Source organism: Drosophila obscura, unplaced genomic scaffold (assembly GCF_018151105.1).
Source record: "Drosophila obscura isolate BZ-5 IFL unplaced genomic scaffold, ASM1815110v1 contig_4, whole genome shotgun sequence".
In the NCBI taxonomy this organism is placed as follows: Eukaryota; Metazoa; Arthropoda; class Insecta; order Diptera; family Drosophilidae; genus Drosophila; species Drosophila obscura.
Genome location: NW_024542828.1, coordinates 7,529,464 through 7,592,023, shown reverse-complemented (window position 1 = coordinate 7,592,023; position 62,560 = coordinate 7,529,464). Strand labels below are relative to the sequence as shown.

The window sequence follows — 62,560 nt, the reverse complement described above, 5'->3', positions numbered from 1 at the left end:
CAATCAATATTTATTTTGTTTTTGTTTTTGTTTTGGTTCCTGGTACTGCTGCCAACGATTTCTTTTGAGAGTTTCGTTGTCTGAATCGAACGTCTTCTGCCTCATCAAGTGTATCATTTATTCGGCTTGCCGATGAACTTATATAATTGAATTTCAATTTGTTGTTTCTTTTGTTGTTTCGTATTATACCTAATGTTAATTTATTTGAAAATACATAATAATGCACATTTATATATGTAATATACATCTATGCTTTAAATGGACACTTGAATCAGGCTCTTGGTTTAATTTATGTATATATAATTTGTTTCCCAAATTACTATTTTTTTTTAAGCTGCATTAACGATTCGTTACCGAATCTGAAACTATAATTTGCATTGTTCTTCTTCATTCAACTTTGTTTTTTTTCATTTTTGTTTTGAGGTAGTAGTTCGCTTAGTTTCGTTATTTTATTTTATTTTATTTTATGTAAAAGTTGGTTGTTTCTCTGAAGCACATTTATATAAAGCACACACATTTACAATAACCGTAACATTTATGTACATTTAAGTTATACATATATATTTATATATATATATATATGTATATAACTATGTATATATTTAATATGTTAAGTATACAATATTAAACACTGAGGAACTGTCGTGCTTATTTCAATGCTCCAATTGCCTTGAATTCTTTGTTACTTTACACTCGGTATCGTATGTATATCTGTATCTGTACTTTTTGGACAAAGACAAACCTAAGATCTAAGCAACGTACATATATACCATATATATCTCTATATTGTAGTTTATATAACTTTGCTTGCGCTTGTACTTTGTGTGTGTGTGTGTGTATGAGTGTATATGTGTGTGGATCCACCATCCCACAATCGCTTTAATTCCTAATTATTTTTTTTGTTTAATTTTGAATTCTTATCACTTATGTAATGAGGTTAAGCTCCTAAAAACATGACATTTGAAAACCCTAGAAAACTGATGGCCAATTTAGTAATTTTTTGTTTTGTTTTGTTGTTGTTGTTAATTTATGTGCGCATATTTGTTGTTTCTTTTATTTTGTTTCTGTTTTAATTTTGTTAAGCCTAGTTTAACAGCTACAATTTGTTTTTTCCACGTGTTCATCGCTCTGGGGTGATACGAGTACCTAAGTTCTAAGTTTTTAACTTTAATCACTTTGTAATTTGTATTTTCGTTCTTATTTCTCATTCTCATTTCGCATTCACATGCCGCCTCGATCCGTTTCCCATTTCCCTCAGTTAGAATGTAGTTTGATTATTCTTTTTGATATCAACTGAACACAACTCGTTAAGCAACAAATAGCAGTTTGAAAAACTGCTACGAATAGTACGAATAGTAGAAATTATAGAACCCAAAGTGCGAGGAACCCGCCTCCGAAAAAACCGCACAACAAAGATCTGAATACAAATATCACAAAATTAGCATCGAAGCAGAGCAAAAGTATTCATAATAATAATAATAAAAAATATAGTAAAAAGAATTAATAATAAAACTCAAAATAAGATTACGTTTTTGTTTGGTGTTTTTTTTTTCTCTTTTCTTTATATGGTTTCTCTTTTTTGTGTATTTTTATAAAAATTAATTTTGGAAGAAGCCCGCGAAATGGGGGTTGAGGGGTGTAAATCAAATTAAATTGAAACTTGATAAATGAACTCTCACGTGTGTGAGAAGGCTGCCTAATGATTAATCTTGTAATTGAAGGTATATGGATAATAGAAAAAACTTAAGACTATATATTTCATTCTCAGGTTTATGGTTTGAATCTGAAACCTAGAGTTTTAACATCAGGAAAATAAAAGCATAAAAGGAAAATTAAAATTATATCACCACGCATATGTATATAGTATATATGTATATGTTTACAGTATAGTTATTATATAGTATTTATATAAGTAAATTAATCAAGTTTCTCAAAACATATGTATATGTTATGTTATCCATCAATTGGAATCAATCAAAATTGCATTAACAAAATGACATAAAAACTTAAAAACTGACAACCTAGGACCAGTAAATATATTAATATTAAATTGAATATTGTGTGTGGGGTTGGGGGGGAACCAAAAACAATTAGGATTACCGATAAGTGTTATTCATGTATGTTTTAAATAAAAGCTCTTTCTCCACAATCAGAAAACCTAAGACTAAAACAGTGAACCAAATTAGTTAGATATACATACATTGATTATAGCAAAATGTAAAACTTAAACAATTAAATCGCAGTTGTATATAAACCTATTCATATATGATTTATAGCATTATTTTTCATTAGAAACTGTTTATCCATTCCTATCCATCTTCCCTTATGCGCTAAGCAGGTAAAACTGGTAGCGATTCACTTGCTCTACTTTCTTCCCTATTCCTTTTTCTCATTCCTGGACATTTTTTTCATCTTTCCTTAACAAAACTTAAAAGCTAAACAACATTTCGTATTTGTAGTATTTTCTTTCATTTTCTTTCTTAGTGTTTTTTTGCTTTTTGTTTTGTTTTTGTTTGTGGTTGCCTCTTTCTTTTCGGGTTTTTGTTTTGTTTTGTTTCGTTTCGTTAATGTTTCATTTTCAAAAGGAATTTTGTGTTTCTTTTGTTTTTGTTTTTTTTTTTGGCTCTGGTTCTTCGGTTTTTACGGCTTCATCTGCATACCATACAAAACATACGAAAGCCCAGGCTCTTTAAATCACAGTTATATATCGGTTATCAATATTATATCACTCCAGCAGAACATTATCAAAAAAAAAAAACAACATAAAAAACAACTTTTTTATTTGTTTTTTGAGAAGAGTTTTTTTTGGGGGGCTGGGGGGAGATTTACAGCCAGGATATGGGCCATCCTGAGTTCTCTTATTGGTTCTTGACTGGTGGTTTCTGAAATCCAATTATCATCCTGCCACAAAATTAGTTTTATCTGCGGCATCTCTCCCTCTCTACATCTCTAATTTTGCGTAAGACTATTCTATTCTTGATGGGCGGTTCGTTAGCTTTTAATCTGTTTCGGTTTTTGGTCTATGATGATTTACGCAAATCCTCCAGCCCGCCATTGTGCAAGCCGCCGCGCATATTCTCCAGCACTTTGTTCACGAAATCCGTTGAGCCGCCAGCAATGCAAACTCCAGCTAAAGAAAACAAAAAAAAAAATACAATTATTAATCATGCGGTTAATTATAAGAGAATTCAAACGTTGAGTAATTACTTTTGGCCGTTGTATAAATGCGTGCAATCTGCAGATCCACCTCCTCCGTGGGCTCGCCCAGACTTTTGGTACGATGCTTGAGGGCCAAGGCCTGCTTAAGCTCGGCAATGCCATTGATGAGGCGCTCTAAAATAAGAGAAAATGTGGCATTAAAAATCGTTTAAAATATTTAAGGCATATTCACGTACTGTGTTCTATTTCAAGGCCATATAGCTTAATTTTGTTTGCCTCATGCTGGGCCTTCTTCTTCAGGCGACAGGCACGGGAGGCCAGCTTGTTCTTTTCCTTGCGCGACTTGGGACGCGAATTGAATGGCAGCTCCGAAACGGGGGTCATGTCATTGATGGTGCGACTCAGTTTGTCCAGCTCCTTGCCAATGTTGTGCAGTTTTCGGGCGTTCGGTGTGAGGTCATTGCCATCGCCCTTACGTGCCTTGCCGCTGTGCTGTTTTGGGGCAAAAAAGATAACAAAAAAAAACAGAGAAAATTAGTGTCTGATGCATTGTATTTCTATTTGTTCTATGGGTGGGGTGGGGTTGGATGGGTACCTTGTACACTTTTATGCCGCGCACAGAGCAGGTGGGACTGAAGACTGGATCTGTGACCTCGTTGAGACAATGCGGATCCTCGAGCTTGGATTGGAAGACCAAACGCTTGCCCTTGGGTCCCTTGGCCTGGACATTGTACTGCCAGAAGAAGCGCTCTTTGCCCTTGCTGCTGGACAATTGATTTGGCGTGGAGGTGCGTGTCTCGTCCTCGTCGCCAGATCCGCCACCATTGTCGCTGCTAAAGTCATCATAGTTGTCGCTATTCTCGCTCGAGTTGTCATCCTCATCGTCCTGCGAGAAATCAATGCCCTCCGGCGACAGGACACTGCCCGTGCTCAGCGATGAGAAGCTCTCGGCCTCGGCCAGCGAGCCGGTAGAGAGTAAATGCTGACGCGGCTCTCGTCGCATCCATATCTGCTCATTACCCAAATGGGTGGGCGCCGACGAGCTCAGTCGGCTCAGCTGCGAGCTGCTGCTGCTCTCCATGGAGCCACCCTGAAAGCCAAACGATTTGCGCACACTACTAGCCACTACGGCCGCCTGACTGCTGCTGCTGCTGCTGCTCGGACCATTGCCATCCGGTGCTGTGCTGTTACCGGAGGCGGCACTGCCAAAGCCACTGCTACCGCCCGGACTCAATGCGGCCGACTGGCTGTGCATCGAACGGTCCGGCGGCGAAGACATGGGAAAGCCCTTCTTGATGAGATCTTGCATGTTCCGCGACTTGACCATTTGGTACTGCGAGCGATTGGCATGCGGCGGCGGTGGTGGCGTCAATGGGGAGTGCGACGCCTGGCTGCCGGGTGAGAAGCTGGCCGCTAGCTGTTGCTGCGGCTTCTGTGGTGTGCTGTGATAGATCTCGTAGGGACTAGTGGAGGAACTGCTGTTCGACTGCTGCTGTTGCGTTTGTTGGGTCAGTGTGAGGAGCGTCTGCAATTGCGGCAGGCTGCCGACAATGAATTGCTGCTGCTGCTGCTGTTGTTGTTGTTGTTGCTGCTGCTGCTGCTGCTGCTGAAGCAGCTCCATGGGTGGTGCCACCAGCGAGTCCTGTCCCTGGGCACCCTGAGGGGACAGCATGAAATTGACACTCTGCGAGACTGTCGCCGGGGGCAGAAAGTCCTCTATGCTACCAATGACATCCAGAAAGTCACCGCCATTCAGATCGGCCAAATCGGCGGCCTGTATCTCAGCCTTGTCGTTGGGGAAAATGTAATCATCGTCTAGACTAAATGGTTCGTGTTTGGTATGGATAATGGCACTGCTGATATCACTCCACATGGCATTCGAATTGGGCGTCATCTCGTACAGCAGCTCATTCTGGCCCACTGCCTCCTGCAGCTGCAGCTCACTGACCACATTCAGGCTGAGTGTATGGCTCATATCGGGTGCAAAGTAACCGCCAGCCAGGCTACCGCCTCCACCCACACTGCTGCTGTTGCCATTGTACAGCGTGGAACTCAATGGCGAGGCGGCACTCAGACTAACATCCTGCAGCAATGTGGGCGACAGGGAGGCCGCATCCAGTGCATCCAATCCAAAATCGGATAGTTCTCCCAATGCCAAATGCGAGTGCTGTTGCTGCTGCAGCTGTTGATGGAGTTGCTGCTGCTGCGACTGCTGCTGTTGCTGCTGCTGCTGATGATGCTGCTGATGTTGCTGCTGCTGGTGCGTCATGCTGGGTAATGTATGCAACGGACTGGGATGGTGTCGCGGTGTCTGTAGATCCGTCTGCTGATACGGATGATGATGGCTCTGGTTGTGATTGTTGCTACGTGGTATGGTTATGGCCGTTGTACTAAGCATTACATTACAGGTATTTGTGGTGCTCGTCGAGCAGTTGCTGCCACTGACTCCTCCGTTGTTGCTGCTCCCATAGCCCGTATTAATGGTCAATGTGGGCAGGGCGGCACCCACAACGCTCGATCCCAATGAATATAGATCGTATTTCAGTGTATTGCTGCTGCTATTTGACCCAGTGTCAAAGAATTCCGATGACATGGGATACAGCTGATTCTCTGTCATCGTACGGCCCGAAAGGAAACTACTCTGCCGAGTGCTCCGCGAGGGGATTCTCCGGCTGTGCGCCGGCGCACTTTACGATGTCTGAAACGAGAGATAGAGAACGGTTCGGATCAGTAATAGCAGAGATAATTAAACGCATACATTATTATGAGTTTTATTATGCCCAGCCAGACAACCTTGGACCACCAGAGAGCGGGGCACTGGCACTGGCGCTAGCACTGGTTACTGGTCTGCCAACTGGCATTTCCATTTGGCATGGAAAATGCAACAACTTGTCGATTGATGCCCCAATTCTCTGTCTGCATTTGCTTAATGCTAATTCTTATGCAGCTGCTATCTATAGCCGGAACCAAGAGACATACTCCCATCAATATTATTCATCACTCAAGTGGGTAGGGTGCAATCTTTTGATACGACCAGCTGTTGGATTAGATTCAACTATCAACTAATGGAAACTCTTTGATAAGCTTCAATCAAGGTCAAAAGTAAGTATTTATTTTGGTTCACACCCAACCCCTACCATTCCACACATTTGAACTGAACGCACAAGTGACAGCTGCAAAAGAGAATGTGCTAGAACGGTACAAAAACAACATACATATCATGTGCATGATGCGGCACATTAAAGCTTGACTGCAGTTAAAAAGGGTTTCGTTTTAATTTTTTTTTCGACTGCTCCAAAATTTTAAAACAATTAAATTTTGTTTAGTTTAAAACAATTATTTTAAATTACTTCTCACCCCCAAAACGTCTAAAGATATTCATATTACGCCGCACCAATTCTGATAAATCTCGAATACTATATGCACTTTTCCAACTTTCCTACAAATTATAGTATTTTCTTTAGTCAACAAACTAATTTATATTTTAGTCATAGAACCAACACCATCGCCTCTTGGTCGAGGCCTTTCACCTAATCTCAAACCCAATAGTTTCCTCTCTCTTACTTGTTTCTTTTTTTCCGCTCTATTATTGTTGTTTATTTTTTTTCTTTTCTTCTTTTTTCTCGCTTTATTGTATTTTTTTAGTGGTTCTTGTTTTTTGGTCAAAACAAAATTGTTGATGATTTCTCTAAGGTTTTGTTTTCTCTATTTTGTTGTTCACAAAAAAAATCTGCAAAGTGTTGCGGAATGGGAATGGAAGAATGGAGAGGAGATTATATAGACGGGGCCTTTGACGTTGTTCTCTTATATTGTTTTTTTTGTTTTTGTTTTAAACAGCGATAACACACTAGCAAAAGCAACAAATTGTTGAGTAGGCTCTTGGATTGGCCAAAAGGAAAGAGAAAAAACTACAAATGTGCTTAATCAGCATATTGCTTTAATCTTTAGGGTTGTATATTTTTTTTTTTTTGCATGAAAGTATATTTTTATATCAGGTTTCCAAACTATAAAAGTTTTGGAACTACAGTGGAAGTGGGGGAAAGTTTTTGGGCACAGTCTGAAATGATTTCTTCAGTAGGCAAATTATTAAATTATAATTACTCCCCATTGAATGAATACTGACTGTGTTCAAGTGTTTTTCCTTCGAAAAAAAAAACGCTCTGCAATGAACTCTGTATCTGAGGTCCCCACCACATTTTGCTTATCTTTCATCCATTACAGACGATAAGTCAACACATTCCGGCTGATAGCGCCGCCTCTCGCTTCACGACCATTCCATTCCGATTTGAACTTTGTAACGCTCTCCTCCCCCCGCCCGGACCAAGTGAAGGTCACATGTTGGTAGGGGGAGGGAGCACTCACACATAAATGAATACAAAACCCACACATTGGCAGAATTCTACTTTAACTAAGTGATTGCCTCTGGTTTCTCTGGTTTTTTTTTATTTTTATTGTTGCTGCTTTACATTGTTGCCTATTGCTATTTCATTCTGAAATTGTTTAATATTCGTCAAAGGTTGTCGAACGCGCTGAAGGCCAAACAATACTCGTAAAAAAACAACACACATAGGAACCAAAATCTACCAAGTGGGGTGCTTATATACCAAATTAAATAAGAATCAAACATATGTATAGATAAACACACATACATACATATGTACATATGTACATAAGTAGAAATACAAGCGGAAAAGGAATACACAAAACAAAAAAAGAATTTATTACAAAAAACCAGAAAAAAAGAATCTTAAAAAAAGAAGACAAGCAAACATTTCAATTTGAGGCGAGTGAAGTGGGAAGAGAAACAACAAAAAACAACGCTAAGCAAGCATTTCTATATAATGAATAATACAATTTAAAAAAAAAATCCCCAACACAGACACACACACAAAACACTCTCTAAAGCCGCATGTGTATAAAAAAAAAGTTAATGAACGCGAAATGTTTGATGGAGAGAGAACTGCTTTTAGGGGGCAAAACGAACATCTGATTCAAAGCATATGATAACCGAAAAGGCAGAAGAGTGAGAACCCAGAAGAGATGCCAAGTATAAGTACAAAATATTATATATATTTACTACATCCACAGAGTCACCTAAAACTCGTGTGATATTTACTCTAATCAGCTGGATTTCTTCATTAAAAGAGCACAGCTATACGCTCTACGGAAAAATATTGCAGCTGGAGCGAGTGCTACAATACAAATAATTCTCGGAGGAGTTTTACTCAATGAATTTCACTTTTCACGCTCAGTTTACAAGTGTCTGATATTTCCTTTTTATATGTAATACATGGCATCAATTTTCTCAGACAGTAGCCACAATTTTGAGCCGAGTGTCAATATGGCTTTTAAGCACGGACCGTGTGCATTGCACGTGGACAGCAGCATTTGGGAGGAATACCTTGTCCGGCGAATGGGTCAAAGTACAAATCTCCAGCCACAGGCGTGACCAGTTACCACTTTGAGCGTTTACTTAATTTGTGATTTAGGAGGGTGCGGAAAGGAAAATGAAAATTAATTAAAATCAAAATAAATTTTCAGCGTTGTTATAAACACATGTGCTGCCGCCCAAAACAATTTCAACACACGATGAAATAATGCAATAACAATCATCATATGTAGCAATTATAAAAGAAAGCAAATAGAAATAGTACAACAACAACAAAAACAAAATAAATTGTTAGCGTGGCTCTTGCTATCAACAATTTCTGGAAGAGAGATAGAGAGTGGAAGAGTCGAAGGAGAGCGCGCGAGAGAGCACACAAAATGTTAACCAAAACTCAAGGTCAAAACTGTTTATTTTTTATATTTTGTTTTGAATGTATAATTTATCGCAGAGTTGCTTTTGTTTTCCACTCAGATGCACACACATACAGCAACAAGCCAAAGAGCCACACATGCACTCGTAAAGTTGTAAACAAAAACCAGACGCTTGTAAAAAGCTTTTGCGCCCCCCTCTCTTTGCTTATCACCAACGCTCTCTGCGCTCTCGCGTGCTCACATAGAGTAACATATGTTTTCCGTCTATTTGCTTTTGTCGCCATCTTCGTAGAATCTACTTATCTATATATATATATATATATATACAAACATATGTATGTATATGCATGTGTACATTTGTGTAGGGTATATAGGGAGAGTAAGCTTTTTTTTGTGTGTAGCTTTGCTTGACTCTGGCGAGTTTTGTCTGTGGTTGTTACAACAACAACAACAAAAGTGTCGGCTAAGCTTTTACATTTCGCCAGAATTTATACTAGATGTCGGGATGGATGTGGATGTGTGTTAACGTGTGTGTGTGTGGGGATTTCATGCTTGGGATTGTTGATTGCTGTACGGTACGGATACGGAGTGTAGAGCGTTCTTAGGGCATATTTGCACGATTGTAAAACACAAGGGGCTATGGAAATAAAGATGAGGATGAGGAAATGTGAACAGAACAGTAGAACTATGACTGTACTCTAAAGATCTGTGATCACATTTCTGTTCCGGATATGTATCGATAATTACTTACAGTATATAAAATTTCAATTATATATTAATATGCCCATGAATTTAGAGATTCCCGAAACCGATTTCGATGTGAATTTTCTCCTTTAATTGTGTATTCTCCACTCCATTCTTTTCTATCGCTAACAGTTTTATTGTCACATTTGAAAAGCTACGATTTATGATCACATTTCTGTTCTAGAACTGTATCGATATTACTATTCAACGCTGAATCATATTCTTCGTTCTACATTCTACTCTGCCACCCCTTTTTCTTGGGCTTACGCTTGCATATTGATAACAATATTATGCAGCTCAGGCGAAAATTCAATTCAAAACAAAAACCAAAAAAAAGTTCACAAATTAAAATAAAATACAAAAAATACACTCAGGCAGAAGGCGGCAACTTCCGTTCCGCATTATCAATGGGTCAGTGGCAGTGGTCAATGCCTGGCGATGATGATGATGATGGTGGGGGATGGATAGGGCGGTGGGGGGCAGCTGCTCTACGCATAGGTGCTCGACTCTATCATTTCCATCTGCCGCCACATGCCCACCTCTCTCTCTCTTACTGTCCGTTTTGTTTTGTTTTATTGTCAACATTCGTCATCGCCGTCACATGTTCGGACTGCATTCTCTCCCTCTCCCTCTCCATCTGTCTCTCTTTCTGCTGCTTTGTTGGTCTTTGGCCATTTCTTTGTTCTTGCACATTTTGTGCAAGTCACCTCTACACCTTTACTCTTTACGCTTTGTGTCGCGCTCTTTGCTCTAATTTTAGTCACACCCCCCACACGCAACTTTTGCATGCAACACCCACACACGCACACACACACACACACACACACGCACACTCATACAAATTTATAGACAAATTTATGTTGAGGTAGCCCCAGAGCTGAGCAGAGCCAAGTGCAAGTTCCTTCGATTTATTTTTAGTGTGCAAAAAATAGACAGAAAACAAAATGTTATGGCAGCATGCAAGCCAGAGAGCAGAAGGTACACACGTGTTGGGTATTCAATTTGATTCGATTCGATTCGTATAGTTTTATTTACATTTTTTATATATTGAGGAATGTTTTAGCATAGCATGGGCAAATGTCTGGGCAATTGATGATATAACACGCTCTGTCGCGTTCGGTTTTTGTTTTGCTTTACTGTCTTAATACTTATTATACAAACAGCTGACGCAAATTGTAAATTGTTGTTTTCGATGGAGGAAGGAAGACACCGAGACACCGAAGAGAGACAGAGAAATGATTGGCTAATTCAGGGAAGTAGAATATATATATCGGAACTTTGATGTAAGAACTTTTATCTGTCTATAAGGATTATTTTTAAGATTTTCATTGCAAGGCGACCAAACTTTGGGAAAAGAATTTATTTAGCGAGTGTCCCTCGTTTTAAATTTATTCTAACTAAACCTTCAAGATTTTAATAGAAAAAAGATCTAAATCCAGTCAAACTTTTTGTGAATTTCAAGAGAGATCCATTCCAAATTAGTAGCTTATATCTAGGGTGGAAGAGGATATTTTTAAGCGTGTGAGTCTCCTTGGCAGAGAGTTAGATCGTTTCCTTTACGGCCAAGCCACACTGGGAGAGAAAGAGTAACAGCGCGCGAGACTGAGACCATAATTTATAATAATAAATGCTTCACAGCAGCATTCACAATAGAGTGACCCAAACCACAATCAATCGATAAAGTACAAGATGTTTGCTTCCCCACTGATTCGCTAATAGATAAATAATTAATATCAATTTATATCGATTTAGCAACATATTTGTACAGCACACAAAGGGAAATTAGCACAAGTCGGCTGAAAAGTTAAGCAAATACTTGTACAATCAATCGTATGTACATATGAGAATGTATGGGAGGATCTCCCTTTCTCTCTCTCTCTCTCTCTCACCGCCGTCGCTGTATTTTCTGAATAGAAATCGTGACTTTAAAGACGCGCAGACAGTTCGACAAATAAAAATGCAATTGAAAAAGGGGATCAGAGCGTCTGAAGCTGATTCTCTCGGTGTGGAGGAGGAGGCGTGAGGCGGCATGGAGGAACACGTGAGCCGCCCAGACTTGCGATTCTCTCGCCTACTCTTATCGACCCAGCGGCTCACTCCCTCTCTAGAGGCGTCTGGTTTGTCAGCTGTCCTGGTCGTCGTCGTCCCGCCCGCCCTCTTATCAGCTAATAGCCGCGTGCCGGACGAACAACGACAATGAGAATTGATAAGTAATACGCTCAATGGGTCAGAGGCACTTTGCAAATTTTTGTTTCGTTCCACAAAACATTTGTCGGAATGGGAATGGGAGCGGGAGCTGCGGGAAACTTATCTTATCGCTTGGCACTGAGACAAAATTTGAAGATAAACCAAAGCAAAAAGATGGAAAACCTATGTATGTTTATATCGGCCTGTTGATAAAATTCGCAAAAATGAAAACAATACGTTTCGGCTTCAGGAAGTGTTCCCGCCCCCCCATTGACAATAGTTTATCAGCGTAACGAAAATAGAATTTAAATTGGTTCCAGGAATTGACCCAAAAATAAGGGCTTTGCCCACAAAACGTATCCATAGCTGTGTGAGTGTCCACAAAATTCTTGGGGGTAAACAAATAAAACAAAATCTCATATGAGTCACAGAGGCAGCAAAAGACAGGCAGGCAGGCAGCACTCAGTGGCAAAAAAAAAAAAATTATATAGATATTGTAGTATATTTGTAGATATATAAATATTTTTTGTTGAAGAAATTTCAAAGAAAAGCAAACAAGTTTGCTTAATGGCTGCATCCGCAGAACAGAACAGAGCACAGCCTCTGGAAAGATCACAAAAAAAAAAACAAAAACCTCCGGCTCCCAGCAGCGGCGGCAACAAAGAAAGTTGAAGGCCATCAAAAGTAAATGACCGTATATAGAATATATAACAAAATAATATAAAATATACAGAAATACAGAACATTTCATTTGAGTTTAACCAATCGATTGGAAATGCTTTTAAAGGGAATCTCATTTGCTTAATGGTGAAATAATCTCAGCTTGAAAAATCATCTCTGGAATCGGAAATAGTATAAATAATATACTGATACGATTGACAAAGCGATTAGATATACCGCTCTGTGGGAATGATAATACATACATACATTCTAGAACCTGTTATGATAAGGAACTATGTCTGTATTTTCTGAATAGAAAATCTATATGCATGTATTCAAGAGATATTAATTCTGCTACTGATTGATAGAGAAGTTCAATCGAATTAATTATCAATTTATACAGAGTTTCAGGATACAGAATGGCAAGCATTTAAAGTACTATTCTACAAAATGTTTACACCATTGTAAATACTTAACCAAGTTAATTTTATTCGCTGATTCTCTGAATCTTGGATAGGGTTCTTCATGAAGCATGTCTCTATCTGATGCCTTCCCAAAACTTGAGCTTTTTTCTTCAATCAACATCCTAATCAGACGGTCACTCTCTTCCCTGTCAGCAGTGCCCTAATTTATATTTTTGTGTATTTGCTTCTGTGGCGAATTATGGGGCCTCCAACCATTCTTATCGTGCGCTCAACTGTTGAGTCATTGAGGGAGCTAAAATCATACAAACAAACAGAAATAATCCCAAAATTTCAGCATCCCAGAAACTCCACTCGACGACTGCTTTCCAGAGCTGAAAGTTTACCCTCTCCACATGCCTTGTATACGTAATATTGTGGCGCTTAGGAAACAAAAGGGGCAATGGGGGGGCCGGCCTGTGCCACGGCTGCGGTTCGATTCAAAACTGGCTGTAGATGGGAGGGGTATAATGGGTATTTGCTCAACATATGTATATGGGCAGGTTTTAGGCTGGTTTTTTGTCTTTTCTCACATTTTGTTGTCTTTTCATTTTAGTATTCGCTTAGACACAGTCAACATTAACAGTTTTTAACCTTGAATTTTCGCACTGACACTGAACCCAAACAAGCAAAACCAAAAACCCAAATCGAGGCAACAAAATTCAAATTGAAATCAATTATATTTTAATTTATTTGTATTTTTTTTGTGGCCCATACACCAGTGAGGAAAATTTGCTGATTTTCTTTTGTTCCCTCTGTGTGCTGATTATTTTCTAAAATGGCAGGCAAAGAATAGATGGTTGGGCTGTGGAGAACCTTCTTCAAATTTCGTTGAAATTTAAAGCTTGCTAGATACCCAAAAAAAAAAAAATTATTATTATTGGTGTGCTTCAGCCTGAGCTCTGGCTTAATGGCCTCTTGAACGAACAGTGTGGTGTGTTGTGTGTGTGTGTTCCCGATACATAAATAAAACTTGAGAATGTTTAAAGTTTATAGGCGGACTTATGTGCTATGTGCTATGCTTTGCTTTATATTTTTGTTGTTGTTTTGCTTCAGATCGGTTTTTAGGTTTTGTTTGGTCTCGCATTACAATGGTTGGCGTTGGGGGAAGTAGGGGGAGAGATCTTAGACTCTGGTTTTTTGTGTCAGTTTTCGTTTACTGTTTCGAATGAATGTTTTAATTGGTTCGGCGGGATCGTAAATTACAAAATGTGTCAGCTTAGAAAAGTATATGGCGTGCAGTGGGGGAGGTAGGAATCGAAAACTTGTAATAAATACTCCTCAAGAAAGTCATGACTTATCTGGGGTTTATGTTGTATACTTTTAATGGGACACACCACAAAAGTATTTGTAGAACACGAGGCTAAAGCTCAACTTATGATCATTGATCATAATAATACTACCAAATATATGGAATCGGTTTGGATCTTCCTCGCTGTCTCTCACTCTTCTGCCTCTGCCTGCCCCCACCGCTGCTATCAGAAAACCAGATCTTTTTGATAGCCCATCATTTTTTTTAATGTTTGGTTTAAATTTTGTAAATTTTCGTTGTGGATTTATTTTTTTGAATTATTCGGATCGTTCGTTTAATCTTTAAACATTTTTCCTATCATACATATAGATATTCATAGGTATAAACACGATTTTTAAATTTTACCAACCTTATATATATATCTTCTTGATTTTTGGCACCTCGTTGGTTTATAAACAAGACCGAAAAAAAATGTATTTGTTGTTGGATTTGTTGTAAATATCGTTTATATTACTTCCTTGATGTTTGTAAATTAATTGAAATTGTATTTCTGTTTAATTGTTCACTCGCTTTAATACAACAATTAATTATTATGCATGGGCATGCGTAAATTAAGGAGGGGGAGGGCCTCGCTTATATGTAAATTTCATTGTTGCTTGTGTATTTTTCAGTTTTATTTTGTTTCTTTTTTCATTAAACTGGGTCACACATGTGGCTGAGATTAAGACAGAAATTTATTTATAATGAAGCACATTAGCACGACGACGACTGCACATACTATGTATAATCAAAACACACAGAACTTAGGCGCACACTTTAGTATGAATTTTGATAAGTAAATCTTATCAGCTCGTCGCCAGTCAGTCACTTAATTTATTTTCGTGATATTATTTGTATTTGTATTATGTGTATATGTTTTCCGCGTTGTCACTTTTGGTTTTTTGTTTGTTTTGGAATTACTGGCAAAAATTTACAACAATTTTCATAATATTTTCGTTTGTTCTTCGCGACTTGTTGTCAATTTTGCTGGCTCCGACTGACTTCACCAGCTGTGTGATCTGATGTGATTGAGGGGGAAGAAAGACCGGACCGATTGATGATCGCCAGAGAGCAAGAACGCGAGAGCTTTGCGCCTCGTTCGTGTGTTGTTCGGCGACTTTCGGGTTGTTTGGAGTCGTCGTGTGTGTGGGGTAGCAGTCGGCGGCTGCTATACTTATACATATATGTATACCCACACATGTATGTAAATATATATATGTGTATATACGTGTATCTATGTACGTTTTGTGGACAAATTCCAACGCATTCATCAAGTTTGGCAGCGTTTATGTTTGTTGGTTTATTTATTTATGCAAATTAGGGGGCTTTTATATCGACTTTTGCCTCGGTAAAAAAAACTAGTTCGAACTTTTGTGTTTAATTTAATGCTGCTCACTCTACAATATGTGCAGATTGCGCGCGCGTTTTTTAAATTACTTGTTAATTGAATTATGGACCAGCAAACTATTTACATTTATTAACTTTTTGTTTGCTTTGTACAATTTTAATTGTTTTCGTTCTTCACACTCTTCCCTCTGTGCGAGTGTGAGTTTTGTTTTGTGGAATAACAGCAGCACGCGTTTAACAATATAAATTGTTCTTTTTGTGCACTGTTGCTTTTTGTTCCCCTATTCTTGTTTTTGTGTGGTTCTGCGCTCGCCTCGTCAAACGTTCTGTTCTTGACCGATAGATAAAAAATACACAAAGCTCCGCGACAAAACTAAAAGCCAGAGCGCGAAAAGCTTGCCGCTTGGCTTTTGTTTTGATTGTGTCCACACAGAGAGCAAGGGAGCGAGAGAGAGAGAGAAGGAGAGAGAGTGGAGCTTTGAGTGCGCATGACACACACACACACACACTCGCATAGCCAGCGTTGTCTGTTGCTTCTTTCACTTCCACTTTTCCATTCGACTGCCCATACGAAGCAAGGGCGGGGGCGGCGGCGGGTAAGTTAGAACCACAAAAAAAAGCTCCGAGTACAGTCTGTATTTTTGTTGTTGCTTTCGGTTTTATTATTCTCATCTGTTTTGTGCATTTGATTCTTGTGTGAAGTTCGCTCTCTATTTTATTCTCTCTCTCTCTCGGTCTTTTGACGTCACCTTTGTTGTTTACTTCGGCTTGTTTTCCTTTTGATGCTCATTATACTCGGTATTCGTGGGGTACAAAGGTATAAGGTATTAGGAAAGAATGTACAAAACAGCCAACCCATAAGGAATAAATCTTTGAATAGATCGATCTCGATCGACTATATCTAATATTTCCTAACCATTACAGTACCTTGCAGGCAGAATGAGTAAAATATGCTACAGATACCTGGGGGGTATCCGCATTGTCGACTATCCCCCGTTCTATATAGTTTTCTTTGTTATTTTCTGTTTTTGTTTTATGCAAATTTGTGTTATGAAATTGTCTGGCGCTTTGATTTTGATTCCTTTTTTTTTTCGCAACAGTAAAAATAAAACTTGTTTACAGCATTGGAATGAGTACAACAATAATATATCTATGTATCTGGTATACAAAATGCACATAGTATTTATAGGAAAGAAAAGCGCAAGATAGAGCAGATTCTAGCGAAAAAGCGAACGTTTTTAGACGCTGACGTTGCACTTTTTTCCCCCTCTCTCTCTCTCTCTGAATTCTTTATTTTATTAGTTTGTTTATAAACAAAAAATGCTCAACAATCAACAAGAAACGATGACAGAAACAAGAACTTGCTCCCAACAATATTAATTCCTTTTATCGGTTTGATTTCTCCTACACTCAGACATTCGTATTCGTATTTGTTTTTGTATATTATGCTTATTCTGCCTTCCTCTTTTGCTCTTTATTATTTATTCTAGTTTTTTTAATTTAATTTTTTGGAGGGAGGAGGAGGCAAATCGGCTGATGCAATCCGTCATATTTGGAGTGTAATCCAAAACTGCAAAGTGCTTGACTTGCACTAAATGAGTAATGGGGGAAACCCGACCAAGACCCTTTGGGCATGGATATGGATCCAAGCACCACAATCGGTAATATGTAAATATATATCAGAAATATGTTATCTCTATCTGCTTCCAGATTTTTGTTTTATTTATTTAATTTTTGTTTTATAAACCCTCGGCTGCTAAGTTTCTGAGCGTTAAGGAGGCAGGAAATGAAGTTTTCTTCATACTGGCCATTATCATGATCCGATCGCAAACAGATAATATAATTCTATCGATTATAATCTAAAATAGTTCATTTAAAAAAAGAAAAATGTTTAATCCTGTATCGGAACTTATAAACAACACAAAATCCCCTCCAAAAATCGCCCAAATAAAGTCAGCAACATCGCTTTTCCATGAAATTAAGTTATTCCCACAAATAATGAACAGGAATCATGTATATGGCATGCTGACAGGAGTGTGGGAGTAGGGGATAACACCAATCCAATCTAGGGGGGAAAGTAACCAACTGACGCACGGAATTTCTTTTTTTATATATTTCCCCCCAGTTGTCCCGGAAAATCACAACAATGTCCTTGAATGTGAAATGGCGACATAAGCAATACACACACACCCACAACCAGTAGCAGCAGAAGCAAAAGGCCACGTCCATGGTATTTTCAGGGATATATAGGGAGCCAACAAGGATAACAGTCAAATCCCACGCACAACCCACTCAAAAACAGCCACGACAACCAAACAGCACAACATGCATATAATATGTACATATGTATGTATGTAAGGGGGGGAAATGTGTTAAATGATTGTCAAGGACGTGGGCGGCTGGTAGCTTCGTTATTTACAAAATATTCCCAATATGCCCGACAGCGTCCGCGTGGGAGTGTACATATCATACACTGAAGGAAATACAAATGCCATAAGATCTAAATGATGAAATAGTAGTGCACGCAACATCCAAATTGTTCAATCAGGTGTGGAATAAAACAGGTACACATGTGAAGGATATGTACAAAATATTTTTCAGTGCACAATACATACACATATGTACACATCCATAGGGGCTATGTGGGCGGCTCGGGTTCGGGTTTCATAGGGCTTGGCCCTGAATCGCGCTGCTCTCTTATCATCTCATCCCCCACCCACCATACCTATCGACGCACTTTCACTTTCTCTTTGGGGGGAAGTTCAAGGCAGTGCAAAGCTTCTCGAAGACCTTGAATAACGGCTGTTGTTGCGCTGCCTATTTGTGGGCGTTGTCCTTTGCGGTGGTCCTCTGGGCGTTGCTTCTAGGCCGTTTACTTCATGCAAAGGCGCGTCGCTTTTTTGTTCTGTTTGTTCTTTCGTAATTTGATTGCGTGGTAAAGCATAAATATCTATTAATTAATTAATTAATTAATATGGGGGAACCCAGCCGCTTTCTTTTTAATCACAACCATCTGGCAACCCAATCAAAGCTCCCGTAAGCTTTTCTCGGTAAGCCTTTTCTCTGAGCTTGCTCGTGATGTTGCGTATTTGGTTCACTCTCGATGGTTGATTTTTTATTCGCATTTTGTTTTTGTTATGAATGTGCAGAAGCATAACAAAATGCCAATCCATAGCAGACTCTCAAGGACAATCGCTTGGTGGGTGGTGGTGGGCGTAGGGAGCACCCAGAGAGAGAGAGAGAGAGAGAGATAGAGGGAGACAGATAGGGAGTGTAAGGATCCATCGTTTGCTTTTGGATACATCCTTCTTAACGTAAATTCTGCGTCGTAATTTTCCATCATGGCGCTCTCTCTCTCTATATATTCAGAACCTTTGGGGGCGGTTTTGCGTGGGGGCAACCGGCGAATGTGTACACAAAGCTCGTTAGTCTATATACTGATGCCGCAGCAGTCCTTCCAAGTCCCTCTCATCCTCTCTCTCTCTCTTGCCCTCTTTATAGACGTTGTTGTGACGCGTATCGATTTGTTTATGTTTATCATAAGGAAATTGGCACAAGAGGCCCCCCAGACGTGGTCCAAGAGGTACCTAAGAGGGGAGCGGCTAGGGTCTGGATTTAAACAATAGACATTTTTACACTATCGCTCTCGCTCAGGCGCAAGAGTTCTTTCAGCTTTTATGTTGTTTTGTTTTGTGGAATTGGGTAAAGCACCACCCTTAAGTTTTCCCCCCATCATAATTCGTAGAATTTGGATTCTATCAGGTAATACGAAGCCGGCTATCTGGGCAGGGATGTAAGGGTTTTTTTTTTCTCAGTAAGTAGTTCCCAGTATTTTGAGTTGATATTAGAACCATGGGAATTTTAAGAATATACTAGTCGACTTTAAGTTTAAAATTTTTCAAAGTAAATTTAAAAGAAAAACAATACTGTCAAAAAAATATGAAACCTACGAACTTTAGAAACTTAATTTTATATGTTAAGGAATCTCTTGATCAGCTTTAAATTAAAATTGTTCAAAACTAAATTTTACAAAGGAAATTCTGTGAGGGGAAAAGAATTGTGGAACTTTGTGGGTTATGCGGTAGCACCTCTCGGTCGACTTGCATTTCTCCATCGTCTTGCTGTCGCTTAGGCACGGTTATCCACATTAAAAAGGCACCTCCCTATAGCACAGTAAAACCTGGCAAATTGTTCGAAATCTTAAATTTCAGTCCCGAAATAAATCGATTTCCAATTTTAAAACCCAACATCTCTCATATCTCAAAATATCGTCTTATAGGGGCCATTACGCTTGGAGAACACTTAAGAAACGTTAAATGTACATAGTATTTTTGTCGTGCTAGATTAAAAATAGACAATATATTTGGCTCGTCACAATACGAAAATACGAAAATATTATTGAATATTCTCCATCAAAAACAAGGCGGAAGAATTTTTTCAAGTCACATGTGGCTCACAAAAAGATACCCGCTATTCTGTTTCTATATATTATTGATATGTATTTCAGTAGCTTAAAAAGCTAAGCCAAGGTGTGAATAAAGTATCACTGTTATATAGTGGATATATGTAGTTCATACGCTTGCTTCTGGCTATTAACATAAATTCACACGAATTTAATATACTCCTACCCTTTACTCTGTGAGCAGCGATGAGCCATTTCCCTTAACATTCAAAAACACTCCAAAATGTGGGAATGCTCACATGCACTTTGCATGTGATAGGAAAAACAACAAAAACATTTTACAATTTTGCTAGCTCATATAAACAATTTTTTCTTGATTTTCTTATTTTGATTTTCCCCCTTCTCGCACTTTTTGCTGATTTGCCGAACGCCACGACGTTCAATGGCCCCAACAAAATGCCAACAACAACAAAAATACTGTACACAAAAAATCTGATAAAATAAAGCAGCAAAATATTTTCAGCAACTTAGCATTTATATATTATACACAATATATCGGACCATAGAGCTCTAGAGGCATTGACTTTGTTTCCCATCAACTTAAGTCAAGTTCAGGGCCAATTGATGAGGCTACTACTTTTTTTTGTATGGGCATTTTGGTTTCTGCTCTTTTTTTCGTGCTGCAGTGAAGCATGGTTAGGAATTATCGTTATCTAATAACGCACGTCATCGCGAGGCAGACATTGTACAAAGCTCAAGTCTAAATATAATCAATTGATGAAATTAAATGTGTGTGCAATCGATGGAATGCAAAAAGTCATTTTAAATGGAAACGCTTTTAAGTATTTGTGGGGATTTTTTTATGGGGAAATTGAAAATTGTAGCTTAAGCTTTAGTCTTTAATCTTGTATAGGGAAAAAACAATTTTGAATTTTGTTTGTGTACTGAATAATATTAATCTATATTAAAATTTTAATTTTAAAATTTCCATACCTTTATGCATTGATGATTCACTTTATTAATCTTTTTTCTATAATATTTCCTATCAACTATAATTATGCGCCGAGCCTTGGAATAAATGCAAGCCGACCGAGGGGCGTTGCCGCATGCCGCGTGACACATTTAACTGAACTGGTCATGTGGTACAGAAACTAATGAAAAGTAAGAATACTAAACCGAACTAAAAGAGCTAAATATATTTTATTAAAATATATATATATATATTAAAACTAATCACGGAAGAGATGTGTCAAGTGTACTTGACAACCACTTTTATGGGATATCTTTCATTCCACTATATTACCCGACCTCATATGCATATGTATATGTGTAGGCATACAGGAAGTATTTTTGTTCCCCTTAATTATCGAAAACTTACCTCTCCAACCAAAAATTACTTTTGTAATTCTTTCCAAATGTGTAAATTATTCAATGCCAGACCTGTAAATGGAATAAGGAATACAGAAAAATTGAATTTCAAAGCCAAATGGAACTTGGAATTCTACGTGGAAAAGGTACAAAGTCCAAAAATGAGTTTGCAAAAACCCATAAATGATTGGGGCGAAACAGAAATTTAGTTTTTGTATAAGTATAGAACTGTGTGTGTGTAGGCTGGTTCATTGATTGCAGACGACGCCAGAAGATATACATATGTATGGTATATATATATATTTTTATATATAGAGCCATTCCTATATGTTTGACAATGCGGAAGTTGTTGAAATTATAACAAATCCAAAGCGAAACAAAGAGAAACTGCACTCGTAGACTCGACAGATATAAAAATTGCAGCACACTCACTTGTGTGTGTGCGACAGCGACAGACGGTCTATGGATCGTTTATACATATGTATATATACAGAAGATATATACATATGTAGTTATATAGCCTGCTGATAGCTGCTTTGTGTAATTAATGGATAGCACTTGCATCTACATACTGACAAGGTTAAAGGCGGCGGCGGGCCGACACACGGAAGACAGCGACATGGACAGGGACAGGGATTTACTCCTTTCAACTTACCCAAGCAAAAATAAAGACAGTATTTTTATATACGAAATGCGATTAACGAAAACAAACGACGCGTAAACGGAGACTTTTGATTAAATACAATGCTTGAACAACTCTATCCTAAGGATTAGACAACAGAACAACAGAAGAAACAACACGACCGAAGGACGGAACCCTAACAAACCGGAATATACGCGACGCGAACAAGAAGGACGAACCGCGAACGAGAACCGAACCGAACCGACGACGACGACAATGACACAACCGACCTGTCTGAATTGCAGTCAATAACTGTGTCAGCGTCTAGCGGCGGAATGCTTAGAGAGTCTCGTCGTCTCTCGTCCCGAGTCACGATTCAGGCAGGAGATGTGCTCTCAGGTTGCTTGGTGGCGGCGTTTTGGCACAACACAACCTTCTAACCCATAAACTTCCACCACCAAAAACACAAGGATGAACCACCGCACTCACACAAGAAAAGGTGCGTTTTGGACTAGAGGATACCCTTAGTCAGAGTAACAGAATAGAATCGATCATCGCTACCCATAATGGTAAAGGAAACTGCATGAAAATTCTTATATTTGATATGGGGCTCATTGATGCCCGACTCGGGACGCACAAGCGAATTCTGCACAAGAAAATGCACGAGAACAGTAGAAATTATAGATCTCATTGTCCCTTACCGATCTACAGCCAGATGTATTTATGGATTTTTGGTACAGTTTAAAGTTTACATAAAACCATTTGGTTATTTCTATATTTTATATGGGGATATCCGATGTGATCCGTGCCAAAATATTTTATGCTACGAATATCAGTTATGTGCGGAATCTCTTTCATTGCCGAGCATACCCTTATGCTCTACGTGTGCAGGGTATTAGCATGCCAGTCAATGCGGGAGAGCCGGCGCACAAGAGAAATATCCTGGCAAAAAAAAAGTATCCTCGAAGATAACCACCGGCCAAGGGGGGGAAAACCCTCAAAAACTAACCCCGATGCCACGAAGAATATTCATTCAATCGCTAGAAATCTCTTCTCTCTTGTTTTTTTTTCCTCGATTTAACTTTTTGTTTGGCCATCAAACGACGCGGGGTGGAAAAGCGCTGGCGGGCAAGAAGCAAGATTCTATGAATGGAGAGGAGTAAGCGGGTTTTCCCTTACTACAAACCATTGAATAATACTCGTAGATGCCACGGAAAAAAGTGGAAAATGCAACCCAAAAAGGAAGGAAACAGCGAAAAAAAAGTACAGTAAAGCTTGCAAATTTTTATGAGTTCTGTGGGTGGATAAGAACGTGGAAAGAAGTGATTGGGTAGGAAATCCATTAGATACAGTTTGTTGATTTTAAATATGATTTTATTTAGCGGGAAAAATGGTGGGAAAATAATAGGAAATAGAAGTTTTAACATTTTACAACTGGAAATTCAAATACCGAAATTCTACCATTTGAATTCTTTTTGAAACTCTTAGTCTAGGGTCTGTTATACGTTCATGTTTACGTACAAGATGGGGAAAAAGATGATACTCCTCTGGCTCATATTTCCCTCTTTAGTTACCCCATTACAGATATAAGTATATGTCCCATCATACAAATATTTTCCCCCATTTTTCTGGCACTCAAAGTTTCTCTTCTGGTTCCAAGCGATTATCATTATCCCGAGTACAGTTGACACTCTTTACCGAGTCACTTCAATTAAATATTCTCCACGGTTTTCTTCCACTTTCCGGACTTTCCCCCTTTTCCAAGCATTTTCCACGCTCTTTAGCGCTCAATTACTGCACAGATTCGATTGAGAATGTTTACCGAAACTGAAATTTAAATTTAAATGGGAAGCCAGGCGACAAGCAGCGTCGTAGACGATTAAAAAACAGTTTATAAATCATCGATGTCAGTGGCAGTTCCGGCGAAATGGAACCCTCTGCGGAATCTGCATATGGGATGGCAGAAAATTACATACTTAACTGTGGGTTGCCGCATGCAGTTTTTTATCATTCAAATGGGGTTCCAACAACCCTCCGTTTCTACGTTTGCTTGCAGGGAAATTCATTTCAATTATTATTAAAATTTCGTATTTACATTTCCATCGAGTGGAAATGGAAAGGGGGGAAAGGAAAGCGCGGCGGCGCACCTAAGCTACAAACAAAACAAACGTAAGAAAAGAAAAGAAATCGGGAACTGTTTTTATAGCCGTAACGTGAAAAATTGGGAAAACATAAAAGTAACATAAAATATAAAAACATAAAAACTATGGCTAAGGGTAGGCAGGCGCTTCCATATCATTGTCCCTTGCTCCCTAGTTGTTGTTATTGTCCTGATTCCTCCTCAGTAGATCTGCTTCTCCTGCTCCCGCTCTCCTCGAGTTGTCTTCGCCTAATGCCTTTTGATCCATATGTGGTTCCGTCTGTGCTTTTGTTCTTCACAAACTGGAAATTGAATTTTTTGGCAGGACGAGTCCTCTATCAGTATTCAGAACTCAGGATGCTTTTCATGCTTATCTAGGGCAGCGCGGCTGTCTGTCTGTCGGCGGCTCTCCACCATTCTTTTGTCTGCTGTCTTACAAAGTTCTGTAAGCAGTTGGGCAAGTAGAACAATCTAATAAGGGAACAATGGGCCGGGCCCATGATTTATGGTTCAAAGCTGCGATTGAAGGTATAATTTCATTGGATTCAAGGCTACGCGGGGAGCAAAGATTGATCTCTATTATCAAGCAAGTTTTAGGTCAATTTTTAAATTAAATTCCTGTTGCATTCTATAAGAAAAAAGCTATAATGTATAATGCCCTAACAAACTAGAAACGAAGACAGCTAATCAAGTATTTTTTTGTGGAAAAATGAAGCATCCTATGCTATCCACCTAATGATAAATGTTATAAACTATATATAAGCAATACACACGATTTTACAAAGGCCAGCCGAATGTCCCAGCAGCTTTGGCTGTCGGTTAAGTTTTTATAAAAAAATGTTTTAAAATAATTCTTTAAGATATTTAAACTTGAAACTACACCAATCTTAGCATAATATTAATCAATAATTTCAATTACTAAACAAAAATTCTCCCTTTGATCCTATATTCATTATAACTCTCACTCGATTGATCCTTTTTTAAGGAGATCCCCTTGTTTGATCTCAGCTTTCTTCACTTCTTCTCCTGCACTTGAACCGCAGCTTAAACTCTCATTTATAATCATCCAATTTTCTCATATATATGATATATAATAATGCTGCATCATCTCGACACCACTTGAACCCCCGGAAATGTCTTCGAAAAAAATCCCAATTATCCAAGCGACAAATGAGCCAAGAAAAATGTATTTTTTCTACAAGACAACTTTTTACTCATATTTTGATGAATTAACCTTAATTTCCCGTGTCAATGGCCCGGCGGCGCTTTGAACCTAACACTTTCACTTTGTCTCTCGTCTCGAAGGAGGAGGGAAGGAACCAAACCAGTTCGTTGTCAAAAGGATCGAATCTTTTGTGTAAGGATTTGCACGTGTGCACAAATTAGCGAAAACTGGTTACAAGGCATTTGCCTTCTGTTTTTCCCCTAGAAAAGAGAAGAAAAACGAGGGGGAAAACTAGTTTCCAGCAGAGCGCCGTGGCATTGTTCTAAGATGTGCCCTAAGGCTACGTGGCAGATGGCCAGGAAAAATTATGAAAATTTGATTGTTTTTTTTTCCTCCTAGCGGGGTGTACGTACATATTAGGATTCTCTTTGTCTCCCTCTCAGTTTGAATTTCCTTTTGAGGTAATAATTAAGGAATTAGTCCAGAGTCCATTCGAATTGGAAAAGACCAACTGATTGGAAGATTTTCTTTTGATTTCCAGTTTGATGTTGAATTCCTGCATAGCAACAGGACCAACAGAAATCCCAAAATCTAAGCACGTGGTGCCATACAGCAGCAGCAGCAGAGAGAGGAAATTACAGAGAAATGAGATTCCCTCCCCATTCGGCATTCAACAGAGTTCCCATTCGGAACAAAGGGAATTTGAATAACTTTGGCCCATGTAAAGGAATTAAAAAACGCTTTAAAGAACTCGTAGCCCGGTCCACAAAAATCCACTCCACACAATAGCGAATCAACCCCTCAGCGAAGGACATCCCATCTAAGGGGTGCACACCCCGCCATACACTCAGCGTGAGATGTGTGTAAATTTCTATTACACACCATTACAATGTCATGTCAGTGGGTCCTTGGAAGCACACCCCCAAAAAAAACGAGAGTAAGGAAGCATCGGGAAAAGCCAAGGAAATGCAAGTAGAAATGCCAAGGACAAGGGTTGAGCTTCGCCTTGGGGGATGTTTCTGGACCTGCGAAGGTTCTTTTTGGGGGTGCCTTTCCCATAAACTTTTCTACGTTTTCTGCTGTTTTTGGGGGGGCGCCCCAGGGATCTTTGCATCCCTTTCGCGCGCACTTGAACATGGCGATCTTAGAGGTGGAGCAGATCCCCGAGCAGATTCGAACAAGAGCCAAAAAGTTGAAGGAACTTGCTCATGGCCAAAGAACACGGCACACAGGCCAACAAAGAGCCCATAATAAGGCAAAAGTCGACAAGTCGATGTTATGATACCCTTCAAAAATAATCAAATATTTCTGTTGAAGCTTATGGTATAATTTAGGACCAAATAATGGCCTATTCCACTAGACCTGAAAAGGAACTAACGGACAGATGATTCTAAAACCTTATGGTAAAATCAAGCAGTGCGACAGAGAGAAATATATGATTTATTTGGTGTTGGTTAACTTCGTTTTAACGCAAATAAAGTCAAAGCTGTGCCACAGATGGCACTGTGCAGACGGCTACCAACACTAATTTCTCGTTTTATCACATGCTCCCCAATTTACGATGAATTCCATACGTCCATTCCATTCAAACAAACACAAAGTGAGAGAGAGAGGGGGAGTTAACAGTCAGTGCCATGAATGAAGACCATGTGCGGAAGCTTCATTTGTATGCCAAAAAGCAGGATATAGCGAGACAAAGAAGCAGAGCAAAGTGGGAGGGGGTATACAGATGAATGCAAAGTATGCATCTTTCGCACACACACGCACACACACACCCAAGCACCCGCAGAGAGATGGAAATGGAGACAACGGACATGCATGCGCCTGCTGGCTGATTGCCTGACTGACACATTTTCTGCAGCTGGAAAAGTTTTCGCGCCAATTTTCGGTTTTTTGCACAGGCCATGAAAATTGCAGACTGCCCCACACACATAATCACAACACAACAAGAAACAGCAGCAGCAGCAAACAAAACAAACAGGTTTCCAACGGCTGACCGACAATGGGTGAAGGCGAAGGGCAGGGCAGGCAGCAGCAGCAGCAGCTGAAGAGCCTCCTCTCTCATACAAATCGCGTGTGCGCTTGGAAAATGCAAGCAACAACACGTTTCTCTATCGTTGTTGCTGCTGCTGCTTTTTGTGGTTACGAGCGTTTTATGCTAATTAACGGGGGCGGGGCAAACACTCTTACACTCACACACACACACACACGCACTCTCATCTGGTTCTGTGAGTAAATTGTTACGCTTTGTTCGCTGCCACAAACAGAAACAAAGCCAGCAGCAGCACTATTTACATACACACTGCTTACGAGGCAGAAATCTAAATGGCTTTAATTTAATATTAAACGCAACTTACCCGCTTGAAATTGATAGCCACAGTCGGGCACACACTTTCAATTAATTAATTAAATTAAATTTCAAACAAATCAAAGACTTTTTGGGCTGATTTTCGACAGGTCGCAGGTGAAGACGGGAAGACTCTGTATTTACCATTTGCTTTTGCTTTGCTATTCTACACACAGGGTTGCTGTGGGGAGCAGGGCTAGTGTTGCAGGTGGCTCCAGCTCCACAGTGCTGCAAGACAGCTGTAGATTCAAAAAAAAAAGTAATCGACTATCGGCGGCACCCGTTTGAATCTTTATTGCAAACAAAAAATATAAAAATTCCTTTCAACATTTACATATCCTCCACACTGTACTTGTACGCCTCGTCCTGCATCGCCTTGCGCTCGTTCTGCTTGTCAAACCAGCGCTGCTCGTAGCCATTGGAACGGTCCACGCCATCCCAGCGATAGCCGGGACGAATGCCATAGCGATTCTCCGGAAAACTGCCCTCATACTTGGGCATCACGGGCTTGTTGTCCAGCTTGTCCTGTTTCTTGCGCTTCTGTCGCATATACTCCAGCATGGGATCGTCTGCGTGCTCCTGCTCCCGCAGATGCCGATCCAGATCCTCGTCGTTGGCATAGCGGGCGACGGGCTTCGATGCCTCATGGGCCATTTCCTCGTGGCGCACCTTCAAATCCTCGATTTGCTTTAGGCCCTTGCCCCAGCGGTCGTACAGCGCCTTCTTCTTCTTCTCGTGCTCCTCCTTGCGCTGCTGCTCAGCCGGATCTTCCTCGGCCGCCTCGCGTGCCCTGCGTCCACGTCTGCCTGTGCTGCGCATCTGAATCTCAGCATCGCGGCCCGACACCTCGCTGGACATTTGCTCAAACAAATTGTGCTCACGGCGACGCCGCTCGTCCGACTCCTTCTTCAGCGACTGCGCGTCCTGCAGGCCAGCCATCTTGCCGTCAAGCGTCTTGGACGACTTGGGCTTGTGCGTTGGCGGCGGCGACGGAGAGGGCGAGCCCTTGGCCCAGCGGCTCTTGCGTCGCGCTGGCGGTGATTCCTCTTTAGTGCGAGTTCTGTTATCCCTGCTGCCTGAGCGACGCCGTCTGGGTGGACTCTGATCGGAGTTGCGTTGCCTACGTGCGGGAGATGGTTCGCGTTTTCTTGGTGGGCTCTGATCCGCGTCTTTTCTCATGCGATCTGGCGACTGGTCGGCATCTCTGCGTCGCCTGGGCGGGCTCTGGTCGGAGTGGGGGCTGTTACGACGTCTGGGCGGGCTCTGGTCAGAGTCGCGTCCTCTTCGTGGCGGACTCTGGTCGTTGCTGCTTCTACGCCCTCTTCTGGGCGGACTCTGATCCAAGTTGACGCGTTTCCGTCGTGGTGGGGACTGATCTCCGTCTCGTTTGCGCCTGGGTGGACTCTGATCTTCGTCTCGCTTGCGCCTGGGTGGACTCTGATCTTCGTCTCGTTTGCGCCTGGGTGGACTTTGATCCTCGTCCCGCTTGCGCCTGGGGGGACTCTGATCTTCGTCTCGCTTGCGCCTGGGTGGACTCTGATCCGGACTGCCTCGCCTTCTTCGTTGTGGACTCTGATCTGGATCCCTTTTCTTTCTCGGCGGACTCTGATCCGTGCTGCGTTTTCTCCTCCCTGAAGAGGACGCCCGACGCGTGCTGCGCTTTGGACTCAAATCCCTTGAGGTGCTACGTTTTTCCTGCTTGATTTTTATGGCCAGGGGACTGCCGCCGCGTCGTGTGCCTGGGGGCGAGCGTTCTTTCTTCATTTTTACCTCAGTGGCCCTGCGACCCCACATTTCCTCCTCAGCCTGGTCATCCGCCGGCTCCTGCTTGATTTGGACAGCAGACGCCTCGCTCTGGTCCTCCTCTTTGACCTCATCCTTGACGGCAATGTTGCGCCACTTGCTGCGCACAGCCTCCGGATTGTCCTCGATGTACTCGCCCACTATTTGGGGCGCATCCTCGCCGCCCAGCAACAGATCTTCGTCCATTTCCATGCCGTCATCTTCGTATGCATCGTCGTCGATGATTTTCACTTTCGCAGACTTTTTGTGCCTTTTGTCCTTCTTTTTCTTCTTCTTCTCCTTGTCGCCGGACAGATACTTCTTTAGGTATGCCTTCTGGTCGATTATTTTGCCATTTTGCATGGACATTTCTATTAATTTGATAAAATAAATTTAAAACGAAGTTGTTTACGTTTTAGCATGAGCTAGGAATGGTACTATATTGATATTGCAACATATCGATACTATTTGGTATCGGTACTTTTGTGCGATAGGCGCAACGAATTCGGAGGTTACACACGTTTATTTTAAATGTAACAATATGAGTGCCGAAATCTGATTTTGTGACCGTTTTATTGAATTAAATCACCAACCATACAGTATATGTATTAATTTAAATTAAATATTATTTAATATAGATGTTTTTTGAAATAACAATCATATAAAATTAATATATTTTTCATTAAAGGAATATAAAGAGCTGCCAGCTTGATGGAAAAAGGAAAAGGCGGACCGAGCTGCCATACTGTCACAAAAAGAAGCAGCTTGTGGTATTTTTTGTCAGTCGATGGCAGGCGCGAAAATTACTATAGAATTCAATTCCTCCTTAGATCGGATCTTTAACCATTTGAAGGTCTTCTCCGCGTCTCGGCTCGCGAAAATCGGTCAAATTCGGTAGATTAAACGGAAGAGTTGTCGCGCAGTGATGTGTTGTGTAGTGGTGCAGTGATTAAACATTGAAAATGGGCAAAAAAAAAGTGAGTGATCCCCAATGCGGTGGCGTCCCCGAGGCAAAGGCAAATTGGCATACAAAAGGCAGATCGGCGTGGGAAAATGCGGCAGTATGTGAAGGTGAAGTGCAACAAGTGTTTTGTGCATATGTATCATCTCAAAACATATTATTTTATGCAGTAAATTCATTTTTTTTCATGTGCAAGCGCACCCACCGGGTCCAGCGTGTCACGCGGTGTCGCAGATGATAATTGTGTGGGAAAGGAGCAGCTTGGTGCAAAGTAAGGAGTCCGAATAGGAAAAAGTGTGTGTAAAGTGTATAAAGTGATCATGATTTATTTATTAAAGCATTTATTGTGTTGTGAGTGCCGCTTTCGTTCGTCAGTAACCTTCAAATCGCCGTTCGTTTTATTCGCAACAGAATCGTCGCTGAATGCATACATACATACTTATGCACGTGCATATGCGTGTGTGAAAAAACTATTGTTTTTTTCTGAATTAAGTTTTAACGTTTTGTGTGGGTAAGGTTTACTGTTAACTTTTATTAAACTGTTGCTTTGTTTGTCTTTGGATTTTATAAATTATTTGCGTATGGCAAAATTTTGTACACACACCCACGCACGGTCTCCACGGTCTTACACGCACTCATACATATGTATGTCAATGCAAACAAATTGAATTGATATTAGTGTGTGAAATATTTAGGCGCGCAAATGGGAATATATATGTATGTATGTATGTACGTGCGGCGGGTGTGCGTGTGTGAAGCTGTGCAAGGGCTTCTACACAAGGTGCATTTATTAAAGGTGGGGTATAATTGCAAATTGGAATAATTATAATTGAATATCTCTCTCTCTCTCTTGTCATGTTATGGCTTGTTATGGCTGGAGAGATCTTTGGTAGTGCCTCACCTTATCTAAATACATCCTGCTTTTGGTAGTTTGCTTTCCCATCAATATCTTATATTTTTATGTCTACTTTGTTTCTTTTTTGTTGAGAGCAAGCGAGAGGCACATCCTTCCATCTTTACAGCACGTGACACTCGTGGAATAAACGGTTTATAAAAGTAGGGTATTTAACGTGAAACAAAGTTCTACTATGCGGCGAACTAATTTGAGCGCGTCAATCAGCGCTGCAGCATCATCAGAAATGTGTTCTTCGGTTGACACTTCTGCTCTGGTCGTGACAACATTCTCTTCCTATATTTTGGTTCACAGCTGACACGAAAGTTTACGACGGGTAGGATTTGGGTGGCAACCCCATGCGAAACTCCCCTAAGGCTGAGGTGGTGCCGTCAGGGAATCATAAAACTGGGAATATTTTATTCGTTTCTGCAGAAGAAAATGTTTTCGACCATCCAAATCATAGGTATTCTTGATCAGCATAAATAACCGCTGACCAAAACGTTCTTACCGTCTGTCTATCTGTTGGAAATCCTAGATCTTGGCGGCTTTATGGTAAAGGCTCTTAAAGGTGGATTATGAACTATGGTGGTACATACAAAAGTTATTATTCGCTTTATTTTATGTTGTGAAATTTTGTATACTATGCCTATGCTGCCTGAAAACCTCTCCTCAATGCCAAAACGACTGCTCTCTGAACTTTGTTGTTTGCCGTAAATTTGTCCCACATTTAACTGGTCTCATAAATTAGACACAAACACAGATACGTACTCGTATTCGTATTCGTACTCGTACCAGCGTAGTCATACTCGTAGATACTCAGTCGTATCTGCATATATGTTCATCAGCCCAAAAACCGAAAAGTTTTGCTTGCTGGATAGCTAACCAGCATATAAATTTGACAGAAACGGGGAAAAGCAACGCAAAATTAACAAACCAAACGCAATTTTCCCAAGCGCACACACACACAGACACACACATGGACATGGATGGGGGCGCACATACACACCTTGGCATAAACAAAGAATTTTCATAAACTTGCTGCATACTTTTCCGCAAACACCGCCACCGCCGCACAGTTTTCCACAGGCAAAAAAGAGTAACCACACGAAATATTTCGTCAAGGCAGCAGCCAAGAAAACGAAGCTACTTGCCAGAAAATTGCGTCAAGCCAGAATTTATCTTACGCCTCGCCACGCTATTGTGCCGAGAGATGGGGTTGGATAACTACTAAAAAATGTTTTTTTCCTTTAGGTTTTTAGCATATGAGTAATTTTTAATTAAAATTTTAGTCTGGTTTCGACTGGCAGCGAACAAAAAGGGCGAGGAAACCTCTACAAAAAAAGCGCACAAAAAAGGTGACTAATTTGTTGAATTCCTTGGGACTATAGTTATTTATTTAAAATGAATATTTAATATTGCTATAAACATATAAAACTATATAGGAATTGGAAGACAAATATTTCTTTGTTATTTATTAATAGGAGTACGTTTCTGTGAATTTAATGTACCTCTTGATAGGTCCTACAGCTCTCCATAACTAGGGAGTCCGCGATTTCTTTTAATTCATTTTTATTTTATTAAAAAAACTTCTCAAATACTTCCTGAACGTTGTTTTAGCTAAATTTCCACGTTCTAATAAATAAATAAACGAATAAAATATTATTATACTTACTTTTTGGCATCAACTGTACCCCAAAATACATGAGCAATGTTACATTTTTCATGCATTTCTTGAATCAGTTCAAAGTTCAGTGGGAAATTGCCTTAAAGTGGTACACGCCCACCCTGCATCATGCCCACCATATGCCCACTTCCATTTCATTCCATATTGAGGTAGTAGTTCTCGTAATTGCATGTTCGGTGTCTTGTCTGGAGTTTAGGGCCAAAAATTAAATGTAAATTTGCAAAACACAGATACTCGTATATATATACGTGTTTGTGTGTGTGTGTGTCTGTGCGGTAGTGTATTGGCAATCGTCTGAAGATACTCTCTCGAGTGTGGGGTGGGGCGGTGACACGTGACAGTCATGGACAAGTTTATAAGTACGGTGTTCTGTTGTTGGGAATCGGAATTTCGGGAATTTTTTTGCTGATATTTAAGGGAAATTAAGTGTATTGGATAATCGAATATATTCGATTCGATGTTGGAGAATTTTAATTACTCATTTGAATATAATTAATATATGGAACTAGCAGACAATTAATTCTTATTAAATTAATTACAGCTGGGTAAAATATAAAAAAAACAGAACTTTCGTTTACTCAAGTGATAGATGGCAAAAGCCAGCTGTTACTTATATCTTAGGTGCATCCAAAATATGCAAAATAGAATGGAAAACTTTAACTTGTTTTTACTTTATTTTCTATAATTAAATATTGAATATGTTGCCATGAAGTTATCGATAAATATATATTTATGGCAACAATTGATTCCGCAAGGCTTTATACATAGTACAAATTTCTGCTTGCATAAAATCATTACCAAGTGTTGCACACTCCACACTTGCAACTCTTTTATTTGCCTGCCTCAAACACCTCAACAATGTATTGGACAACACGAAATTAAACTTGAAAGTGTATTTTAACTATGGAGCAAACAAGGAAGATGTGGGCCAGAGAGGAAGAAATGAGCAAAACGAAGTAGAGATGACAACCATGATGAGAAGGCATCATGCCACAGAGAGAGAGAGAGAGAGAGGGCGACCCCATCATCATCATCCACTCCCAAGACTGTCAGGCAACTAATATCTGAGGAAGAGCAATGTTGTTTCAAAGGCAGAGCTTTCCCTCTCAACAACCAGAATGGGAGGGACCAACAATGTTATTGATACCCTCAGTCTCAGCCCTACGCCCCCCCCCCCACCCCAAACAAACACTAGGGAACCCTTTTGGCAAGCATTCCCTCGAGCATATTGCCTCTTTCTCCCCCTCCTTGATGTTTATTTCTAGAGAGAGAGAGGCAGAGAGAGTTTTCTCTGATGACAATAAACCAAAACTTCCAGCTGTTTATTAACATGTTTCTTCTGTGTGTTCCATTCTATATATAGACATGTATATCTAATGCCAAATTGACAATGATGATGGGGCTCTCTGTTTTGGGAGGGGAGGATGTGGGGCACAAGTATCGCTTTACAAGTGGAAAAATTCCTTTAGGCCCAAGTGTGCATTAAGAAGATTGTTTTACTATTGTTGTAAGACACCCAAATATCTATACACAACCATAGTATGTGTACATATATATACACCTTAACTACATGCATATTGGATAGGGCACACTGAGAGAAATTGGCATGTGCAAAGAAATATATAGAAAAAAAAGTAATAAATAGTTGAAGTTTTTGTTGAGATATCGAAAAGACACTTCCATTAAAAGAATATGAAAAATATTTCGTTGCGAATTTTTTGTTTATTTATTTGTTAATTAAAATCATGATAAATTCATAAATTTAAAATATTTAAAAAATAAATCAAAATAAATAAAAATAATAAAAAAAAAAAATAAATACAAAAAAAAAGTGAAATAATAAATAATAATAATAAAATAAATAATAATAAATAAAAATAATAAAAAAAACTCCATTTCATCATTAACAAAAGTTTCGAAAATTAATGAACAAATTAATTTTTTTTTGCAAGTGCAGTCTACACGAAACTTGCCCACAGGCAGGAAGCTGGCTCCATCGTTGTCTTCTTTGCCTGCGTCTTGCTTCCTGCTGCTTCTTCGGCATGTCGCTTCTGCTCCTTCTGCGCCCGCCTGCTTGGGTTTTCCCAGGCAGCTTCCTTGCTGTTGTCATTCCACTCAACAAAAGGATTCAAATTTCATTAAATCTCATACAAAAGTATCAAAATGCCATTGTTGTCATGGCACAACCCCCAACACACACACACACTGCATTTGCCAGGACCTCTGCTACACATACTCGTAGTGGAACCTCCTTTCACACATTCTCTGAGGGAATGGAAGGCTTGAAGTCTTTAGCTATTGGTAACTGCTTTTACTTTGGGGGGGCCTGCTTTTATTCGATTTACGTTTCAAGTTGCGTCCCATATGCGTGCATCCTTGGCACAGAGAGCGGCGTGTGTCCTGATCGGTATCTCCTTTAATGGAAAACCTAATAGACAGGCAAGGCTGAAACAATGTTGGATATATTTTTTGACGTTAATCGAGGGGCAGCAATTGCAATTGTTGATTAGGATGCCTCCCTCTCCTCCTGACCCTTAGATAATCCCTTGCCAAATCGTATATTACTTCCTCTGAACGCGTATGGGCTTTTCCTCTTTGGTTTTGTGGGAAAATCACACCTGTCTGCTTAGAAATTTACGGGGTAAGCGGATTACTTTTATTCGAATGAGTTCACAGATTTGCGGGGCAACTCGAGATTCGATTAAAGTTTTTGGGGCTGTCTATTGATTGTTGGGCATATGAATTGGTCGGAAATATATTTTGGGATTTATGGGAGAAATGGGAGAATTTCTATGTGGAAAACGGAGAAGTGACACAGATTGGTGGCACATATTCCAACACTCCAACAGCCCTGTAATTTAAATCACTTGTCACAGCTCTTAAGTATTATTACCCTTTTCCCACAGTGCTTTTCCTTTATAGTAGAACTAAATAAAATCACTCTCACTCCCATTGCCGTTCCCGTTCATTCCATCCACCTGTCACGACCATTTTGTGCGTGCCATTTGCATTTATTTCTCAATTTACACATTTGGCAATTCATAAGCCTGTTTAGCGCTTGGAATTTCCCGCTTTTCCCCCTTACATTTTCGCCGCAGCGTCCACAATTATTTCAATCAACTCCACAGAGCCTCTAGAATGTTTGTGGGGAGGGAGGTGGAAAGAAAAGTGGGTGGAAGGCTAATGCCTAATCAGCCACCCACTTAAGCACCACCCACACTCACGCCCCTCTACTGTACCAAAAGAAAAGCGACCCATCCAACATGAAAGTTTTTTTTTTTGGTGTTTGCAAGCAAAACTTTTCAAATTGCTTTCGCATTAAAAATCACTAAAATACGTTTTTCCGCTTCAATGGCAATGGACGCGCTGTCGTTATGTCACAGACTGTACATATGACTATGGCATGGCCCTGTTTGTGTCCCTATTTCTGTTGTGTATTTTCTTCAAGTGTCATTATGGGGAGACGCCAGTCTTTGATTTTGCTTGAAGAATATTCCGACCAGTCATTGGGTGTTATTTCTTACAAAATATTTGATTCCACAGCAATAATTATGCTCCCATAAATACCCCTCCAACTAAAGCTAAAAGTAAGCCAATAAAACGTAAGACCCTCAGAAATAACTCAACGCAAACATTAAAACTACTGCTTAACTTTTACACAAAACTATTAAATCTTCAAAGCCATTTAAAATAATCTTTGGGTAACTAAAACCCTCTTAAAATAACATCCAACTAAATCGAATTAGGAATCTACAGCAAAATAATAACCAAAATTCAAACCGAAAACCGTAAATAAATTCAATAAATTACGACAACTCTATTTCATTTATTTCGAACCTTATTCCAGCAATAAAATGAACTTCTGCATAGGCATTTTGCAACAATAAAATAATCTCATTTAAAAGGCAATCTCTTGTTAAGGCATCTAATGCCCATCAAAACTTGAGTAAATTTCACAAAAATTATTCACTTTTAAATGAATTTTCGAGAGGCCCAACTGCCAAAAGCAGTAACTAAGGCTCCCATGAGGATCCACATGGCGTATGTGTAATGCTTGTGCGAGTCAATGATTTGCGGTTTTTCGTAGGAGATGAAACAGGAAAAGCTTATGCAAAATTTGCCTAGTGTCGATTTGTTTACAGCAATTTTATTTTGTGGTGAAAAGTTTTTGGATCTGTCATTTTGTGGTTACATTTTGGTACTGAGCCTAGAACTGAAATGTCTAAGAAAACCATTTCAAGTGCCTTAAACACGTGTATTTATTGAATACAATTTCCACCTTATTAGTGCTCTAATTATGCAACAATTATGGAGTGTTCTTCGATTATATTTAAATGAATTTTCTTTCTCTTCTTCAACAATCAAAAAAATGACTCAATAGTTCTCCATTCAAGCAATTAAAAATTGTATGAAACACAGCCTTTTCCGAAAGATAATGATCCCACACAATCTGATTCAAAGAGATTTCCCTTCGATGGCATTTTCTTCAATCTTCAATCATCCGTCGCAGCCGCTTGACAATCATTATTGCGCTTGAATCCCAATAAGAAATCACGTTCCACATGTCAGCGATTGAGGAGGGTGGTGGGGAGGGAGTGAGGAGAATGAGCCACATAGATGCCGCCAATGCGCCACGCATGCCACTAATGAGGCTCGTTAGCGTGGTCATCCAGCAGGTTGCCTTCCAGCACCCTCCGCCCCCCCACTCGCTCATTCACTCGCTCATTCAGCGGATAATGTATGCAACAAGCCAAATTGTACAAATGTACCACCAGGCAAATCGATAAAGTAATTTGGACATAGCCCCCCCCAATGGCCCTCAGAGAATGTCGTAGTGTCCACTGTACCACCCACTGCTTGTCCCACTTGTCCTGTTCCACTGTTCAGTTCAGTTCAGTTCCATTCGACTGCTTGTTCCATCCTCTACCGGAATCCGCGAACATTTGGCCACATAATTTTGTTTGGCAGAGCAGCACGTAGTCGATGACAGAGTGACTGAAGCCAGAGAAGACTGATCAGAGAGAGAGAGAGGGAGAGGGAGTGTCAAAGTGAGCAGCAGAGTGAGTGGAGGAAGATTGTCAGAGTGTGACCAGAGGGTGGAGTCATTCTGGTTCCGCTTCTGATGTGTTCGTTTCGCCTAATTGCAGCGCCATCTTGTGGTTATGCCTTCTACGTGCGTTTGTCGCACGTTTGGCTAATTAAAATTGCATTTTTCCTCTACGTTTGTGGGAATTGTGTGTGTGTGTGTCATGCGATGAGCGGGCGGGCGGAATGCCACAGACAGGTTATTGATATGACATGGATATATGTACATGTATGTGTACATACGGCACACACACATACATATATAGAATATAACGTACTCGTACATGTATTTATCGTGGCACCAGTTGGCTAACGTTTATGCGTGGCACACAGGCTTATTTCCGACAGAGTTCTGAGTGCCTTTTCAGTGGGTTTTGATGGAGTTGATGCGGGGGATAGGGCGAATATTTTAGGGAGTTGATGTCTGGGAATGGAAATGTTTGAGAAAAATTTGAGAAAAATTATTGCACAAAAAATTATAAATGGTATTTATAAACATTCGGTTTTTTTTTTATTGTATTTATCTAGTATTTTTCTTGTTATTTTCTTTTATTTTCTATTATTTATTTTGTATTTTTCTGATATATTATTGGTATTTTTCTGGTAATTATCTGGAATTTTTCAGCCCCCCACTCTAAATGTCAGTGCCACTCAGTTCAACCTTTAAATTGTATATTCCAACTCCATTCAGATAGCAATTGTACGAGTAGAGCTGCTCATTTCACCTGTCAACACATAATGACCCCAAGAAGCCACTGGGGTCTCAGTATTCCTCAATTGGTCAGCTCCCATCTAAATATCTCACTGTGATAGAGCCCCCAGGGGCGAACCTTCATCCTTTCAACACGTGCATAAAATCAATCAATTTTAGTGAAATGCTTTAATGGTTCAGGATTCCCCAGCACCAGTGGATAGGCCTAATTAATTGATGGAAGATGTCCTTGGTGTTGGGTCCAACTCCAACTACAACTTGGATACCTACCATTTCTGGGGTTTGTTGCAACAGTTGCAACTGTCATAATATTGACTCATTGCTAGATGTAATTAATGGTGTTAAGACTCGCACGCCATTTTAATGCAATCCAAATGACAGGCAGCATCCGTTTGCGTTACTGCATTTCCTCCAGCCTCCACCCACCTTCAATCATTGTAGCCATCTGGGGGATATTGATTTCAATTATAATGATGTAACACAATGGCCAATGGAGAAACCCTCCATCTCCAATTGACCCCAAAGGCATGTTAACTAATTGTTAACCTACTGGTTTGCTGTTACGAATATTAAATACGACTATTTCCTAAAGGAAACTCCAGCCCACATAAATTAATTGAATCGAAAGGAAATAGATTCTTATGGGGGAGCAATTAATGTTGAATGGCAGGGAATAGGGGAAGGAAGCTTCTATAATACGTTTTCGGTTGAACTTGCCGCTTAATAGTTGAGGAAATAGATTCAGATTTAAATGAGCGACTTTTTAAGAAAATATTTATTAATTTTGTACATAGAAAATAAAATCAGAAAATACAAAAATACTCGTCAAAAATACTAGTGTAAATATCATTTAAAAAATATTGTTGTAGATAAAAACGTTTTACATTCTAAAATGCAAAAATTAAATAAATCTAGAAAAAAATGTTTATAAATTTGGAATAAAAGAGATTTGCCATCGTTTGGATCATTCTTTACATTCTAAAATGCAAAAATTAAATAAATCTAGACAAAATGTTTATAAATTTGCAATAAAAGAGATTTGCCATCGTTTGGATCTCAACCCCAGAGATCTCCATTAAAATCTACTGATCCTCATCATCGCTAGCCTCGTCTCCGGTGTAGCCACCATCCTCATTGCTCTCTGAGCTGCTATCAAGTTCAACGCCATTGATGTGGGTATCCGGACACGGTGGCTTGCTGACTATCAGATTTGGTTCGTCCTCCTCGACCTCAATCTTATTCCACAGCGGACTCTTCTTAGGGGTGCTCTGAGCAGAGGAGATCTTGTTTTTGGTGCCCATAAATTTGCTCAGATTTATATTTAGACCCTCGCGGACACTCCTCGGCTCTTTATTGTCCGGTGGCGTCGTGACAAAGAGCTCGGGAATTTCAAAGGCCTTACGTTTGACAGCTGATTTCTTTGTGAATGTTATCGATGGTTTTTTCATTGGTGGCTGCCTGGAAGTCATTGATTTTTGTTGGTTAATGGCTTTCGATGAGTCGATAGGTTCGTCTTGCCGATACTGTTGAAACAGAGTCTCGGCCTTGGTCTGCTTGGCCATGTAGGGCCCCTCCTCGCCATGTCCGTGGGCGTATTCGACCTCCGGTGGCTCCAGCTCAACGTAGTAGTGTCTATCGGGTATATCTGAAGAGGTATCGCTATGTTCATCGTAACTGGGAAGCTCATCGGACTCGGAGCTATTGGCTGGGGGCCTACTCTCCGGCGACTCCTTTGGAATGTGAAAAGATGATTTTGGATTCTCTTTCATTTGAGTCTTGACCACGGTGGATTTTTTTAAATGGCTTTCGAACTTTTTATCGATGAGTTTTCGATTGTTTTGTACCAATTTGGGTACTGGGGTATTCCAATCCGTTTTGGCTGTTTCTTTGAGGGTTCGCATAGTCTCAAGCCTTTCTTTCAGTTTGGTGCAACGTTCGGGTATCGAATTCTCTGGTATTTGCAGCTTACGGCCCAATTTCTCTCTGGTTCTTTGGTTCTTTATCGATTTTTCTGGTGGTGGGAGCTTCATGGATTTCTCTGGCAGTGAACGTTTCATAGATTTCTCTGGCAGTGAGAGCTTAATGGATTTCTCTGGCAGTGGCTGCTTCACAATCTTCTTTGGGGCCACCTTAATGTTCTTCCTTGGACAGTTCTTTTTCTCTGGCAGATTACCACCCTGTTGTCGCAATATTAATTGCACCAAAATGGGAACATCACTCGAATGTAAATGCAGGGATTGGACCAGTTCAATCTCCTTGCGCGATGCGAACTGCTGACCCGTCTCCATCTTGAATGTTTCCAGCGTATGCCTATAGCCGAACCATTCAAAGTACTCCATCATCAGTTGATTGATGAGTGGCGACAAACCCTGATCCTTGCCTTGAACTGCCTCTGGTCCCGCCAAAGGCTCATTTGGTCTGCCACCTAGATTTTCTTGGATCATCTTGATTATTTTCACATGCAATCCGCTGCGTAGGTCCGCCATTGTGCCATTCCTTTCCAGCTGCCGCTTGAGGCTGCGATGCGTCAGCTCCTCGTAGACGCTGGACTTCAATTTGCATTCGTCCGCACTCATCGTTCCTCTCTTTGGTTCGTTCACTGAGAAAATTTATTGAATTTGGAATAAATGTAAAGAATTTATAACTAGGGAAATTTGACTTTTATGTTTCAATAGGGGCTTGTGGGGTGTGTGTACTATACGATTTTGTTTAGAGTTATGATTTTTCGACTTTTTTTAGAGTACTTTTACAAGGCTAAAAACTAAGGAACTTTTTTTTTTTTTTTAATATATAGAAAATGATTTTGAAAACTAAATTTCAAGGGAATGTTAAATGGCCAGTCACGTGTGAACATATGTAAATGTGGAATCTGCTTTTTGTTGGTCGAAATATTTCTTATTTTTAATTCCATTTGGCCTTTGGCCAGATTTTCTTTTAATGTCTGGAAAGTTTATTTAATTTTTTTTTGCACCTTAACTATGAAGCTCGTTAATCATGCAGATAACCTTGGGTTTTAGACATGATGCATACATTAGCCGCATATTTCTAGAGGTTAAGGTTGAGAGTCGTCTGGCGCCCTGTTTTTTGTGTGTGGCTACCCCGTCTACTTTTGATTGCTTTGCATGGTTTGCTTTAACTTAGAAGGGTTGGCTTAAGTTCAAACTAAATTAAGACTGATTAAGGCTTTGTTTAATTTAGTTAAACTTTGACTTGAGTTTGTTTTTGTGTGTGTGTGGAAATGTGATTTGATTTTAATATTTAATTTGGCCAAAAAGTGTCGTGTTTTTAGTCGTTTGGCTTGAGAGCTGCAGTTGCAGCTCATTTTCTTGCTATTTTTCTCATTAGCTGCTTACTTTCTTTGCTGTTGGTTTTTGCTTTTCCCTCTTACATTTCCCTTTCTTTAGACTATCTCTAGATCTCTGCTGCTCATAACTTTCAGGTAAAAGAACCTTTGGAACACCTTAATTAGCTGCTGCGCCTAATTAAGCTGCTGCGCCTTAAAGCTATAGCTTTAAGTTAAGCCTGGGTGGCCAGCAAATGACCGCCAGAGGGCGACTGTTCGTTCGGCTATATCAGTTGCAAAATTTATTGGCACTTAATGGAATTTAAAAGTTTGTTTGCTCAGCGAACGGCGAAAGTAGAGGCGAGGGGCAAACGCAAAGGCAAAGGCGCATGGCCTGCAGTATCTGTGTGTCCTTTGAATCTTTTTGGGTGTCTAGGGGTTTCTATATCCTTTTGTTTGTGTGTACAAAAGAGTCTGAACTTAACTTAAATGCTATAGCGATAAGCATGCAAATTAATAGTTGAACAAAAACTAAAGAAAATGCGTTGAAAAAATTAAGAAGAAAACCTAAAAGAAAAGCTAGCTTTGAAGGACGAGAATTGAAATACCCTCTGGCAGATTGTTTCTGTTATATACATATGTGGATGATATATTCAAAAAATTTGGATATTTGGCTTAGCACTAAAGAGACATGTATCAGGGAATTAAGAAACTTACATTAACACACAGTTTATGTACATGCTACATATGTGTTTCACTATATTCAAAAGAACTTTCAGGATCAGGAGAACTTTTTCTGTCTTTCTTTTGGTTAGCAATTTTTCTTTTCATTTATACGTAGGTGCTGGCTGGCTGGCTGTCTGTACGAAAAGTTTGCTCAGCAATTGAGCCAAAGAAATATTTAATAACTATTTTCTTTGCATCGTTTTTTTTTTTTAATCTTTTTTCAAGCTGGAAAAAGTTCCCTCTCTCTGTCTCTCTCTCTTTTTCTCTCTTTGCATTTGCTTTTAATTTTTGTAATGGAATTGTTAAGAGCGTAGAGAAAAAGCGAAGAGCCCGAAGACCCCAGCAGCTGATTTATAGCCTGGCCAAAAGTTTTTGTTTGAGCACAAAAAAAAATTTGCATCAGATGCCTTAAAGTTTTTCTTCTCATCGCAAACTGCTGTTTAAATATTTTGCTCGACTAATTAGCAAAAGTGTTACAGGAAAAATCTATACATATATTTAACTCGAATGCTGCGCCATTTCCGGTTTATCTTTCGCTCTCTCTCGACTAAGCAGCCAAAGCCAATTAGACAAAATGGCTGCGACACATTTCCGCTGGTCTACGGAGGAGCAATTGCCCAGGCTCCAACTAAAATACAGAGGGAACGACCCCTGTGAAGCCCCTAAATGTGAGCATCATGCGTTGTTTTACTTTAGGCTAACTTAGGGTAGAATTTGGGTTAGGTTAAATGTGCCGCTATTTTGGTAAACAAAAGGTTTAAACAGAAGTATAAACAAAAGTCAGGGGACAGCTCACCACTTCGAGAACATGAAAATATAACCTTTATTGCTAAGCCACTCTGGGTAAATTTTCCTTATTTTGTCTTTAAAAATTATCCGATCGCCTCGATGTTAGAAATCCTGTTAGATAAGATCCTTATTTGTGATTTGGCATACTTCTAAATTGTGTGCTTTTTTATAAGAATTTTCCAATAGAAAAAACTCTATAAATTAATTTATCTGGAAGAGAGTATCCCTAATTCCATAAATCCTTTTAAATTTCCCTCTTTTGTTGCTATTATCATAGTCCGTATTGTTGTTATTGCTGTCACACTTTCGCATTTTGCTAATCGCATTAATTATGCGTTTCTCTCATTTGCTGCTGGGCCTTTGGTACTCGTTTTGGCCCTGGTTCTGTGTCTCTGGTGTTGGCTCAAAGCCTGCAGGCAAGCAAATGGCCAGCAAATTGAACAAAAGCAAAACTGCAGGCAAAGAAAGAAGAAGGCCAGAGAGAGAGAAAGAGATAGCGAGCTGTAAGGATGGGGCTACATTTCAAGCATAATTGCCTCTCAAGGGAATTAAATTGAGCAGAGAATTTTGTTGGCAGCAGCAGCAAAAGCAAAAGATGAAGATGGAATTTTATTTCATTAATTATCAATTAGTTTTTGAAAGATGTTGGCCCAGATTTATTAAGTGGACTGAGCGGACATAACTTTTGCAAATTTTCCCCCTGACAAATTTCTATTAAATTAATTAGACAAAGTGTTTTTGCGGATGCCACATTTGAGTGTATTGTATGTGCCACAAATTAATCACTAATGATGAGAAAATTGATGCCTGGCAAAGTTTTGTCAATAAATTAATATGTATCATCATTTTTGTGATGCTTATGACTTAATTAATTTCCGAAATGAACACTCAAAATCAATTTGGTTTCACTTCGAGCTTCGGTTGTGGCTGATAATTGGGTTTAAAATTATTGAAATTGGATTACCAGAAATTTATGATTGAATTAGAAAGGCAAATGAAAATATGAAAATATTTGCATTAATCACGTTAATTTTAGATGATCTATAAGCTTAGAGAACGAGCAGAAGTAATAAGAATAATAATAAAAATACAAAGAAAAACCCGTTCTGCCACTGAACCGAATACACTTCTTATCTTCGTTTGTCTTCTCTGAACAGACAAGAACGAACACGCAACAACAGACGCACAAAAAAAAGGTGTATGCAAAGGTGCAGAGGGTGAGGGAGATAGACAGATAGTCATAGACAAAGCGCTTATATATTTTATGAGCCACATCTACGAGCACAAACACACTTGCAGGCATACTCGTACATACGCAGAAGTCACGATTTGGGCAGACACAAAAAAGAATCAAAAAGGAAATGACAAAAAGCAAAATAAATAAAACAAATTAGATTTTTGTTGCTTTTGTCCCAAAATGCATAATGTCCGTAAAATAATTTAATTTTTTTTGCAGACACCCTAAAATTGTTGTTGTTGTTATTTGCGAGATCCGATTAGGAGTCTTTTATTTAATTATATTTTTTGGATTTTTGTAGATGGAAATTTGATTTTTAAAAATTGATTTCCTATTAACTGCAACTATTAACTATAACATAAATACTTTATTTGAAATTACTTATATGTTTACGTATAGTTTTGATCATGGCCTCTGCCTGAGAATTGGATGATTCCCTAAGAATGCCAATAACCTCTGATATGCCACCGCCAGCACGTCCACGATGAGCTTTTGTGGCCATGGCATACAAGACACCCGCACAGGCACCTCGCTTGCCTTCCCAATTCTCTGGACTAGGATCGAGTCTAAGACAAACAGAACCATAGATTACATTTTTGGAGTTTTTTGGGTGGAGTATAAACGGAATAAAAACTCACTTTTCGAGCATATCGAATGCCTTGGCAGCCACCCAGAACTCCTCGCATTTGTAGCACTCATTGGCAATGAGCTGCAGCAGGAGAAAGGCCTCTGCATTTGTGTCCCGCGTGATGAAAACATTCCAAGCCAGTTCCGGATGGGAGCAATGGATGTGGCACTTGGCCAGGATCATGCAGTATGTGTGTTGATTCTTGATATCCATATCGGTGATTTGCATGAGCAGCTCCTCGGCCTCCTTGTAGTATCCTGTGGCACATTTGGCCTGTGCGAAATTATAGTTGAAAACATCATCGTTGACAAAATAGCTCCTTATCGAGTTCATGTACACGAGAACCTCCTCGAACTGTTGGTACAGGAAGAAGGCAGAGGCCATGCTCTGACGCCCCGGTATCGTATCACATTCTGTGGCCGAGCTGCCAACCAAATGCAGATTCTGCTGAGCGGTCTTGATGTGTTCTTTCTGCACAAAAAAAAAAAAACCAAAACGGAGATGTAAATGAAGTTAATAATTGCAAAATGCAATGCCATACCGAACCCAATTGTTGCCCCAAAGCGGCATGAACCACACCCTTGAGTATGTATTCGTGTGGCGATGTGGGTTGCAGCTCTTTCATCAGAGCATGTGCCTCCTGGACATCTCCCTGTTTCAGATAATAAATAGCCAGATTGAGACGAGCTTCGGGCACAATATTAAGCAGTGCTGGCAGGACTCGCAGGGCTCCTTCGCCATTCCGAAACACCACCAGATTGTGACGCAACAGATCCGCACCAAAGGTGCCATTATCGGCAATATTTTTGATCTCCTGCTCGGCCACACGGCCATTGAATAACCGGAAGCGATTGCAGGCCTTCAGATTGATGGCAATGGTGCTGTCCGAATGCTGACCGAGATACACATCCAGTACCTCCTGGGACATGTCGTAGTAGTCCAATTTGTAGAAGCACAACGCCAGATACACATTTATGGCCATGTAGTCCTTGTTGTCAACCAGAACCCGCTTGTACACATCGATGGCCTCCTGGTAGTGCGCCCGCAGGTAGTGCATCGATGCGAGACTCAGCTGCTGCTCCACACTCGATGAATTCTCCAGATCATCGTGCAGTTCCGCCCACTCCTCAACGCTGCCCAATTTGTGCACCAAATGGAAGAGCAGACGCTGCCTCAGAGGACTCTCTTCGGATATATTCGACACCAGTTGATGGGCCTCCTCGTAGAGACCCAAATAGAACATGCAAACGGCCACATTGAGTTCCACATTGGTCTTTTCACTCTTTTGAATGGCTTTGTATTGCGTGAGGGCCCGTTGATAGTCCCCCAAATGGAAATTACAATAGGCAATCCATTGATCCACTTGTCGTTGCTTTAAACCAGTCGTTGCTCCTTCACCAGCCACATTTTCTGCATCATCGTCATCATCATCATCGTTGGTGTACTACAGGGTATCGAAATAGATTATTTATTTAGATTTAAGTGTAATCCCCCATGAAATACGCACTTCTAGGAATGCCCTGGCACCCGTATAGTCCCTTTTGATGATGAAATCCTCGAGGGTGGTCGGTGCTGGGGTCTTACGTTGCTTACCAGCGCCGCCACCGCTGGTGCCGCTGGTGCTGGTCGCATTCCTAGAGCTGGCCGAGTCAGTTTTTCCACGTGAAAGTATCTGTGTGGCAAAACGCATAAGTATCTGACAACAATTTTCAAGCTACATTTCTTACCATTTTCTGCAGAGTTTTCTACGTTTTTTTCTTCGAGTTTTTCTGTATTTTTTTCTGTATTTTTTTATTTTTATCAGAGTTTTCCTTCTTTTCTTGCGGCTATATGGCTTGTGTTTTGGATTTTCTGCTTGGAGCAAGTGCTTTGGTTACGGTCGCTTGGCAACCTACATAGCGTCGATAAAGCAGTTGCTGTGCTGTGCTGTGCTGTGCTGTCCTTTTTCCTCTGTCATGCCCTGCCATGCTTCAATGCGTCCAGCAAGCGGTGGCCTGGCCTGTAGATGTAGCTGTAACTGTCACTGTAGCTGTAACTGTGGCATAACCAACTGTTGATCCCCCGACAGTGAGCAGCCCTTAATTCTTGGGATATATGTATGTATATTTTTTCAATGCTGTGTTGCTGTCCTGCTGATGTCATCAAATGTATTTAAGATATCTTCGTACGTACTCAGAGAAAAATAACAGAAATTTGAATATTTAGACTTGCAAAGATTTACATTAAAAAAATAGATATAACAAAGAAATATATAAAAAATAATTATAAAAAGAAAATTATTTAAAATACAAATATAAAAATAAATAAAATTTAAAAATTATGGCCGTATTAATTAAATTAAATTGTTAAATATACTATAAATATTCATATTTAAAACTTGAATATTTAATTTAAATATGGGTGTGCTTTTCTTCCAATTTTCTCTGAGTGTGCTTTAGCGAGTGAAGGGTTTTGTTTTGCACCCCTCATTCGTTCGTCTGGCATCCCAGAATCGCTCTTGAACACTTCTGTAAGAAGGACTTTGAGTCCAAAGAAGGTATGTACATTCCTCCATCCATGCAAATAGCAAAAGGTGATGGCTAGAGGATGCGAATGCGAGCGATTGGTATGTGCCTTATGGCACGCATTGTTGACACAGTTTCAGATGTTCCCCCTGCTCCTGGATCCTGGAGTTGCAGTTGCATTTCCATTTTGCCATTTGCTTTATTTATAAGACGCACACACACACACACACACACGAATCATAAATATGCGCAGCCACTGCCTCCAGCGATATGTATGCCTGCCATGCGTCAATCCGAGCACTCCTTCTGCAATCCTCTGGGAATATTCTCTGTCTCTCTCTGTCTCTTATTTTTCTCCTTCATTGCTGACACTGCATAATGGATACTCCACACAATCACAATCACACTCGTATTCGTATTCGCATTCATATTCACATTCCCATTCGCATCCAGAGTTGATGGACATGTCTGGAGGTATTTTTGTTATTTCCAAAGGATAGTTTTGTATGCCCATCGAGTGGAAAAACAAGTGCACGAAAACAACAATAACAAATAACAAATGGGGTAGAAAATCTAGGAAAATTGAAAATATTTGTAGATTAAGCCAAAGAAAAATCAAAGACCAGGGAACCAAATTGGTATAAGTATTTAATTGTATACTATAAAATATTGCAAAACACTGTTCTTAATTAGAACATATTATTAATTTCCTTCAAAAATACTGCAATTTCTCGAAAAAATGTTGAAATTTAATTTTAAGTATTAAATAGTACAAATCTTAGAGATACCATTGGTGGCAAAAATGTTTGCCCATTTACTCTTACATATTTAATAGGAAGACATGTAAATACTACTCTGTAAAACTTAGGTAGCGAAACACCCATCTAACTGACAGATACAATTCTCACAGACACACAGCAGATACAACAATCTGAGCCACACACAGATACAACTTTCTACTGCTACTATAAAAAAAAACCCCTACTCTGATGTGTGTAAGAATCCCGTTGACTGCTTGGCACCATTTTGAACCAAAATGTAAGCAAGAAATGGCTTAGAAAAACGTAATATACATAGCATAAATATATGTACATACAACTAGTATATATGTATGTATATATAGTGCACACGATGAGGCGCAACAGACCGACAGATACTAACTTTATTCAATATTGTAGCCTGCGTTGCCTCCTGTTCACAGGTTCCTCCACGACGCCTTCTGCTTGCCTTCTGTTTTATTTATTTTAAGTTTTTTCTTTGCTCACTTTTATTTTATTTTTATCTTGTGCTCTTTTTTACACCTCGATTACTGCCACGACATGCACTTTGCATAAATTTTGCTTTTACGATCTGACGGTGCGTTTAAATATTTAGTAGATACTAAACTAGTATCTGCTCTAGCTATGTGCAGGTGAATGTACATCTCTGTGGATAGTGGATAGGTGATGTGCGTTGTGTGGCTGTTGAAATATTTATTAAAATAAACCAAAAGGTATGCCAAAAACATCGAACACGGGCCAAAGAGATGAGGGAGACCAGAAATGAACAGTGATTGCTGCTTCAGCTGGAGAAAATGCTGAGGAAAAACCATAAGTTGGTTGACTGTTTTACAGCAAAATTTGTAACTTTCGTCAGGAATCTGGAATTATGGTCAAAATTTTAATCTTATGAAAGGAAACTTTAAGATAGAGAACGGTGTAAAAATTACACACAAAAGAATCAAATTTTCATTGGCTCAAAGAGGAAGTCTAAATTATAGTTATGCAATGATTCGATCAACAGCTGGTGATCTCTTCAAACAACAACCAAAATTTCGATCCCGAAGGCTGAACAAAACCTGACACTCAATATGCTAAAACAAAAATATTGTATTATCAAAATATATTTAAAATCTGAACCCAACGATTGTTCAGCTTAAATTCTCATGATTCTCTGTGGCACATCTATCGCTAATCAATCCGCACACGGAATATGCAAAATATTCTCTCTAGCTTTTCAAACACCCAACTAAAACCGATATTTGGCGATGGCTATGGCTATGGCCTGGCTAAAACACAAAATTTATGTTTTAATTAAAATATGTAAATTCGACAAATCGTGTAGAATCTCCCCCCAAATCCGGTCAAGAGGGGCTTAGGGGAGAGACACCCTAAAATCAGCCAAAAATTCATGAAATTCACATATTTACTCGTACCAGTAATGCAATTTCTACAAAAATGAAGAGCACGCTTGAGAGTGTATCTACTGTGTGTGTGTGTGTGTGAGTGGTTTTATGCACGCATGTGTGTGTGTGTGTGTGTGTGTGCGCTAAACAAATTTGAAAATGGTTCTCTTCGGTCAATAGGTACAGAACCACGAAACAATTTAGTTTATTTGCTTCTAATTGCAAACAACAGTTTGTCTGATTTGTATACTCTTTTTTTTAGAAAGGGACTACACGCAAATACAACGCCCATGCACCATAGATAGACACTGCTGCATGACGCGCAGTACACAATTCACGAAATTGGTGATAAGATGTTTTGACCAAATTTCGGGTAAGTAAAAAACAACAACATAGCTATAGGTATTTTTCTATGAAAATATTTTTTCCTAAATCTAACATAGAGAAGAAAAACAACAGCAACAAACACTACACATTTACTTTAAAAATACTACAAAACTAAAAAAGAGGAATATATAATTTTCGAAAAAAAAATTTTCGATAAAAAATACTGCTATGTATTCAACAAAAATTGAAATTTTACCAGTCACTATCTTCTATCCTCCAAACATTTATTAACAATTAATTTGAAAGGATATACCAACTTCGTTTCACAACAACCACGAATTTCTTATCCTAAATTTGGGATCATTTATACCCGCATTGCACTCGCATTGCACTCGCATTGCTTTCGCTCTCAATCTATTTGCATTTTCTCCCCTCTCACTATGCAGCTAACGAATTTATTTCGGACCAGCGTGTGGGCGATTTTGCTTTAGTGAAAGTGCTGCAGGCTTCAGTTTATTCGCTCAAGGTTAAAAGTGCCTCAAAACTGTATAAAAATTCAACGCTAAACCATCAAAAATCTTAAACTAATCAGCCACACTCAAACTCTTTTTCATGCTTATCCGAAAACCCAATTTGATGTTGGAAAAGTGGAGGTTCAGTGGCCCATTATTATGCATGCTTCAGTGGCATTCAACATTTGTGCTAAGCCCTTGTGGACCATCATCATCATCATCATGACCAATAAATTCGCCCAAGATGTCCACTCTTTTTATTTATTTTCGCATTTCAAGTGTTTAGTTTACGCTTGAGAAAATCGCCATTTTCTCAACTTCATTTTGTAGAAATATTTATATATATTCTATATATATATTTGGGTATGCAACTGCAGGGAACGGCACATGTTCTCTGGCCCTACAGGATAAAGCCAAAGTCCAAGAGAGCCTTATCGACAGGAAAAGACTCTGGCTCTGAGTGGGAAAAAAAGGGAAAAAGGGAAATCTTGGGTGAAAAAAAACAGCATTAGAGCGACACAGAGAGAAGGACTCTGTCATTGCCATTTCAATTTCCGTTTGAATTTTGCACTTCATTTCGCAAGTTCGCAATTTTCTCTTCAGAAAAAAATACACACAAAAAAGAGTAGAAAAAAAGTAGGAGTGATGTAAAAAACGTAACGATCGGAAGATACCCCGTAGTAGGGTCTAGAAGAAAAATTTATTTTAAATGGAATAAACAAAACGGCAAAAATTTAAATTAAATAGGACAATTAAAAAATATGAGGTATTGGAAAAAATACAGAACTAAAACTTCGGGAAAAATACTGCAACACATGGGAATTCTCCTACTGAAATTTATTTGTATTTTATTATTACTAAATCTTTATTCTTTATTCTGTCTGCAGAGCGGATCCAATCCCAAATGCCCCGTCACCAATATACCCCCCATTCTTTGCATAAAATCAGGGGAAAGCAGAAGGCAATGCAAATACGAAAGTGTATAAACAAAACAAAACAAGCTTGCGAGTAGAATGAGCAGATGGAGAAGGCAACACTCGAAATGAAAGAGACGATGACAATAAATTGTCACAGTAAAAAAAAAAACCGAAGAGGAACCCAAGGAACCCAGCTTCTCTCTTTCTCTCTCCATGATAATGATGGAGAATCATGGGGCCCAAGCCGGAGACAATTGCACGTAACAGTGACTCCTGTCGTTCTGTGCTGTCGTCCCATCGCCTTTCAACGGAGGGCCTGGCCTGCTGTTTATTTGTTTGACAAATAACGAGGAAAGCCCCATAATGAAGGAGGTGCAAATGATGTTGGCATTGTTTATTCGACTGCGAAATGTAATAGGCGCCTTCCAAGGATAGTCCTTGGCAGTCCTGGGGCGGGGTCTTGACTCCCAGATCTGCTCTGCGCTGCTTTGCTTTGCTTTCGGCTGCTTTTTTATGGCTGATTTGACAGGAAACGGAAACGCGAAATTGCAAAAGCGCAATAAAGTGTAGCATAAACAAAGGCGCACGAATGCTGAATGAATCTACCATTCAGATAGAGCTAGCTAGCTAGATATGGGGGCAAAGACAGAGACAGCGACAGTGGGAAAGAGAGAGAGAGGCAAGGACAAGTGGAATGTTTCAACTTGAAAGTAAATTTGTTTGCCACCCGTTTCTGATTGTTGCCGCACATTTGGCATTATGCTTTATCTGGTTTTATTTTTGTGTGTAGGCCGCCGCACTCGCCGCACTCGAAGCAGATTGTTGTTCCAACTTTTATCTACAATTTTATATTCAATTTGTTTCGGGTTTTTGTGGTTCCGATTGCACAGATTTTTATGCATTCAACTGTCACTAAAGTTTGAGATGGAAATATGATTGGAATATGCATTGCATATCGTGGGATGTACGCAAAAATCAAGATTTTAAAATGTGAACACAATTAAAACAATATGTGTTAGTTTTTTTATACATACATACATATGTATGTATATTTTTTTTTATTAATTAAAATTTTTTTTTTTTAATTTCCAGATTTTTGCACATGCATTTTAGTATTTTTTTTATAAATGTTTAGTATTTAAAAAAAAAAGTTTAGTCATTTTTAAAAAATGTGTAATATTTTTATATACATTGTTTAGTATTTTCTATAAAATTGTAGCATGTATTATGTTCCGTACATTTCTTAAATAAATTTTAATAGTTTTTCCAAATACATTTTTATTTTCTATCAATTACAGTAGTTTTTCCATATTTCAATCTGAACAAAAAGATTGTTCAAATACTCTTCTATATATGTACATTGTACATACATACATATGTTCACAGTTCTCTGATAATTCCTCTTTTGGGAGGCCTCTCCTTTTTGAATCAACCAATGCCAAAATAGTACTTTAAAATTAACGATTATCGGCGGCGGCACAAAGTGTACGCAACACATCCGATGATGCCACAAATGCACACATGCGGGGGACACAAAATATCTTAATTTCAGAGTAGAGAATGTAGAGAATTCCCGCCCCCCGTCCCACTCGAATTTTAGTCGATGCCCGTGCCCAGGACTGCCCCACTTCAGTCGATGCTTTTTGGCAGAGAAGGCAAATAAATGGCACAAAAGTGCCAAAGCCGCAATGTGTCTGCTGGGGGTTCTTGCTCCTTCGCTCACACACTATATCTCACTCCCTCGCACTCACTCTATGGGGCCACGCCCATACAATCAGGCGCCCATTTATGCACTAATTAAAATTTTATCGTTAAATCTTGTTTGCATGCATTGCTGTATGGCAGCAGGGAGAGAGAGAGGCAGAGACCAGCGAGGCAGCATCGAGAGGAGCATCGAGGAGTATTGCTAGAGAAGAGTCCTGCTGCTGCGGCTGCTGCTGTAGAGGGAGTCCTGCACAAGAGGAGTTCTACAAGAGCAGGAGGTAGAGCACCGGCACCGCATTGCATACATGGAAAATCCTCCCTCCCGAAAATGTGTGCAATGCGAATATTTTTCGTTTGCAAAATGTTTGGCAACAGTTATTTGCACTTGCCCTTCGAAGGATGCTGCCCCCGGAATGGAGGGCCTGTGCCTCTGCCAAAGCGCATTTTCATTGCATTTTCATATTTTATCCCTCGATAAGTGCCCCAATCGTCGCAATGGTTCCAAATGCTACGATTCGCAGGGATTCTGAGATAGAGCGGCTAATTCATGGTGGACCTTTGTACAGCATATAAATCGTGAATGTGAATTGCAGTTTCCAGCCACGCCAAAACAGAAAATCACTGTCATTGCCATTTTTTAAAAACATTTTCCACAAATTACAACATACCCCTGCCCAGCTACCAGCTGGGAGGCCAGGGGGCAATGGAAACCAAAATTCAATTTTCTAAAAATTTGTGAAACCAAAATCCAAAAAGTCGGAACACAACTTTTTCCCTGACGACTTTGTCGCTCGGAATAACTTTTTTAATTTAATATATATGCACTGCGTATGCGTAATTTTTGTGGCTTTAAGCGGCAGCTGTCTGTCGCCTACTCTAACTGCCTCCTCTGCTCCTGTTGCCAGGGCGGTGCGTGGTGCCACAAAAAGTAAGAAGCAAAAAATTTAATTAAAACGTTGCATAAATGAAATAGAAATTCAAAATTCGAAATTGCATGCAAAATGAATAATTGAATGGACACGAACGACAGTTGTTGGCAGTCCACAGTCGACAGTCGTTGCCAGACGACTAGTCGACTGATGTTTTTAGTTAATTTACCGTCAACGCATTTCGGTTGTGGGAAATGCTGGGATTTTCCCCACATTTATTCCGTGTGGATGAGTAGAATCGGTTCTCTAGATAGTTTTAACCGTGACAGTAACTCAGTTATGGACTATAGGGAGGGAATACAGCAGCGATTTCTCCCCATAAAATAAAATATGTATGAAATGGAGAACTGAGAATAAATGCTCATAGTAAAAACACTATTGATGGGATAAATAAAAGAAATGCTGACCGTGCGGTTCTCCAAACTGCTGGAAAATTTTAGATATATTTTTTTTTCAAATTTTTTATTTATTTTGATCTATTTAGAGAGCTCTCTTTCTCGTTTTCTCAGCTTTCTCCTTGTTATCATTTTAAATTCAATATTTAAAAACTGTTTTCTCTCTCTCTATCCTAATAAAGCCTTCCAATATTCCGCACCATCACTGTGTGTATCGTCCCACTGTACGCAGCATTAACTGTTTATTTCCTAGTCAGTAAACAAATCAACCGCAACAACAAATTACTAATTTAATTTTCATTGCACTTTCAGTATTTGTTTTCTGGTTTTTTTTTGTTGCTGCAAAATAAATTTACAGCCCCATGTAAATGTAAATATCTGCTGTGGTGGCTCGTTGGTTTTTGTTGTTGTTGTTGGTTGATAAATCTCCTTTATGGCTGGTCGCAAATGTCCCCGAGATCCAAGAGATGACTTTTTCAAGTTTATGTGCTTGAGAGCTAAGCAGTTGCCGGGCCCACAGGAAGGGCACCGCTTCTTACAAATAAAAGAATAAACGGAAAGGGATTTAGTTTATGTTTGTACTAAAGAATACCCTGTAATTCGGTTACTTTCTTATACATAGAACTAAAAAGAAATAGACATAAAATTCGCACAACTATTTAAAGCGTGTTATATATGTAGTAAACATAAACTGGATAAGTCGTAACAGATAGATATTATTTGATATTATTTGCAAGGGTTACAAGAAATTTAAGCATATATTTTTAATTATTGAAAGTTTCTCAGTTCTTCCAGAAATACATATATTTATTTGTATGACTACTCTATCTCTATGTATTAACATTAACAAGAAAATGCTTCGTTTCTAAAAACCACAAAACATTCCCATACACTCTCCGTTCAAGGGGTAGCATGAGAAAATAAAGACAAACTTATTTATTACCTTTGTTTCGAGACTTTATATGACAAAAACGCGCCTTGCCTCGCCTCATCTCCCGCCTCTGTGGATGGCACTTGAGAGTAAATGACATTAGCATTGTCTTTGCCTTTACCCCCAACAATCTCTGCCCCCTTGTACAGTGTACACACTCTAGATATGAGAATATCCTCATATCTTTACATATAGTTGTTGCTTCTGTGGGTTGGTCGTCTGTTGCTTCTTTGTGGCCTCTTGGAAAGTCTGCTCAACTTTCTTATCGCGAGGAAAATGTTTTTTCGTTGGGTTTATTTTGCGACTGATTTAGTTTTTTTTTTTTCGGTGGATAATATGGAGGTTGTGTGTGTGTGTGGAAGCGAGCGTCTCGTTTAATCCATGGTAGTTTTGCCTTTACTTTAACTTATTTTTGGTGGCTAGTTATGGGTTCAATCCTCGGCTTTAGTAGCTAATTTCCTATAACTTTTGATTGCTCAATTTTATGGTGATTAATACATAAATTATGTACGATTCAAAAGTTTAGAATCTAAGTACAAAATTATTCGAAAAGTCTTTTCTGTGTTTTCTATCATTTTCCATTAATTTTCCTCAACAAATTCAAAGTGAAAATTTGACAAATTTTCGTTAACAAAATGTGTGAACTACCCAAGAACTTTGTGACCTACGATATGGTGCACAATCTACGCTACGACCAAAGCAAAATAAAAAAGGTAAGCCACGCCGATAGATCAGTGATAAAAAACCCCAAAAAGATCCCTAAAGTACGATCCCTAATAGCCTCACGATATGCGACCCACAAAATACTGGCCTGGTGCCCGTTTTATGATCGTCTGCAAGGATGGAGATTTGAATACGGCAGCCTATAGCGTGGCAGGATTCATGCAAGAGCCCTTCCAACTCTTCCCATTGGCCACGGTGGCCGTGCATCAGTCGATACGCGACGAGTTCATTGCGATGGTCAGGAATCGCTTCCGTCAGCTGAAGCCCCATGTGGCCAATCATCCGAATTACCAGAGATCCCTCAATCTACTGCAAGACGGCTGCAATCCCGTCGACTATGTGATAGCCGATGAGAAGGATGCCCCGCCGTGTGCCAGTCCCATTTTGGTAACGGGCGGCGTCACACATTTATATTTCCCGAGCGGTGCCACGGGCGTCACAACGTTGCACACATTCGAAACGATACACGAGGCGGCGGAAATCTTTGGCAAAGAGCAGCCGCACTTTGATGCCGTTTATTACTTTGACGAGGGCATTGCCAGTGTCTATACACTGGCCGAGCTGATCAAGTGTGTGCAGATCTATGTGAACTGTTTGGATGCCTGTCTGCTGGCCATTATGCCGTACTATACCTCTAGGGTGCAGACGGTGCTGTACAAGAATGGTTACCACTACGAGGTCCTCAATATCGGTAACAGTTGGAAGATGATTGTGTTTCCGTACAGTTCGACCATCCTCAGGCCCTGCTGCTGTCCATTGGGTTACTGTCGCTGCTATGCCAAGCATACGGTGTGCTGTCAGGATCATTTAAATACTCAGTTCTGACGACAGAACTCCTACTTCCTCTGCTTTGATGTCTGAGTAGTTTTGTGGGAACTGTGGCAACACATGTAAGCCATAATTTTCGCGGTAGTTGGCTTTTGGATTGCCACTACTCAGTTTTGCTTCCTCCTACATTCCTCACTCCTTTTGCTTTGGCAAGCAGACTGTCGCCGACTCTTGGCTTTTAATAAAACTTGCAGCTTGCCAAAATAAAAAAAAAAACCCAAACTGTGGGGAAAAGGCTTTCAGAATGGAGTTAAGATGAGGCCTGAGATGGCATGGAGTTTAGAGGAGTTAAGGAAGCAGAAGGGAGCCTCGAAATATGGAAAGAGACTCCCGCCCCTAAAACGAAGAAAAGTCTTTCTTAACAGCCATTAGTTGCGGCTGCTTCTGGATGATTGCGGCATGCGACTTGCCTTCTTTTTGGGGGCTATAGCCAAGTTGTATGCCAACTTGTTAATGAGTTTGCCAGGCATATTGCTCTGCAGAGGAGTGAAAGGGCCCAAAAGGGAAGGCAGACAGCCAGACAGCCAGACAGCCAGAGAGGCCTCTATTCAGCACTTACTTACCTTCAGTGAGATATTTTTGGCAATGAAATGTTGCAATCACTGTGGCATCTGTCCTGTCCTCTTGCCTGCCCCTCTGTCCTGTCTGTCTGTCATTCGTGGCTGCAGTGCAGAAATCCTTTTGCCTGTTGCCCTTGCCCCTGAAAGACTGACAGCATGACTGACAGACTGACAGACCGACTGCCGTGGTGCTTGACTGACTGTTTATTTGTCAGTTTTGTCTGCAATTTTGATTCCCAGACTGACATATTTTGGCCGCACTTGCAACCATTTTCGTTACGCGACAAGAAGTAGTTTTGTTGGGCAATAAAAATTTGCGGATGCCAAAAGGATGTTTCGCAGAAAATTTATGGAATTAGTTTTTTTTTTTTTTTGGTTTTGGTAGAATATGTTTGGGTGGCACAGATGGAGCATTCTTTTAAAGGGAAATGCAAATAAAAAAATAAACTCATCTGGGGAAGAAGTCGAGAAAAATTATTTTTTGGATTCTTAACACAAGTTCTATGGAATTAAAAATAAATAATAATAAGTAAGAAAATGTAAAAATGTATCAACTATTTTATAAATATTTAAAAATATGTTTTCCAAATCATGAATTCCCAGACCCTTTTTTATTTTTTATTTTCCACCAATTAAAACTTTAATTTTGAACGATTTTTCGGAGAAATTCTTTTTCAAAACACGATGCCTGGCCATTAACAAAGCTGCCACTGCCACATTCGTTGTCTTCTGGTCCCAAAAAAAAACTAAAATAAAAAAAAAATAAAATGCTGCAGACTTGAGTTATTTGTTTACCCTTCCATCTGTCTGTCTGGGGCGTCAACGCAACCGAAATTCTGATTTATGATCCGGACACGCCCACTTGTTGACCGCCTGTGGTGCAGTACACTATGCTGCCATTGACAGCAGCAGCAGCAGGACTCTCTAGAACTCTATTGAATTCAAGTGCCAACAAAAATAATGTTAAAATAGAACCAACTTGAGGTTTTTGTTTTCTCGTACTCATACTCGTGTTGCAACATTGTGTGGCAGGGACTCACCCTCAAACATAACATTTTCGTGTTCGTTTATGTTTATCAAAAATTGTTGGAACAATCAAGCGGGTAACCACGCTGCCCAGGCTATGCTGTTCCCAAACAAAATGTCTCTCCAAAAGTGACCGCAACAATTTGAAAAACATTACCCATGCGACATGTATGACATCCAGAAGGGCGGCAAAGAGAGCCACAGAGAGTGGGGTGGGGAAAACCAACGCAACCGTAGAGACAGTGCCAGAGCGCCAGTGTATTTTCAACACCTGCAGCTGGTCAAACAAATCGTGTTCATTTCGGTACAAACACTAATTTCGACAAGGTGCAAACAAGCTGACGAGAGTGAGGAAGAGAGAGCAGTGCAGTGCTTTGGGAACATGCACACGAAACACAAACACACACCACAGACAATGGCAGGAGGAAGTACAAGTTACACCCAGAGCAAAAAAGCACCGAGATGGTACCCGCAGATTTGCACCGTTTATCGAAAATCAACACATAAATTATTTCAAATATATTTCATACGTAAAAGAAATATATTTTATATTTTTAAATATATTTAAATTTTATATATGTATATAATAATTATTTTAAAGATTTTTAATAGATTTATGTTTAATCCAAAGTGAATTTGATTGAATTTAAATATGTTTTCGAATATTTCATATAAATACTTTTTTTTTTTGTAATATTTTTACTATTTTTTTTTCTCTGAGTGCAGGGGACTGGCACTGAGGAAGAGGCACAGCGGCACATGCATGTCACGTGCAGTGACTGTACAGGTATTTCGGGGGGCAGGAGGTGGAGCAGTAGTCACAGCGGAGTAACAGCAACTCTCGAAGCTGCTCTGGCTGGGCCTGGTCGACGACAGATAAAATGCTTTTTACCCTGTGTGAAAAATGTAAAATTGCATTTGTAACCGCATTTCATTAGAGAGGAAGAAAGTCAACCTTCAGGTGGCAGCCAGGCAGGCAGGCAGGCACACAGACAGGACAGAGTTTTCCGCCGGTGAAAAGTTTGGGAAAACTATAGAGGTGGAAGGAGGTGGAGGTAGTGGGAACAAAGTGGCAACAAAGTTAGCATCCGCGTTCCGTCGAAACAAGCGTCACGGTCAATGGTGGAAACAAAAACAGCAACAACAACAATGACGACGACGACAACGACAACGGAGACAAAACGGAAAGCAAACTATGAAAACCCTGAAAAAGGGTGTTGGAAATCGAGGACTCCTGTCCTGTACTGCACTGGTCTGTCCTGTCCTGGCATTGCATTTGTGGCAGGACATAAACATGGCTTCTCTCTCTGTCTGACTGACTGTCTGTCTGTCCGTGCTGCGGCGGGCTTCCCTGTGTCCTGTCTGCCTGCTGTATCTGCATTTGCCTACTGCAATTGTCTCCCCCCCCCCCCCTCATTGTCTGCTTGTTTAGGCCTTTAAATGTCCTGACAGTCCTCCTGAATGTTGATGCCGAAACCCAAGTTCTGGGTTATCGATATGGCTACACATTTCAGGGCTATAAATACATAATGAAAGGGCTTTGAACACGCAAAACTATTATATGGCATGAAAAGAGGTCTGTTGATCAAGCTTCCTCCATAGAAAAAAAGCCATTTTAAACATAAAAGATTTTAAGAAAAATACACAACAAAAAATGAACAAAAAATCTACACGTAAAACAAAAATCCTAACAAAATATATTTTATAGGGCCACCAAAATTATATTTTCTTTCCCTTTAATACTTTAATAATGTTTAATCATATTAAAGTATTTTCATAATTTTTAATATAAGCAATAATTTTAACAAAGACTATAAATATAAAAAAAAAACACTCATTAAATGAGGAAATACTATCTCTCTTTATTTATTATTTAATTATTTATTTAATTTAATTTATTTATTTAAACTAATACTACTCCCCCATATATAATTTATACCATTAATTTTCTGGATAAATGGCTAACAATCTCGAACGACTGAGCAAAATATTGAAATAAAGCCGCCAGGAATCCTTTCATTTCATCTGATTCCATCCATCGTAATTGGATGCATTTTGTAAAAAAAATGAATATAAACATTTTTTTAAAAAGGTCAGAACACCCCACATTTTTGCCACCAAAAGAAGCGCAAGGCAGGCGAGTATGAAAACCGCAATAAATGCCAGGATATTATTCTTAGCCAAGGGTTTTCTTAGAATTCAAATTGAACCATATCCGACAGTGTTCCATAGCCGTGTTTCCGCATCTCGTTGACTGCCATTGTTGTTTTTGTAGAAGCTTCGCATAGATGGAATATCGAAGGTTTTGTTTATGGGGGAATTAACTTTTTCAGGTATAGGCTGCTGATCCATAAATATGATTTTTTTATATAGGTTTTTTCGCTTTGTTTGAGGCTTGCGACCCATAAAGCACGAGAAACATCTCTGTGAAATCTCTAAATGGTTGCAAAAACTTTATGTCAACGACAGACGATGGACAACGGACAGCACATCTGGAAAAGCCTGCTGCCGTGGCCGTGACAACTTGACAAATGAATGATCGGGGCCGCCGCATAGCGGCCAACCTCAGACATCAGGCAGGATGCAGGACAGGCGGCGGTGCAGCCAGGAAAACGGATGGGGTTTGGGCCCCTGACGCGTCGACAAACCGCAAAAAGCGAAACGGCAATCGCACCGACCGACCAACAACATCAACAAAGGGTAAAAATGAACCCCGCCGCCAAAAACATTTGCTCTGAAAAGTGCACCGATTACCGATCGATGAGAAGGAGGCAGAGTAATGGCGTCCTATAGGCCCTGAAAGTTCCTTGCTTCCTTTTTGGGCTGTGTCTGGCTGTGATGGCGGTGGTGTCTGGTCCATAAATTCCATCATATGATATCAATTAGTGATAGTGCGGTGCGACTGTAAATGTCATTTGCAGAAAATGCGCATATTTTAAAGCGTGACAGACAGGCAGAAGGACCGCTTTTGGGCATATCCCAACTCCATACCCATGCCAGGATATCTCTCGCTAACGGAGCGAGAGCTCTTTCGAATGCTCTATTGAGAGTGTAGTGGGGTAGTGGGGTATTATGGCTACGGGAAGAGATCAAGAACAAAGAACAACGAATTCCAACGAAGAGAATGAGAGAGAAAATCTGAATATGTGAGCAGGAGCGGCAGAAGGCTAACATCTACCTTCTTTTTTTTTTTAATAAATAATTATTCATTATAATAGGACCCTAGAAATGTTTCTTTGATATCTGATGGGAATTGTCTACTTGCCCATTCTAGGGAGGAAGTTTAATATCTGAGGAAGTATTTTTTTGCCCCCCAAAAGAGCATTCAAATGTCTCCCTAAATTTTCCCATAAAAAATATGGTCCTGCTTGATTATCTTATTTTTTTTGTTTTTGCTGTTTCATGGAGACCATAAAAACCAAACAGAAAATGGTCAAACGGAACCAAAAACCTGCCCTGCCTGACTGCGCGGCGGCGCTGCTTGGTCAGCCACATAAAAATCAGCTCTTGCCCGCATCAACTGCATGCAACAATGGGAAGAGGGCCAAGTGGTGGCAGGAAAGGAAAAGGGAAGGGATAGGGACACAGTGTGGCATATGAATATG

General features: G+C 39.8%; 5 protein-coding genes and 1 long non-coding RNA gene across 7 annotated transcripts; 2 read left to right on the top strand and 4 right to left on the bottom strand.

The window, feature by feature from the left end:
- Window positions 1-2,550: 2,550 nt before the first annotated feature.
- Window positions 2,551-27,778, bottom strand: LOC111065643 (protein CREBRF homolog). Of its 2 annotated transcripts, XM_022353916.2 has the most exons (6): window positions 27,664-27,778; window positions 21,390-21,451; window positions 3,755-5,857; window positions 3,396-3,651; window positions 3,208-3,333; window positions 2,551-3,130 (listed from the first exon to the last, which is right to left on the bottom strand). In XM_022353916.2, exons 3-6 carry the CDS (start codon window positions 5,774-5,776, stop codon window positions 3,021-3,023), a joined length of 2,514 nt encoding a protein of 837 aa, XP_022209608.2. In that variant the 5' UTR covers window positions 5,777-5,857; window positions 21,390-21,451; window positions 27,664-27,778; the 3' UTR covers window positions 2,551-3,020. The 2 variants fall into 2 exon arrangements, with proteins under 2 accessions (XP_022209608.2, XP_022209597.2); XM_022353905.2 differs by lacking the exons at window positions 21,390-21,451; window positions 27,664-27,778 and adding an exon at window positions 14,633-15,427.
- Window positions 7,932-8,474, top strand: LOC111065646. Its single transcript, XR_002607023.2, has 2 exons — window positions 7,932-8,182; window positions 8,248-8,474. It is a non-coding gene; the product is annotated as an uncharacterized LOC111065646 (long non-coding RNA).
- A 145-nt stretch (window positions 27,779-27,923) lies between the features above and the next one.
- LOC111065528 (BUD13 homolog) lies at window positions 27,924-31,348 on the bottom strand. Its single transcript, XM_022353752.2, has 2 exons — window positions 31,298-31,348; window positions 27,924-29,806 (listed from the first exon to the last, which is right to left on the bottom strand). The coding sequence occupies exon 2, from the start codon at window positions 29,802-29,804 to the stop codon at window positions 27,984-27,986; it is 1,821 nt and encodes a 606-aa protein (XP_022209444.2). The 5' UTR covers window positions 29,805-29,806; window positions 31,298-31,348; the 3' UTR covers window positions 27,924-27,983.
- An 8,299-nt stretch (window positions 31,349-39,647) lies between these two features.
- On the bottom strand, window positions 39,648-41,492 carry LOC111065546. Its single transcript, XM_022353775.2, has one exon. It carries the CDS (start codon window positions 41,346-41,348, stop codon window positions 39,855-39,857), a length of 1,494 nt encoding a protein of 497 aa, XP_022209467.2. The 5' UTR covers window positions 41,349-41,492; the 3' UTR covers window positions 39,648-39,854.
- A 3,623-nt stretch (window positions 41,493-45,115) lies between these two features.
- Window positions 45,116-47,210, bottom strand: LOC111065538 (intraflagellar transport protein 56). The gene is made up of 5 exons (XM_022353765.2): window positions 47,163-47,210; window positions 46,943-47,107; window positions 45,977-46,879; window positions 45,446-45,906; window positions 45,116-45,373 (listed from the first exon to the last, which is right to left on the bottom strand). Exons 1-5 carry the CDS (start codon window positions 47,163-47,165, stop codon window positions 45,175-45,177), a joined length of 1,731 nt encoding a protein of 576 aa, XP_022209457.1. The 5' UTR covers window positions 47,166-47,210; the 3' UTR covers window positions 45,116-45,174.
- Window positions 47,211-56,366: 9,156 nt separating this feature from the next.
- On the top strand, window positions 56,367-57,594 carry LOC111065563. Its single transcript, XM_022353799.2, has 2 exons — window positions 56,367-56,531; window positions 56,599-57,594. The coding sequence occupies exons 1-2, from the start codon at window positions 56,454-56,456 to the stop codon at window positions 57,364-57,366; spliced, it is 846 nt and encodes a 281-aa protein (XP_022209491.1). The 5' UTR covers window positions 56,367-56,453; the 3' UTR covers window positions 57,367-57,594.
- The last annotated feature ends 4,966 nt before the right edge of the window (window positions 57,595-62,560 follow it).

Excerpts from the sequence above, each read along its gene's own strand:
- LOC111065643 (XM_022353916.2), bottom strand. The coding sequence starts at position 5,776 with ATGACAGAGAATCAGCTGTATCCCATGTCATCGGAATTCTTTGACACT. Across the intron at positions 3,334-3,395 it reads TGGCCTTGAAATAGAACACA|AGCGCCTCATCAATGGCATT; the intron begins GTACGTGAATAT and ends CTCTTATTTTAG. Across the intron at positions 3,131-3,207 it reads CATTTATACAACGGCCAAAA|CTGGAGTTTGCATTGCTGGC; the intron begins GTAATTACTCAA and ends TGTTTTCTTTAG.
- LOC111065538 (XM_022353765.2), bottom strand. Across the intron at positions 45,907-45,976 it reads TGGGGCAACAATTGGGTTCG|AAAGAACACATCAAGACCGC; the intron begins GTATGGCATTGC and ends TTTTTTGTGCAG. Across the intron at positions 45,374-45,445 it reads GCATTCGATATGCTCGAAAA|ACTCGATCCTAGTCCAGAGA; the intron begins GTGAGTTTTTAT and ends TGTTTGTCTTAG.
- LOC111065546 (XM_022353775.2), bottom strand. The coding sequence starts at position 41,348 with ATGAGTGCGGACGAATGCAAATTGAAGTCCAGCGTCTACGAGGAGCTG.
- LOC111065563 (XM_022353799.2), top strand. The coding sequence starts at position 56,454 with ATGTGTGAACTACCCAAGAACTTTGTGACCTACGATATGGTGCACAAT. Across the intron at positions 56,532-56,598 it reads ACCAAAGCAAAATAAAAAAG|CCTCACGATATGCGACCCAC; the intron begins GTAAGCCACGCC and ends GATCCCTAATAG.
- LOC111065528 (XM_022353752.2), bottom strand. The coding sequence starts at position 29,804 with ATGTCCATGCAAAATGGCAAAATAATCGACCAGAAGGCATACCTAAAG.